Source organism: Triticum aestivum, chromosome 5D (assembly GCF_018294505.1).
Source record: "Triticum aestivum cultivar Chinese Spring chromosome 5D, IWGSC CS RefSeq v2.1, whole genome shotgun sequence".
Taxonomy (NCBI): domain Eukaryota; kingdom Viridiplantae; phylum Streptophyta; class Magnoliopsida; order Poales; family Poaceae; genus Triticum; species Triticum aestivum.
The window spans coordinates 342,422,362-342,494,450 of NC_057808.1; positions in this window are offsets into that span (position 1 = coordinate 342,422,362).

Sequence of the window (72,089 nt, forward strand, 5' to 3'; positions counted from 1 at the left end):
TTGGGGAAGGGCTCGTCCCGGATGCGGGGCCGAAACAAGGCGGTCCCATCGCGTCTTCTTCTTCTAGCGCCTGGGATCGAGCAAGGCTGTCGATCCAGTGGCGCGCGTCGTTCTCTCCGACTCCTTCTCGGCGGCCCAACTGGTCGCCGAGTGTCGGGTGCTCTATAGGCGGCAGGGAGGCGCGCCTCTCCCTACGCGGAGGGGGAGGCAACGGATAGTCGTCCCATCGTTCCACTGCTCGCGGGCAGCCATCTTAGTCACGCTCGATGGTGAGACGTGTGCGGTTGGGGCTGGCAGCCGGCTCTTTGTCTCGTTTGTCGCGGACGCCGCCTGTGGGCGTCCGGGAGGTCGCTCCTTGATCTCGGTGAGGGGGCGGGTTCTCAACCCGCTGGCCGGGTCCTTCAGCGCGGCAGCCGGCTTCTTGTTGCCCGGCAGCCGCGTCAATGAGCCGCTGAACGCGCTCCGTCATGCAGCGGCGCTCGTCGCCCTCGAGGTGGTCCAGCTCATCCGCTGCCGCCTGGGCAGCTCGTATGTTCTCCATGGGCGTAGCATAGACAGGGCGATCTACCCCGAATATGCTGGCGACGGCAGCGCCGCGCTGCCGGACCGTGCCGATGCGGCTGGGCCCGCCAGCAGCTGGCGTGCCACCAACAGCGCAGTCTATCTCACGCTGGTAGGCCTCTGAGAGGCGCCTCATGGTGGCCAACTTCTTGGCACTTTCGACGAGCGAGACGCGGCGGGCTTCCAGCGTCTCGGCGTCAGCATCTTTGGCAATGGGTGCAGACATATTTCGTAGCACCGCCTGGAGCGGGTCTTGGGCACCCCCACCACATGCTCCGTCGTGGCTGATGATGAGCACCTCCATGACGGTGCTTCCGCCGCTGTCGGCGTGAGGGAGAGGGTCGTCGATGACCACCACGTTGGTGGGGAAGGCGTCAAGGGACGCGGTGTCGTAGTCGACAAGCATCGAGGCGGTGGAGCCGATTGACTCCAGGTCAGAGGCTGGCTCGTTGGCGATGTCGAGCTTGCGAAGGAGGTCAACAAGGCAGGTCTCGGAGCTGGCTGCTCCCGCATCGGGCGCGGGATCGTCGGGGAGGCGGATCTCGCCAATGAGGTCAGCGAGGTAGCTCGCCGCGTAGGCGAGCTCAGCGCCATGAAGCGTGTGGGGGCAAGCGCCGTCAGGCGTGCCGGGCTGGCTGCGCTCGCTAGGGAGGAACAAGGTTCCCGTCCAAAACAGATCTCCGGACAACGGTGCACCTAGCCCCATGGTGGGCGCCAAATGTCGGGGGTGTCGTGCGACATATGCCAAGGGATGACTTACCATTGAGGGGGCTAATAATATGTCGCCGGTGCCAGGAAACGGGATAAGGCGCAAACATGCCCGCCGGCGAATCTTACCCAGGTTTGGGGCTCTCCTAGGAGATAACACCCCTACTCCTGCTCTTTGGGGTCTCCGCATGATCACTCAAGCAACAACGGCGGCTACAAGCTTGCTCCTTGAGCTGTTTCTCTAGAGGGGGAATAAGAACAAGGCTAGCCTAGCTTCCTCTTTCTATACGTGGGTATGGGTGAACCAAGGTCTCAACGAGGCTGAACCCCTCTGCATGGGTGCCCTGGGGGGTTTATATAGGCCTACCCCCAGGGGTACAAAGGTAATCTGGCCGGGTGTAGGACCCGGCTGTCAGTGACTGTGGTCGCCGGCTTCTCCGCCGGCCGCTGGGGGCCGCCACCTGGTGGGCCCTGTTGGCTGTCTCATACTTAGCCGACACGCTGTGCCCCCCGCTGGCGGTGTCGGATCTCGGGTTCCGGCAAAACCCTTAAGGTTCAAACTCTGGGGTGCACGGGAAGATCTCTCCCTTACAGATCACGCCCTCACTGCTTCGTGATCTCTAGGCTAGCTCGACGAACTCACAACACAAGGGACACAAGATTTATATTGGTTCGGGCCACCATTGTGGTGTAATACCCTCCTCCAGTGTGGTGGTGGTGGATTGCCTCTTGGGCTAGGGATGAACAGTACAAGGGGAAAAACAGCCTCCTGAGGCGAGGTGTTCTTGTGCTTGGTGAATTTGTGTGGGTGTGAGGATTCGATCAGCTCAGGCTTCGTTTTCTCTACTGTGGTGGCTAGCCCTATTTATAGAGGCCCTAGTCCTCTTCCCAAATATTGAGCGGGAAGGGATCCCACAACGGCCAATTTGAAAGGGGACAACTAGTACAGCATATCCTGACAAAAGTAGTCTTCGCCTGCCAAAGGCTCTGGTGGTGACGCCGTCTTGGGCTCCATGGTGATCTCCGTCCTGCCGTCCTGCTGGTCCTGGTCTCGTTGCACCGATAGGGAAACCTTTGCTTGATGCCTCGGAACTCCTCGCCTGCGCTTGCCTCCTTAGCACCAAAGAGGAAACAAGGACACTATGCGCGCTGGCGCCCGCCTGGTCTCGATCGTCATGGCTCACATCACTAGAACCTCGCGAGGTTTGCCTTATCTTGATCTCTCCGCCCCTCGCGAGCCAGCCTGGTGAGGCCGCTCCCGAGGAGGTCTTGTGTCGTCCGCCTCGCGAGGCTTGGCCCCTCGCGAGGGTCTTGAAAGCTTGTTGGTGAAGATGGGCCGTACAGGCCTGCTCGCAGAGCCACGCCGTGGGCCACAGGCACGCAAGTCTGGGGACCCCCGTTCCCAGGACGCCGACAGTAGCCCCCGGGCCCAAGGCGCGCACGGGCTTGGCTTCGAGGCGAAGCCAAAGGGCAAGTACGGAGCGCCGCGGGCCCCCAATAGCCCGCGGCCTTGGTCGACGCGTGGCGGTTGATTGGAAGTGGGCGTCTCTGCTTCCCCACGCTGCCTTGATACCCGCCTGGCTAGGCGGCCACCGCAGTCTACATGGTTTCCTCCTCCTTGTTGCGGCGCGCTCCCCCAATTCTTCCGCTTCCTCGAAACTCACCTCCTTCTCCCAATCCAATCTGAGTTAATCTCTCCCATCGCCATGGCGCCAGATCAGATGGAGAAAGGGAAGGAGCCCGTGTCCTCTGCCGAACTGCATCTGGCCATTGAGCCCGCCGATGGCAGGTCGCTGGTGCTTAACCAAGAAGCCATGGACAAGGTGCGCCCCATGCTCGCCTCCAGCTTCAATGAGTGGGGGAAAATGGTGGCCTGGCCTGCGTCTCGTGCTCGCATTGACCGGTCAGCCACCAAGGTTCCATTCTTCATCGACACCCTTTGGGCCGGCCTGGTTCCTCCTTTCTCCGCCTTCTTCAACGCAGTGCTTTCCCACTATCAGATCCACATGCTGCACCTTGATCCCCAATCCTCGACACTTCTCGCCGTCTTCGCCTTTGTTTGCGAGGCCATGGTTGGCATTGCTCCTTCCGTGGCCCTTCTTCGCCACTTATTCTCGTTGCACCAGACTGATCCCCGACAGACATCGGGATGCCTGGGCTTCCAGGCCGTGGCGGCGACGGCCGGCGCGGGAATCGACTTTGAGCTTCCGCCATCCACAAGCAAATTTCGGACGCGGTGGGTATTTGTTGATGTCAGAGTGCGCAGCCCCCTGCTCTCTTCTCCGTCGGCGCCCGCCATTCCCAACTCCGGTTGGTGCCACCAGAGGCTCGCCAATCCTTGCCTTGTCCCCGTCTGGCTCAGGTTGAAGATGCTAAAAGACCGCGGCGTGACTGCGCCTATGGTGGTGAAGGAGTTCGTCCGGCGCCGGGTCGCTCCGCTTCAGCGACACTCTCGACTGATGTGGGCCTTGCTCAGCGGCAATGACCACATGAGACTTCAGGAGTCCGGGCTCCCCCTTGAGGCGCGGCGAACGGTGCTCCAGGTCCTGACGGGCGCCCCGTTGCCTGACGACTTGTCGGGGAAGAGTTGTCTTCTGTACCGCTGCTCGAACAAGGTGCAATTCGTGGAGCACATGCCCTCCTTTGATGAGTGGGGGCTACGTCCAGTGGGCCTGGTGGGGCCCTGTGAGAACCCCATCATCGTGGTCCCTCTCCTTGCCACCAGCCCCGATCCTGCCCCAAGAGTGGATGCTGGGGGGCAAGTATCGTCGGAGGCCGGTGGCGCTAGTGCAGACGTGTCGACGCAGCCTGAGGCTCCCGAGGCGTCATCCTCGGGAACCCGGGATCCCCACGCTAGGGCGGCAGCTGAGGAGGCGACACAACCTGCTGTTCCCAAGGTCGAAGCCCCTGAGGCCTCGGCAGGCTGCTGCGAGGCGGAGCCCATTAGCTTCCCCCAGCTTGGCGCCCCTGAGGCCTCCGTGGGCGTTTCTCCAGTTGCGCCCCGAGATGGTCCCCATGTTCACCGCTTCGGCCGGCTCCGCGTGGACTTCGAGGAGCTCCGCAAGAGGAAGGAATCTCCAAGCTGCAGCGGTGGCGCCTTCGGGCCGCTGAAGTGGAGGAAGTATATCGCCATTGACGAGTAAGTACCTTATCATTGTGATTCTTTGAGTGCTGCTTCTCTTCCTGACGATGGCTCTTCAGGATCCCTTCCGCCAGGGCCACGGAATCTCCTGAGAAACGGCCTCCTCTCGCCCCGTCTCCCCCGCTAGACCTGAGCGCTACGAGCCCGCACGCCGCCCCGGCATGGGACTAGCCGGGGAAGCCGGCCCGCCAGCGGGGTGCCTTGAGCTCACGCCTTCGTCGCCTCCTCTTGTCGGCCTTGCTTGGAGCGCGGCCAGTGTGCCAAGGGCCCCTCCCCTGGTCTTGGACTGCGGTTGGTTGGCTTCGATCCTGGGGTCCTCTTCAGGTGGCGGGTCTCTGTTTGCTCGGGCCTCTCGTGAGGCCTGGCCAGCAACCAGGTGGGTGCCAGCCCCCAGCCCCCTGCTGAGAGGGGGTGAGCAGCTTCGGGCCTCCTCCGCGGCCCTCGCGGCGGAGGACGGAGTCAGCAGCATGCTCAAGTCAGCGCAAGGAGGGAGCATCGTCCGCCACGAGCTCTTTCGGGAGGCGTTGGGCGCGATGAACCAGCTTGGTGAAGAGCTCGTGAATGTGGATGCGCGCCTCATGGCCGAGGATCTCCGGTTGGCGGAGGAGCGGCATAAGCTAAAGGTGGCTATCAACCTCGGGTGCCACCAGCACGAGCTTGATAACGCGAAGGCCGAGGCTTCCCTCGCAGACTCACGACATGCCTGCTCCCGAGCTCAGGAAGAGGCCCGGGAAGCCGACCGCCGTCGCGAGGCCGCGGAGAAGCGCTCGTGGGAGCTCCAAGCCTGGAGCGCCTCCTTGGAGCAGCAAGTGGAGGCACGCAGAACCGCCCTCGCATCATTGAGGGGGACGCCTGCCGAAGAGGAAGAGATCCGGAAGCGCGAGGAGGCATTGGCGCTGGAAGCCGTGGAGCGTAGCCTTGAGCTTGAGCGACTGGAAATGAGGGAGCGTCAGGTTGCCCAAGCGGAGGATGCTGTTGGCGCGCGCGAGGCAAGGGCCCAGGAGGAGGTCGATCGCCGGGTGGCCGAGGCTCGTGCGGATCTTGAGGGTAGGTATGACCTGAAGCTGAAGCGAATTGAAGACGAGGCTGCGGGCAGCACTGCCGCCCTCAAGTCTAAGCTGGCTGAGGCGGAGCGGCGAGAGGAGGCCGCCGCAGCCGCCCTGGTCTCGGTGCAGGCCGAGCTAGCTTCCGCCCGCGCCGAGCTGCTCCCTTTTCAGCAGCGGGTTATCGACGCCGAGGCCATTGCGCGGCAGAACAGGAAGGAAGTGCTTCAGCGGCGGACATTGGAGCACGTGCACGCCCCCATGCTCCAGGGTCTTAGGAACAGGGCCAACACCGCGCTGGGCCACATCTGCGACGAGAATGCCCCTCATCCCCACGCGGGCGACTACGCCAGTCACCTTCGCTTCTTCACCGAGGTGGTGGCGCACCTGGAGAACCATTCCGAGAGGGCTCGCCAGCTTGCTGAAGAGAGGAGTCGCAACTTGCTCGGACGCACGTTCTCCCGCTTCTTCCGCCATGTCCAGAACACCTACCAGGACTTTGACTTTGACGCCGCCATCGCTCCCGTTCCACAAGCCATCCGGGGCGACCTGGCGCGGTGGGTGGAGGACAATGTGGACGCGCTGGTCAGGGCCTTCGCTTCTGAAGCCGTGCGGTGGTGGTTGCGGCAGACGAAGGCGACGTGGTCGACGACGGTGATGGTGGCGCCGTCGAAGGTGATGATGAAGCCGGCGGAGGTGACGAGGATGCCAGCGACGCGTCCGAAGGCGATGCGGCGAGCGACATGTCTGACTGATTCCCGCGTTTCCCAGTTGTCCGTCCTGCACGCAGAGGCTCGGGAGTGGCCCTAGAGGTTGTGAGAGCATTTTTGGAGGCGAAGCCCCTCATGTAAATATATTACTGCCTCTATCTTTTTAGGCCGAGCAGAATATGTGTCTTCATGAACTCACGTATCCTTGGGTTAGTTTGTTGTTGTTGCGGCTTACCTTAGCCTGGATGAGCCCCGCACTGGTTTGGGAGGTTGTGTGTTCCGGGAAGCTCCTGAGAAGCCTATCGACACGCCCGTGGGGGCCGCGTGATGGGCAAGCACTAGCCGTGGCGTGTCATGTGCGTGGCGCGTGTGCGCTGTGCCTAACCCCGCTCGCAAGGAGCTCGTGAGGGGGAAGCGACAAGCGCGAACTCCAGATTAAGGCAAGAACCAGATAGCAAGAAATTGCTTAAACGAGAAAAGGCACCCCCGCGCGCATCAATGAAATTTCAACCTCAACTTAAATCCAAATCCAGAAGGCAAAGCTACAGAAAAGAGACCCAAAGCAAATGGCCGCGTCCGGCGCCTAGTCTAGTCTTCTTGTCTTCGAGTCTTCTCACCAGCGCGGAGCTAAGTGCTGCCACTAGGACGTGGGAGGGAGCCCCCGAGGCCCGAGCGCAGCACTCCTGAGGCCCGGGGCGTGTACAGCCCCACTCATTATTACATGAGAGTGTCAAGAGCGGAGACCTTCATAGGCGTGAGCCTTACTTCATATCGCCAAACGAGGGCCCCGCCTTGCGCCACCCTCTACCACCGTTGGGACGACCGTAAACTAGGACGGCACCAAAGGGGGCAAAGGGGACACCAGCGACGCCCTCGGCGACCACGAGTGCTCTGCCGGGGGAGGGCTCGCCGGCGCCTCCCCGGCAGAGGGCCTGCCTCCGGGTAACGCCTTGCTCCGTGCGACGCGGGGAGGGGCCTTGCTACTGGCTCCTCCCGCGCAGCCCCCTAGTGGGTCTCTCCTGATGGGGCGGACATCGCCGTGCCAGAACCATCGCTGGTGCTGTGACCTGATTCAGTTGCGACTCATGGTTAGCGTAAGCTTGCCCCTGAGAGATTAGTGGTACCCTGTATCTGTCGTCGACGGCTCGGTTGGTGGGGCTCTATGGCGGCTCCTAGAAGGCCTCAGCTCCTAACGCCTCCTCCTCCCAACCTGGTCCAAGGAACGAGCCGGGGTCGTCCTCCGGCGTGTACTCCTGGTCCATCATGCGAGGCACGTAGGCCTCCGAGGCCGCTGCCCTGAAGACCTCGCCGAAGTGCCCCATGCTCCATGTCGCCCGACCTGTTACGCCGTCTTGACGATGGTAGGGCAGTGCTCTGATGGGGCCGTGTGCGGCAACGCTCATGCCCGCACCCATCTGGGGTGGTGCGGGCGCAACAGGGCGCCCTCCACCATGGATCGCATTGATGTCGACGAGGCCCGCGGGCGCACCCGGGAGCACGCGGGCGCCGTGAGGCCCGCCGTAGGATCCGGCCGTCGCCTAAGGCGTGAGCTGGTAGCAGGAGGGCGGTGCTCCCGTGGCCGCTGCGTCCAATAGCTCGGCGACACGTTGCAGCAGCGCATCCCGGCCGCTATCCATCAGTCGGCACCGCAGCAGCTCCAGCGCCACCGTGAGTGCAGCCCGCATGTTCGCCTGCTCCCGCCGGGTGTGTGGTGCCGTTGCCGCGGCGTGGCTTGCGGCCCTTGCAGCGGCTCGTGCCTGTCGTGGAGTAAGGGTGGACGGCGCCTGGACGCGCCGCCCGCGCCCGACAGCGTTAGGTGGGGCTCGTGCTGCCTGGAGCGTGGGGTTGAGGTTTTCTTGGGCAGGCGGCGCCGCGCGGGCTGGCCAGGATGCCCAGCTGTTGGCATCGGTCCTTGGGTCGCCGGACATCGGAACCGCGGAGCGTTGGTGGATCAATTGGCGGGGAAGAGGTTCCGACGCACCCCTACCTGGCGTGCCACATGTCGGATCTCGGGTTCCGGCAAAACCCTTAAGGTTCGAACTCTGGGGTGCGCGCGAAGATCTCTCACTTACAGATCACGCCCTCACTCACTTCGTGATCTCTAGGCTAGCTCGACGAACTCACAACACAAGGGACACAAGATTTATACTGGTTCGAGCCACCGTTGTTGTATAATACCCTACTCCAGTGTGGTGGTGGTGGATTGCCTCTTGGGCTAGGGACGAAGAGTACAAGGGGAAGAACAGCCTCCTGAGGCGAGGTGTTCTTGTGCTTGGTGAACTTGTGTGGGTGTGAGGATTCGATCAGCTCAGGCTTCGTTTTCTCTACTGTGGTGGCTAGCCCTATTTATAGAGGCCCTGGTCCTCTTCCCAAATATTGAGCGGGAAGGGATCCCACAACGACCAATTTGAAAGGGGACAGCTAGTACAGCTTATCCTGACAAAAGTAGTCTTCGCCTGCCAAAGGCTCTGGTGGTGACGCCGCCTTGGGCTCCACAGTGACCTCCGCCCAACCGTCCTGCTGGTCTTGGTCTCGTTGCACCGATAGAGAAACCTTTGCTTGACGCCTCGGAACTCCTCGCCTGCGCTTGCCTCCTTAGCACCAAAGAGGAAACAAGGACACTGTGCACGCTGACGCCCACCTGGCGCCCGCCTGGTCTCGATCGTCATGGCTCACGTCACTGGAACCTCGCGAGGTTTGCCTTGCGTTGATCTCTCCACCCCTCGCGAGCCAGTCTGGTGAGGCCGCTCCCGAGGAGGTCCTGTGTCATCCGCCTCGCGAGGCTTGGCCCCTCGCGAGGGCCTTGAAAGCTTGTTGGTGAAGATGGGCCATACAGGCCTGCTCGCAGAGCCACGCCGTGGGCCGCAGGCAGGCAAGTCTGGGGACCCCCGTTCCTAGGACGCCGATAGGCGGGTCCTGCCGGCTACTTAGTACAGTGGCGACACCACTGATGATGTGTGGTTGGTGGGGATGGCATGGCTACAGTACTGCCGCCTGCCGGGCGATCACTGTAGCCACTCCCCATCTCTTCTGACTAATGGCGCACGGACTTTGAGGGAGGGAGAGGGCCGCCTGCTGGGAGTCGGCTTCCCCTCGAGCCGACTGGTCCTGGCTCGCCGCCTTCTGGCTTCTCACTGACAGGTAGGGCCCACCGCGGGTGGGCCGTACCGACATCCCGAAGTGGGAGCATGGCCTTCTCTGCCATGGGTGATGTCATGGGCTGCGTGATAACAGCGCCGCATCGGGCGGGGGATGTCCGCCCAGTACGCCGCACTGTAGCCACGCTTCGCCCTGGATTCGGGGGTGGCAGGCTGTACTGTATCGACGCCCCGTCTCGTTGTCATAACATGGTGCAAACTTCAAGGGGGCGGAGGGGGGCCGTCTCCTGGAAGTCGGCCTCTCTAGAGGCCGACTCCCACCTCTAGGCGGTCTTCGGGGAACTGCCGCCCTCTAGCAGCCGGCCGCTCGGACCAGCCGGCCTTGAGAAGGCGGCTCTTCGCCTTCGAGGCGTGAGGGGCGCAGCCAGCCCCGATGTCTTGAATCGCCATGGGGGCAAATGAGGCTACCCGTGGACATTTACTCCAACAGTCCTGCTATTCCCCCTAAGATGCAGTGGAGCCACCCCAACAGCCAAAAATTGATGAAATTGTGAGCTCACTGGATGAAAAAGATGACAAGGAGAGCGAAGAACAAAGGGAAGAAGAGTGGATTAGCTACCCGTTCCCACCTTCTAATGAGAGTAACTCTTCAACTCATACATTGTTTAATTTCCCTTCGTGCTTACCGAAGGATGAACGCTATGATAATTGTTATGATCCGATTGATTCATTTGAAATATCCCTTTTTGATGATGCTTGTGTTGGGGAACGTAGCACGCAATTTCAAAAAAATTCCTACGCTCACGCAAGATCTATCTAGGAGATGCATAGCAACGAGAAGGGGAGAGTGTGTCCACATACCCTCATAGACCGAAAGCGGAAGTGTTAGCTTAACGCGGTTGATGTAGTCGAACGTCTTCTCGATCCAACCGATCAAGCACCGAACGTACGACACCTCTGAGTTCTGCACACATTTAGCTCGATGACGTCCCTCGAACTCTTCATCCAGCAAAGTGTTGAGGGAGAGTTCCGTCAGCACGACGGCATGGTGACGGCACGGTGAAGTGATCCGCGCAGGGCTTCGCCTAAGCACTACGTGAATATGATCGGAGGCATAAACTATGGAGGGGGGCGCCACACACGGCTTGGAACAATTGATGTGTGTTAGAGGCGTCCCCCACCCCCGTATATAAAGGATGGAGAGGGGAGGAGGCCAGCCCTAGGCGCGCCAGAAGTAGGAGGAGTCCTACTTGGGATCCTAGTAGGATTTGACCCCCCCTTCCTTTTAAACGAGGGGGAAAGGGGGAAGGAGAGAGAGAGAGAGGGAGAAGGAAAGGTGGCGCCACCCCCTCCCCTAGTCCAATTCGGACTCCTCCCTTGTGGGGGGCGCACCACCCCTATGTGGGCTGGTGTGCCTCCCTCCTATGGCCCATATGACCAATATCTTCCCCCGGGGGGTTCTGGTAACCCCCCGGTACTCCGATATGTACCCGATACATTCCGAAACATTTCCGGTCTCCGAATACTATCATCCAATATATCAATATTTACCTCTTGACCATTTTGAGACTCCTCGTCATGTCCGTGATCTCATCCAGGACTCCGAACAACATTCGGGTCAACAAATCACATAACTCATATAATACAAATCGTCATCTAATGTTAAGCGTGCGGACCCCACGGGTTCGATAACTATGTAGACATGACCGAGACACCTCTCCGGTCAATAACCAATAGCGGAACCTGATACGTCTCCAACGTATCTATAATTTTTTATTGTTCCACGTTATTTTATTATCAATCTTGGATGTTTTATAATCATTTTACAGTCATTTTATATCATTTTTTGGTACTAACCTATTGACATAGTGCCAAGTGCCAGTTGTTGTTTTTCCATGCTTTTTACATCACAGGAAATCAATATTAGACGGAGTCCAAATGCAGCGAAACTTCATGATGATTTTTTATGGACCAAAAGGAAGAAGTTGGGCCCTGGTTGCACCTGGGGGGAGTCCCGAGGAGGGGATAACCCACCAGGGCGCGCCAGGAGGCCCAGGCGCGCTATGGTGGGTTGTGCCCACCTCGGGTGCCCCTGGACCGCCTCTTTGCTCTATAAATACCCCAAAAAATCCAGAAACCCTAGGGGAGTCGACGCAATATTTATCCAGCCGCCGCAGAGTCCAGAACCACCAGATCCAATCTAGACACCATCTCGGATGGGGTTCACCAGCTCCATTGGTGCCTCTCCGATGATGTGTGAGTAGTTCTTTGTAGACCTTCGGGTCCGTAGTTAGTAGCTAGATGGCTTTCTCTGTCTTGCTGAATTCTCAATACAATGGTCTTTTGGAGATCCATATGATGTAACCCTTTTTGAGGTGTGTTTGTTGGGATCTGATGAACTTCGAGTTTATGATCAGTTATATCTTTTTATATCCATGAAATTTATTTGAGTTTCTTTGATCTCTTATATGCATGATCTCTTATAGCCTCGTATTTCTTCTCCGATATTTGGGTTTTGTTTGGCCAACTTGATCTATTTATCTTGCAATGGGAAGAGGTGCCCGGTAGTGGGTTCGATCTTACGGTGCTTGATCCCAGTGACAGAAAGGGAAATGACACGTATGTATCGTTGCTACTAAGGATAAAAAGATGGGATCTATATCTACGCAATAGATAAATGGATCTTGTCTACATCATGTCATCGTTCTTATTGCATTACTCCGTTTTTCCATGAACTTAATACACTAGATGCATGCTGGATAGCGGTCGATGTGTGGAGTAATAGTAGTAGATGCAGGCAGGAGTCGGTCTACTAATCTTGGACGTGATGCCTATGTAATGATCATTGCCTAGATATCGTCATAATTATTTGAAGTTCTTACAATTGCCCAACAGTAATTTGTTTATCCACCGTTTGCTATTTTTCTCGAGAGAAGCCACTAGCGAAACCTATGGCCCCCCGGGTCTTCTTTCTCATATATTTTCTTGCGATTTAATTTTCCTTTACATTTTTATTCAGATCTATTAAACCAAAAATACAAAAATACTTTGCTGCACCTTATTTTATTTGCGATCTATTATTTCAATCTATTACAAATTTCTGGCATCGTTACCCAAAAGGGATTGACAATCCCTTTAACACGTCGGGTTGCGAGGTGTTGTTATTTGTGTGCAGGTGCTGTTTACGTTGTGTTGCTTGGTTCTCCTACTGGTTCGATAACCTTGGTTTTTTCACTGAGGGAAATACCTATCGTCGTTGTGCTGCATCATCCCTTCCTCTTTGGGGAAATACCAACATAGTCCTAGCAGACATGAGCTTTTCTGGCGCTATAGTCAGAGAGCAATCAGAACCTGGATGTTCATATTGGTTCCTACATATTCTACAAAGATCTTTATTAGTCGTACCGCAATGACAACATACGTAATTCCCTTTGTAATCGGTATGTTACTTGCCCGAGATTCGATCGTCGGTATCTTCATACCTAGTTCGGTCTCTACTTGTTCCGTAATGCATCATCCCGCAACTAACTCATTAGTCACATTGCTTGCAAGGCTTATCATGATGTGCATTACCGAGAGGGCCCACAGATACCTCTCCGATACTCGCAGTGACAAATCCTAATCTCGATCTATGCCAACCCAACAAACACCTTCGGAGATACCTTTAGACCATCTCTGTAATCACCCAGTTGCGTTGTGACGTTTGATGGCACACAAGGCATTCCTCCGGTATCCGGGAGTTTCATAATCTAATAGTCAAAGGAATATGTATATGACATGAAGAAAGCTATAGCAATAAAACAGAACGATCATTATGCTAAGCTAATGGATGGGTTTTGTCCATCACATCATTCTCCTAATGATGTGATCTCGTTCATCAAATGACAACTCATGTCTATGGTTAGGAAACTTAACCATCTTTGATTAACGAGCTAGTCTAGTAGAGGCTTACTAGGGACACGGTGTTTTGTCTATGTATCCACACAAGTATCAAGTTTCCGGTTAATAAAATTCTAGCATGAATAATAAACATTTATCATGATGTAAGGAAATATAAAATAACAACTTTATTATTGCCTCTAGGGCATATTTTCTTCAGCTTGCTATGCTTGTGGCCAAGATGCCAATATGAATTATGTTTATGGAGATGAACTTGCTATAGTTCCTTATGTTAAGAATGAAATTGTTGCTATTGCACCCACACATGATAGTCCTATTATATTTTTGAATTCTCCAAACTACACTATATCAGAGAAGTTTGTTCTTATTAAGGATTACATTGATGGGTTGCCTTTTACCATTGCACATGATGATTTTGATGAATATAATATGCATGTGCTTGCTGCTCCTACTTGCAATTATTTTGAGAGATGAACTACATCTCCACCTCTCTATGTTTCCAATATGATAAAATTGCAAGAAACTTCTTATGCTATGTATTGGCCTTTACTTGATGTTCATGAATTGTTCTTGTATGACATGCTGATGCATAGGAAGTGAGTTAGACTTCGTCATTGCATGATATATGTTGCTTTGTGCTCACTACTAAATGCCTAATCATTGTTAATTGAAATTGGCTTTAATATACCTTGGGATCCTGGTGGATCCATTACTTGAGCACTTTATGCCTAGCTTAAAGAAAGCGTTGCCAGGGAGACAAGCCGGAAGTCTTTGAGAGTCATTTATTTCCATTGAGTGCTTTTGTAAAGTTTAAAAACAAAAAAATATAGAGGGGAACTTAAAACTTCACAAAAGGAAAAGTGAAAGTGAGAGGGACGAGCATTGTCAAAGTGGGAGCTAGCCTTGAACTTTGTTCATGCTCATGGAAACTTTGTGAATCTTAATTATAGAAACTTTTCAACAAAAATAACTATCCCCTTGTACAAATCCATTGTAATCTACTCATCCTAAAGGCAAATCTTGGCACAATAATTTTACAAAGCTTGTTGGTATGTGTGGTGCAAAGACAGAAACTTTGGTTGTAGTGCGTTGAAGGAAATATGCCCTAGAGGCAATAATAAAGTTATTATTTATTTCCTTATTTCATGATAATGTTTATTATTCATGCTAGAATTGTATTAACGGGAAACTTAGTACATGTGTGAATACATAGACAAACAGAGTGTCCCTAGTATGCCTCTACTTGACTAGCTCGTTAATCAAAGATGGTTAAGTTTCCTAGCCATAGACATGTGTTGTCATTTGATGAACGGGATCACATCATTAGAGAATGATGTGATGGACAAGACCCATTCGTTAGCCTAGCATTATGATCGTTTCAGTTTCATTGCTACTGCTTTCTTCATGACTTATACATGTTCCTCAGACTATCAGATTATGCAACTCCCGGATACCGGAGGAACACTTAGTGTGCTATCAAACATCACAACGTAACTGGTTGATTATAAAGATGCTCTATAGGTGTCTCCGATGGTGTCTGTTGAGTTGGCATAGATCGAGATTAGGATTTGTCACTCCGAATGTCGGAGAGGTATCTCTGGGCCCTCTCGGTAATGCACATCACTATAAACCTTGCAAGCAATGTGACTAATGAGTTAGTTGCGGGATGATGCATTACGGAACGAGTAAAGAGACTTGCCGGTAACATTGAACTAGGTATGATGATACCGACGATCGAATCTCGGGCAAGTAACATACCGATGACAAAGGGAACAACGTATGTTGTTATGCGGTTTGACCGATAAAGATCTTCGTAGAATATGTATCAGCCAATATGAGCATCCAGGTTCCGCTATTGGTTATTGACCGGAGATGTGTCTCGGTCATGTCTACATAGTTCTCGAACCCGTAGGGTCCGCACGCTTAACGTTCCATGACGATTTGTATTATGAGTTTATGTGATTTGATGACCGAAGGTTGTTCGGAGTCCCGGATGAGATCACGGACATGACGAGGACTCTCGAAATGGTCGAGAGGTAAAGATCGATATATTGGAAGGCTATATTCGGACATCGGAAAGGTTCCGAGTGACTCGGATATTTTTCGGAGTACCGGAGAGTTATGGGAATTCGCCGGGGGAAGTAGTGGGCCTTAATGGGCCATACGGGAAAGGAGAGAAGGGCCTCAAGGGGTGGCCGCGCGCCCCCTCATGGCAAGTCCAAATTGGACTAGGGAGGGGGCGGCGCCCCCCTCTCTTTCCTTCTCCCTCTCCTACTCCTTCCCTCTATCCCCTCTTGGAAAAGGAAGGGGACTCCAACTAGGATTTGGAATCCTAGTCGGACTCCCCCTATAGGCGCGCCCCTCCTAGGCCGGCCTCCTCCTCCTCCTCCCTCCTTTATATACGTGGCCAAGGGGGCACCCCAAAGCACAACAGACAATCTCTTAGCCGTGTGCGGTGCCCCCCTCCACAATTTTACACCTCGGTCATATCGTCGTAGTGCTTAGGCGAAGCCCTGCGCCGGTAACTTCATCATCACCGTCACCATGCCGTCATGCTGACGGAACTCTCCCTCGGCCTCAGCTGGATCAAGAGTTCGAGGGACGTCACCGAGCTGAACATGTGCGGATCGCGGAGGTGCCGTGCGTTCGGTACTTGATCGCGAAGACGTTCGACTACATCAACCACGTTACTAAACGCTTCCGCTTTCGGTCTACGAGGGTACGTGGACACACTCTCCCCGCTCATTGCTACGCTTCTCCTAGATAGATCTTGCGTGATCGTAGACAAATTTTTGAAATACTACGTTCCCCAACAGTGGCATCCGAGCCAGGTCTATGCGTAGATGTTATATGCACGAGTAGAACACAAAGAGTTGTGGGCGATAATAGTTATACTGCTTATCAGCATGTCATACTTTGATTCGGCGGTATTGTTGGATGAAGCGGCCCAGACCGACATTACATGACCACGTTCACGAGACTGGTTCTACCGCCGTGCTTCGCACACAGGTGGCTAGTGGGTGTCTGTTTCTCCAACTTTAGTTGAATCGAGTGTGACTACGCCCGGTCTTGTTGAAGGTTAAAACAACACACTTGACGAAAAATTGTTGTGGTTTTTTATGCGTAGGTGAGAACGGTTCTTGCTAAGCCCGTAGCAGCCATGTAAAACTTGCAACAACAAAGTAGAGGACGTCTAACTTGTTTTTGCAGGGCATGTTGTGATGTGATATGGTCAAGACATGATGATATATAAATTGTTGTATGAGATGATCATGATTTGTAAAACTTATCGGCAACTGGCAGGAGCCTTATGGTTGTCTCTTTATTGTATGAAATGCAAGCGCCATGTAGTTGCTTTACTTTATCACTAAGCGGTAGCGATAGTCATCGAAGCAATAGTTGGCGAGATGACAACGATGCTTCAATGGAGATCAAGGTGTCAAGCCGGTGATGATGGTGATCATGACGGTGCTTTGGAGATGGAGATCAAAGGCACAAGATGATGATGGCCATATCATATCACGTATATTGATTGCATGTGATGTTTATCCTTTATGCATCTTATTTTGCTTAGTACGGCGGTAGCATTATAAGATGATCCCTCACTAAATTTCAAGGTATAAGTGTTCTCCCTAAGTATGCACCGTTGCTACAGTTCATCGTGCCGAGACACCACGTGATGATCGGGTGTGATAAGCTCTACGTTCACATACAACGGGTGCAAGCCAGTTTTGCACGTGCGGAATACTCGGGTTAAACTTGACGAGCCTAGCATATGCAGATATGGCCTCGGAACACTGAGACCGAAAGGTCGAGCGTGAATCATATAGTAGATATGATCAACATAGTGATGTTCACCATTCAAAGCTACTCCATCTCACGTGATGATCGGACATGGTTTAGTTGATATGGATCACGTGATCATTTAGATGACTATAGGGATGTCTATCTAAGTGGGATATCTTAAGTAATATGATTAATTGAACTTTAATTTATCATGAACTTAGTCCTGATAGTATTTGCATAACTATGTTGCAGATCAATAGCTCACAATGTAGCTCCCCGTTTATTTTTGATATGTTCCTAGAGAAAAATAAGTTGAAAGATGTTAGTAGCAATGATGCGGACTTGCTAGCTCCGTGATCTGAGGATTATCCTCATTGCTGCACAGAAGTATTATGTCCTTGATGCACCGCTAGGTGATGGACCTATTGCAGGACCAGATGCAGACGTGACGAACGTTTGGCAAGCTCGGTATGATGACTACTTGATACTTTAGTGCACCATGCTTTACGGCTTAGAACCGGGACTTCAAAAACGTTTTGAACGCCACAGAGCATATAAGATGTTCCAAGAGTTGAAATTGGTATTTCATACTCATGCCCGTGTCGGGAGGTATGAGACCTCTGACAGTACTTTGCCTACAAGATGGAGGAGAATAGCTCAACTAGTGAGCATGTGCTCAGATTGTCTGGGTACTACAATTGCTTGAATAAAGTGGGAGTTAATCTTCCAGATAAGATAGTAATTGACAAAGGTCTCTAGTAACTATCACCAAGTTACTAGAACTTCGTGATGAACTATAATATGCAAGGGATGACGAAAGTAATTCACGAGCTCTTCGCGATGCTGAAATCGGCGAAGGTAGAAATCAAGAAATAGCATCAAGTTTTGAGGGTTAACAAGAGCACTAGTTTCAAGTAAAAGACAAAGGGATAGAAAGGGAACTTCAAGAAGAATGACAAGCAAGTTGTCACTCCTGTGAAGAAACCCAAAGCTAGACTAAAGCCTGAAACTGAGTTCTTCTACTGCAAAGGAAATGGTCACTGGAAGTGGAACTGCCCTAGATACTTGGCGGATAAGAAGGATGGAAAAGTGAACAAAGGTATATTTGATATACATGTTATTGATGTGTACTTTACTAGTGTTTATAGCAACCCCTCGGTATTTGATACTGGTTCATTTGCTAAGAGTAGGAACTCGAAATAGGAGTTGCAAAATAAACAGAGACTAGTTAGGGGCGAGGTGATGATGTGTGTTGGAAGTGATTCCAAGGTTGACAAGATCACCATCACACACTCCCTTTACCTTCGGGATTGGTGTTGGACCTAAATAAATGTTATTTGGTGTTTGCGTTGAGCATGTATATGATTGGATCATGTTTATTGCAATACGGTTATTCATTTAAGTCAAAGAATAATTGTTGTTATATCTACATGAATAAAACCTTCTATGGTCATACACTTGAATATAAATGGTTTATTGAATCTCGATCAAAGTGATACACATATTCATAATATTGATGCCAAAAGATGCAAAGTTAATAATGATAGTGCAACTTATTTATGGCATTGCCATTTAGGTCATATTGGTGTAAAGCGCATGAAGAAACTCCATGGTGATGGGCTTTTGGAATCGCTTGATTATGAATCACTTGATGCTTGCGAACCATGCCTCATGGGCAAGATGACTAAGACTCCGTTCTCCAGAACAATGGAGCGAGCAACTGACTTATTGGAAATAATACATGCTGATGTATACGGTCCAACGAGTGTTGAGGCTCGCGGCGGGTATCGTTATTTTCTGACATTCACATATGATTTGAGCAGATATGGGTATATCTACTTGATGAAACATAAGTCTGAAACATTTGAAAAGTTCAAAGAATTTCAGAGTGAAGTGGAAAATCATCGTAACAAGAAAATAAAGTTTCTAGGATCTGATCATGGAGACAAATATATGAGTTACGAGTTTGGTCTTCATTTGAAACGATGTGGAATAGTTTCGCAACTCACGCCACCTGGAACACCACAGCGTAATGGTGTGTCCGAACGTCATAACCGTACTTTATTAGATATGGTGCGATCTATGATGTCTCTTACCGATTTACCACTATTGTTTTGGGGTTATGAATTGGAGACAGCTGCATTCACGTTAAATAGGGCACCATCTAAAATCCGTTGAGACAACACCATATGAACTGTGGTTTAGCAAGAAACCTAAGCTGTCGTTTCTTATAGTTTGGGGCTGCGATGCTTATGTGAAAAAGCTTCAACCTGATAAGCTCAAACCCAAATCGGAGAAATGTGTCTTCATAGGATACCCAAAGGAAACTGTTGGGTACACCTTCTACCACAGATCCGAAGGCAAGATCTTTGTTGTTAAGAGTGGATCCTTTCTAGAGAAGGAGTTTCTCTCAAAAGAAGTGAGTGGGAGGAAAGTAGAACTTGATGAGGTAATTGTACCTTCTCCCGAATTGGAAAGTAGTTCATCACAGAAATCAGTTCAAGTTATTCCTACACCAATTAGTGAGGAAGCTAATGATGATGATCATGAAACTTCAGATCAAGTTACTACCGAACCTCGTAGGTCAACCAGAGTACGGTCCGCACCAGAGTGGTACGGTAATGCAGTTCTAGAAGTCATGTTACTAGACCATGACGATCCTATGAACTATGAGGAAGCGATGATGAGCCCAGATTCCGCAAAATGGCTTGAGGCCATGAAATCTGAGAAGGGATCCATGTATGAAACAAAGTATGGACTTCGGTGGACTTGCTCGATGATCGGCAAGCCGTTAAGAATAAATGGATCTTCAAGAGGAAGACGGACGCTGATGGTAGTGTTACTATCTACAAAGCTCGACTTGTCGCGAAAGGTGAGGGAGTCCTGGACTAAGGGGTCCTCGAGCGTCCGGCCTGTTATCCATAGGCCGGACTGATGGGCTGTGAAGACATGAAGGCCGAAGACTACACCCGTGTCCGGATTGGACTCTATTTGGCGTGGAAGGCAAGCTTGACGACCGACTATGAAGATTCCTTCGTATGTAACCGACTCTATGTAACCCTAGATCCCTCCGGTGTCTATATAAACCGAAGGGCGTAGTCCGGATAGGACACATTCATTACCATAGTCATACATGCTAGACTTCTAGGGTTTAGCCATTACGATCTCGTGGTAGATCAACTCTTGTAATACTCATATTCATCAAGATCAGTCAAGCAGGAAGTAGGGTATTACCTCCATAGAGAGGGCCCGAACCTGGGTAAAAATCGTGTCCCCCGTCTCCTGTTACCATCGATCCTAGACGCACAGTTCGGGACCCCCTACTGGAGATCCGCCGGTTTTGACACCGACATTGGTGCTTTCATTGAGAGTTCCACTGTGCCGTCGGCAAAAGGTTCGATGGCCCCTTCAATCGTCGATAATGACGCTGTCCAAGGAGGAACCTTCCTCCCCAGACAGATTTTTGTGTTCGGCGGCTTCGTACTGCGGGCCAACTCGCTTGGCCATCTGGAGCAGATCGATAGCTATGCCCCTGGCCACCAGGTAAGATTTGGGAGCTTGAACTATGTTGCGGATACCCGTGGAGACTTGATATTCAATGGATTTGAGACCACGGCGATCGCTCCCCCTCGCTCCGATGAACATGACTTAAATCTGTCATCGGACCAGATTCAGGAGATGGTTCCCATAACTGCTACGGCCTTAGATCTAGAGCAGATAGCACCATCCGAAGCCACAGAGTTTGCGGCGTTGGAACCGCACACAGACTCAACACCAGGCAATGTCAGCGTCAACGGAATTCCGAACCACGCACTCCCCCGGTCACCGAGTTGGATCGGTTATCAATCTTCGAGTTCAGCGCCGCAGATATCTTCCAACACTCGCCCTTCGACGATGTGCTGAATTCATTGAAAAACCTGTCCCTAGCGGAGAACTCGCGGCCGAACTATGTCCGATTCGATCTAGAGGCTGATAATGGGGAATTTCGCTTCCCACCCACCACCCACTTCATAGCCACTGTCGACGACTCAACCGACACGCCTGGTTATGGCTCCGAAGACACTGGCGGTATAGACGACAATGCCGACAAGGAGCAAGGTCAAGACCCGCCAGTCACCGGACGTGGGACGACCACCCCTTCGTAGAATGTGTACATGGTTGATACAACTAAAAAAGCTCGCGACGATGACAAAGGAGATCCAGTTGAGAATAAACCTCCTGGGACACAGTCTAAGAACCGGCGCCCTAAACACAGCTCCAAGTCACATCGCAGCAATGCTGGCACCGGAGAAAATAGTACTCCGGACGCCGCCGAAAACAATGAAGACCCTGTTGGAGCAAGATCCGAACAGGAGGAACAGGAAAACGGGCAAGCCAGCCCCAGTGAACAGGCCCTGCCCAGCGACATTTTGGAGGACGACAACTACCTCCCGCTCTCTGAAGATGAGGTAAGCCTCGGCGACGAAGACTTCATCATACCCGAAGGGCCCCTCGAGTAGGAGCGCTTCAAGCGCAGACTAATAGCTACTGCAAGGAGCCTGAAAAAGAAGCAGCAGCAGCTTCAAGCTGACCAAGACCTACTCGACGATAAATGGACCGAAGTCCTGGTCGCCGAAGAATACGGCCTTAGTGGCCTAGCCAAAAGCTACCCAAAGCACAGATTGCTATACCAGTCCGACGACGGGGCGTTGGAGCCCGTACCATCGTCACACAATGCGGCAGGTCACCGACAACTCTGTCTGGATAAAGACGCAACTCAAGCCGAACACCAAACCGCCCCACCTTGCCGTAAAGGTCACGATTACAACGCAGGTCACGATTACCCAGATGACTTGCAGGGGGACTTGGACAATAGAGCAGGCTACGCAAGACCGATCTACGGATCGCGAAAGCATGCAGCGACACGCGACGATAGCTACCTATTCGGACGTATCAAACCTCGCCACGCCCGAGCCAAAAACTGCAAAGGGAATCCTCCGGAGTTACGTCGCAGTGTGGCCCAACATAGAGGCACCGCACACCCGCTTTGGTTCACTGATGAAGTAATGGATCATGAATTCCCAGAAGGATTCATACCCGTCAATATTGAATCGTACGATGGGACAACCGATCCCGCGGTATGGATAGAAAATTTCATCCTCCACATCCATATGGCCCGTGGGGACGACCTCCATGCCATTAAATACCTCCCACTAAAGCTGAAAGGGCCAGCTCGACACTGGTTAAACAGCCTGCCTGAAAATTCCATAGGCAGCTGGGAGGACTTGGAAGAGGCCTTCCTCGATAACTTCTGAGGAACATATGTCCGGCCACCGGATGCCCATGACCTAAGTCACATTGTCCAGCCGCCCGGAGAGTCAGCCAGGAAGCTCTGGACTCGGTTCTTAGTCAAAAAGAACCAAATCGTCGACTATCCGGACGCGGAATCCCTGGCGGCTTTCAGACACAGTGTCCGGGACGAATGGCTTGCGCGCCACCTCGGCCAAGAAGGACCTAATTCCATGACAACCCTCATTGCTCTGATGACCCGCTTTTGCGCGGGAGAAGACAACTGGCTCGCTCGTAGAAGCAACTGCGCCAGCGACCCGGGCACTTCCGAAATCCGAGACGACAACGGCAAGCCACGACGAAGCAAATACAATTGTCGCAACGATGATGAAAGATCACGCGACACAGCGGTCAACGCCGGATTCAGCAATCCCCAGCCCGGTCAACGGAAGAAGCCATTCAAGGCAAAACGAGACGAACCATCCAACCTAGACAGGATATTGGACCGACCCTGCCAGATTCACGGCCACCCCAATAAACCAGCTAATCATACTAACAGAAACTGCTGGGTCTTTAAAAAAGCCGACAAGCTCAACGCCGAACACAAGGGGAGAAGGCCGCTAGGCAACAGGGATGACAAAGAGGTTCACCAACGAAGTACCGGGGGTCAGAAACTATTTCCGCCTGAGGTTCAACCACTCCCGGAGCGGAAATAGCAACCCGGCTTCCGCCGCCCACTCCGTACACCTACAAAGTTTGTACCACGCACACATCATTACGCACTCAAGATACCATGGGCATTGGCGGAAGCACAATACGGACAAGCCTGCAAGCACTCCAGTAACTTTTTTCTGTTATTATTTATTTTCTCTTTATTTCCTCCTTCTCTATCCTTTAAAAATAGGTGGCGAACAGGATAAACAGCTGAAAACTGGCTCTATCGGAGTCCGGATCCGTACACTCACCTAAGGGGCTATTTCCATCAAGGTTTCCCCCCACCGAGGACTGGCGATGCAGACGTGCGACAGGAGGTCCAAAATAACTTTTGTAGACCGCACTCTCTATTTTTGGAGCCTGTACTATGCCTGTTCCTCCGCCTCCGACCCCGAGCATGTCAAATAGCCGGCAGGATGGCTTTTATATATATCATAAGTAATCATTGGCATATCGCTCAGTTCCCAGTAAACAGTATCCGAACTAATCATCCGTGTGGTTTTGCCACTGAATACGGCTTCCATGGTTGTTTCACAGATATACCTTGGCATAAACTGCCAGGGGCTCGGTATGGGAACAAATGAGTTGCCAGCAAAAAGCCCGAACAGCTCTACGGCGTACTTCGGTGTCGCAAGTTTGGCCTTATATGCATCAGCTCCGAATCATTGTCTTGGGTCAATAGTTGGGTTGCCTGGCTCCTGTGCTTGCTACCCTACGTTCCGCTCTATCGGCTAGGGTATTAATGGGAGAACTACTGCGATTATGCCCTGGTCTAAACCGGACGAGCACCTCAGTAGAGAAAGCCGAAAACTGACTGTCATGATGCGGCGTGAGCTGGTCAACCACTTGACGACTCCTTGGAATCTTTAGTGATTCTCCGTGTCACACGAAGGATCTTTTTCAGATCAAATATGTAAGGCACCATACGCCGCATACATACCAGGGGCTATGTCGTAGTCCCACCATAAAACTCCTATGGCTAAGTGAAAGTGTTAACGCCCTATAGTCCGATTGCCTGGCTCGCCGCATTATCACCTCCTTCATGGACCAAGACGTTGGATAAAGAGTGATTAAATGCTTTCCCGAACACCCCCGTACTTCCTACGAGGGGTCTGAAGCCGACGACTGGAAAACTTTCAGATTATATTAAAACGGCCGCACAAGAGGAATTCAAGCTTTCGAGCAAAACATAAAAATAGATTAACTATAAAATTGTCTTTTACAATTTCCATACATCTCACTCGAACATTATGTCTTTCGAGCACTAACCCTCTATCAAGCGGGCGGCCTCTAGGACGTCTTCAAAATAATGCTCCGGTTCCGGACGGTCCTTGCCTTTGGGTGGACTCTTCGTCGCAACATCGATGGCCTTCATCTTCCCTCAGAACGTCTTGACTCGGGCAAAAGCCATCCGTGCACCGTCAATGGACGTTGACCGCTTCACAGCGTCGATACGCAGCACCGCGTCAACAAGCCTCTGCACCAAACTGAAATAGCTATTCGGAACAGGCTCGGTTGCCCACAACCGGATTATGACATCCTTCATGGCAGCGCCAGATATCCTATGAAGTTCGGCCCATTGGGACAGGTGTTCATTGAGCAACAGAGGGCGCTTTGACGCGCCAAACTGCGACCAAAAAAGCTTCTCCGTTGCATACCTGTCTCGCGCTTGGTAATACTGTGCCGCATCGGAAGAACTCTTCGGCATGTCCAAGAACTCGTCCGGAGAACTCCACACTTGGTTAAGCTGAGCATAGTTCGGGTCACCGAACTTAGTTTGCAGCAGAAATGGCTTTCTAGCCGCAATCTCCCTAGCCTGCCGAACCTCCTCACGGACTGCTCTGGATTCCGATCGCGCTTCCCTCGCCTCTTGTGAGGCCTTGTCCAGTTCAGCCGTTAAGGCTTTATTCTCCTTCTCCAGAAGTTCACAGCGGCCAGTGGCATTTTCCAGTGCAAGCGCCACCATGGATATCTTCTCCTCGTGCAGCTTGTTCCGCTTTCAGCTCGGCCGATGCCTTTTCAGGAGCAGCATTACTACGCCGGGCCTGCTCCTTGGCCTGGGCCAGCTCCGCTCGAAGAACTTCAACGGCGGCAGCACCATCTGCAGCCACGCATACTCCAGCATACAGATTTTAGCGTCATGCTTATACCATAAAAATATATGTGGATTGCACCAAATACATACCTTGCGACTCGTTAAGACGCATATTGATTAATGCAAGACATCCCCTGCCGCATCAATCTTCCGCTGCAGCTCGGCAATTTCCATAGTCCGGGAAGTGGCCAAGGGGGAAGCAGCCTGTGTTCAAAGTTTATCAGGTTAGTCCTCAAGCGATCCTTTTCGATCCTCCGTTTGCTTCCTCAGGGAAGACAACCCGAGTCTCAGGGGCTACTACCTATACAATGGCGCATCTTCACAAATGAAACATAGCTGAAAACATTATGTCACAAACCTTGAAGCCCTTCAGTAGGCTCGCGAAGGCTTCATTTAATCCGCTATTCGCGGACAAAACCTTCTCAATCACTATACCCATCAAGGTACGCTGCTCCCCCGAGACAGATGCTTTCCGCAACATGTCCCGCAATACATCCGGAGTCTCCAGGTCTCCGAAAGCTGCTCCAAAAGCACAATCATCCTTTGAAGGAATCTGTTCACCCGTCTCCAAAATCACTGTCGGCTGTGAACCAGACAATCCGGGGCCTTTGTTATCATCAGCCCCGGAGTCCCGGATGGTCGGAGGTCTACCTTCGGGTACTGCCTTTTTTTCCCCTGGTCTAAAGGGACCCTCCGCGATGACACTTCAGAGTCATCTGCCTTATTGAGCAAAGAGGTTGGAGGAGACTTCCCGAAGAAGAGGATCGCCCAGAAAAACTCTGCGCCGACCTGACAAAATGTATGAACACGTTACGTATATCTTCAGTAACAACAACGGAGCGGAACACTATTAAAGTACTCCGGATTCACTTACGGTTTGGTAGAGGGCTTATTCCCTTGTTGGAGCTTTTTAACGGCGTCGCTTTCCAAACCCAAGCCGCTCGACGGTGGCACCTTGCTCTTCTTGGAAGACCGCCCCTCCCAATCTTCGGAGGCGGCCCTTTTCCTCCTGCTTGGAGAAGGGATACTGGGTCCTTTTCCGCCTCCATCTTCGGGCAAGGAAAGGTCGATTTCTTCGGACCCAGTGTCCAACTTACCTCCGAAACCAAGGTCATCTTGGGTCTTCTCGCCCTCCCCTGCCGGTGCCTGGTATGGCGCCAAGACCAGCATCCTTGTTAACACAGGAGTAGCTGAGTCTTCGCGAAGGGGAGCCGGATACCTAATCCATTCCACCTTCTTTATCCAGCCCTGAAAAAGGGATGATACTGTTGGTATCTTGCCACTTGGTATCTGACTATAAGGTATTCGGTAAAACAGGTACTTACGGGGTATCCGGATGGTTACAGTCTAGGCCGACATCTTCGGTGGTGTCCGGCCATTGCCTTCGTTTCCCGAAGAATAATCTCCACATTCCTTCGTGCGTTGTGCCGAAGAAGTGCTAAAGAGTTCGCGGCCCTTCTGGATTGAACTCCCATAGGCGGAGAGGTCGTTGCTAGCACGATAGGGTCCGACAAACTAGCATTACTTGAACGACGTTGGCTATGTCGATGTCCCTCTCAATGAGGCTTCGGATGCGACTTTGCAGAGTTCGCACATCATTCGTTGATCCCCAATCCATCCCCTTGTTAATCCACGATGCAAGCTGAATTGGTGGGCTGGATCGAAAGGCAAGCGCAGCTTCCCACTTGGAGCCACTGGGCTCGGTGATATAGAACCACCCCTGCTGCCATAAATCGGAAGATTTGGAGAAGGATCCTTTCAGCCAAACAGCGCTAGCAAGATTGCTCATAGTAGCGCCACCGCACTCAGCTTGCTCCCCTTCTATCGCTTGCGGCTTCACGCCGAAAGTCTTGAGCCACAAACCGAAGTGCGGAGGAGTTCGAAGGAAGGCTTCGCACGTGACGATAAACCCATGGAGGAAGTGGGATACGAACACGACCCTCTCATCGGATCTGGGGGTGGGAATAACCTGCCCCTCGGCAGGAAGCCGATGATGGATTTCTGCGGTCAGGTACCTCGCCGACCGAAGCGTGGCAATATCTCCCTCCGTGACAGAAGAAGCTACCCACCGGCCTTGACGGCTGGATCCGGACATGATTGGGGCTTGAGCCAACCGAAACCCGGGTGTTGGAACTCGGGGTAGCAAGGGTCGAGGAAGAAGCAAGCGTGAAAGAAAAAGACGGGTCTGTACCCCTATATAAAGGCTGCGAATATCAAACGTCTCCTCTTGGGCCTCGAAACTTGTCCGTTCCCAAGGAGTTGTACCCAAGCGATGGTTGGGTTACCCACGTCTGGGTTGGCAAGAATCCCCTAAAAAAGGGGAAACACGATCTCCGCTTGGATAAGACATGCCAATAAAACCACGTCTCGAGACGCGAAAATAATGGCCGAGCAGGCGTGATCTCATATTACCGAAAATTATCAACGGATTGAGCTCGTGAAATATTATATCCTCTGCAGTTGTGTATACAGGTCCGGATACAATCATTACATCTGAAGACTATCTTGGAGTTTGGAAAGGGGAACCCGCCTTGCAATGCCGAAGACAATCTGCGCGCCGGACTCCTCGTCATTGAAGCCAGGTTCAGGGGCTACTGAGGGAGTCCTGGACTAAGGGGTCCTCGAGCGTTCGGCCTGTTATCCATAGGCCGGATTGATGGGATGTGAAGACATGAAGGCCGAAGACTACACCCGTGTCCGGATTGGACTCTACTTGGCGTGGAAGGCAAGCTTGATGACCGACTATGAAGATTCCTTCTTATGTAACCGACTCTATGTAACCCTAGATCCCTCCAGTGTCTATATAAACCGGAGGGCGTAGTCCGGATAGGACACATTCATTACCATAGTCATACAGGCTAGACTTCTAGGGTTTAGCCATTACGATCTCATGGTAGATCAACTCTTGTAATACCCATATTCATCAAGATTAATCAAGCAGGAAGTAGGGTATTACCTCCATAGAGAGGGCCCGAACCTGGGTAAACATCGTGTCCCCCCGTCTCCTGTTACCATCGATCCTAGACGCACAGTTCGGGACCCCCTACCCGAGTTCCACCGGTTTTGACACCGACAAAAGGTTTTCGACAAGTTCAAGGTGTTGACTACGATGAGATTTTCTCACTTGTAGCGATGCTTAAGTCTGTCCAAATCATGTTAGCAATTGTCGCATTGTATGAAATCTGGCAAATGAATAACAAAACTGCATTCCTTAATGGATTTATTAAAGAAGAGTTGTTTATGATGCAACCAGAAGGTTTTGTCAATCCTAAAGGTGCTAACAAAATGTGCAAGCTCCAGCGATCCATCTATGGACTGGTGCAAGCATCTCGGAGTTGGAATATACGACTTGATAAGTTGATCAAAGCATATAGTTTTATAGAGACTTGTGGTGAAGCCTGTATTTACAAGAAAGTGAGTGGGAGCACTACAACCTTTCAGATAAGTATTTGTGAATGACATATTGTTGATCAAAAATGACATAGAATTTTCTGGAAAGCATAAAGGAGTGTTTGAAAGTTGTTTTTCAAATAAAGACCTCGGTGAAGTTGCTTACATATTGAGCATCAAGATCTATAGAGATAGATCAATACACTTGGTAAGTTTTTTCAATGAGTACATACCTTGAGAAGTTTTTGAAGTAGTTCAAAATGGAACAGTCAAAGAAAGAGTTCTTTCCTGTGTTGCAAGGTGTGAAGTTGAGTAAGACTCAAAGCCTGACCATGGTAGAAGATAGAGAGAGAATGAAAAAGTCGTTCCCTATGCCTCAGCCATAGGTTCTATAATGTATGCCATGCTGTGTACCAGACCTATTGTATACCCTGACCTGAGTTTGGCAAGGGAGTACAATTTTGATCTAGGAGTAGATCACTTGACAGCGGTCAAAATTATCCTTAGAGGACTAAGGAAATATTTCTCGGTTATGGAGGTGATAAAGAGTTCATCGTAAAGAGTTACGTTGATGCAAGCTTTGACACCGATCTGGATGACTCTAAGTCACGATCCGGATACATATTGAAAGTGGGAGCAATTAGCTAAAGTAGCTCCGTGCAGAGCAATGTAGACATAGAAATTTGCAAAATACATACAGATCTGAATTTGGCAGACCCGTTGACATGATCACACCTTAGTGCTCTTTGGGTGTTAATCACATGGCGATGTGAACTAGATTACTGACTCTAGTAAACCCTTTGAGTGTTGGTCACATGGCGATGTGAACTATGGGTGTTAATCACATGGTGATGTGAACTATTGGTGTTAAATCACATGGCGATGTGAACTAGATTATTGACTCTAGTGCAAGTGGGAGACTGAAGGAAATATGCCCTAGAGGGAATAATAAAGTTATTATTTATTTCCTTATTTCATGATAAATGTTTATTATTCATGCTAGAATTGTATTAACCGGAAACTTAGTACATGTGTGAATACATAGACGAACAGAGTGTCCCTAGTATGCCTCTACTTGATTAGCTCGTTAATCCAAGATGGTTAAGTTTCCTAGCCATAGACATGTGTTGTCATTTGATGAATGAGATCACATCATTTGAGAATGATGTGATGGACAAGACCCATTCGTTAGCTTAGCATTATGATCGTTTCAGTTTCAATGCTACTGCTTTCTTCATGACTTATACATGTTCCTCAGACTATGAGATTATGCAACTCCCAGATACCGGAGGAACACTTAGTGTGCTATCAAACGTCACAACGTAACTGGGTGATTGTTGAGGATATAGACCTTAGAGTCACCCGCCAGGAGGGGCCGGGTTACTCATATGGTCATTGCCAGAAGCCCGGCGGCAAGCCTGAAGACGGTGGGCCAAAGATGGGCTTAAGACCCGGATATGGCTTAAGGCCCGTAGTTGCAATCATTGTTATGGTAGAACTTGTAGTGTAAGGCAAGAATAGCTGAGAGTCCGAGCCGGACACTCTTATGAGCCGGCCGGGACTCTGAGAGCTGCAGGACGTCCGCCTTCCTATATAAAGGGACGACCCGGCAGCGGTTTAGGGCTCGAGAACAATCTCATCGAAAGCCGGGCATAGCAGTTTAGCTCCCTGGTGATCGTAACCCTAATCAATACCACCTCAAACTGGACGTAGGCTTTTACCTTCACCATAAGGGGCCGAACCAGTATAACCCTCGTGTTCCTTGTCCTGCATTAACCCCTTCAAGCTTCCTAGCTGCGATGGCTCCACGACTAAGTCCTAGCTCGAGGACATCTGCCGTGACAATTCCACGACAGTTGGCGCCCACCGTGGGGCCAGCGCACGGTGGATTTGAGTTCTTGAAGGGCAGCTTCGAAGGGCTCAAGGGATACGCTGTGGGCCGGATGACCAAGAGTCGTCGCGGCAAGCTCTACATCGACGATGCAAACTGGGGCCCCGACGCCGGCTCAATTGAGTACGGGTACCGGGTCCCCTTCGGCGGAATTCATGTTTTCATTGGCAAGATTGGTGAGCCGGGCCCTGAGCCGGGTCTCTGCGCCGATCTCGTCGAGACGGCTCAGCGTGCACGACCCGCCCGGGCCCGGCCTGCCTTAAGGCATGCTTTTGTGGGATGTATCCATGGAGGGCCCTCTGATCGATCTGGATCTGGTGATGAGGCGGCCGCCGGCTCTGACGGCGAGTCGTCCACCGACGAGTCAAACTCGTTGTATCAACTTCAAGATGGCAGGCTCATGGGTTGTTCCGATGGTGACAGTATTCCGGACCCGTTTGAGCCGCCAAGTCAGGTTGGAGTCTTTATGGCCGGTGCGCAGCCTGTTCAGAACCCCGCTGCTGGAGCGGGAAACCCGGTGCCTCTCCGGCTCAGGTACTAATGGATCTCACGGACAAGATGACGGCTCTGTTAACCGCCATGGTTGACCCGGCAGATCAAGCTCAGCATGATGCGGAGGTGGCGCAGTTAAAATTGGATCTAGTAAAAGCTAAGGAGGATCTGGCAGCAGAAGGGATCAGGATGGCTGCGGAAAGGGCGGCTCTCGACGCCCAAACCCAGTTGATTCAAGCGCAGTCCTTCCGGCTCACGATGGATCAAAACGCGTCCAATGAGGTCCTGAGGAGGAGGCATCAAAAGGCCCAATCTCGACTCCCTCCGGTTTACGATCCACGAAACCTCTTCAACACGCCAGGTGCAGGGTCTAGTAACCCGCCAGGGGTCATAGTGCCCGGGTCTGGGACCCCTATTCAGCCACAAGTGATGGGGCCTCCCCAGGTGCCCCCAGCCCCGCCTCAGTACGTGCCAATACCCCCGGGTCATTATAATAACCCGCTGGAGAACATGGTCGCCGCGGCGGCACGGCTGGCGGCTCTCCCGGTTGACGGCGACTCTCCGACGGCTATTGAAACCCGCCGGGTCAGGGAACTCCTTCAGACAGCACTGGCGCAGCAAGAGGCGTACTCCTATAGCCGGGACAGGATCCACTCGACCCCTCGCCCAGGCCGGAGCCCGAGTTACAGCAGGCACATGGTCTCAGCGACCGGCTCAAGTAACGTCCGACGCCATGACCCGCCCCCTGGCCATGGCCCGGTTCATAACGGAGCCTTTCACGCAGCAGACCAGGACAGAGCGCGGCAAGAGGCGGAGCAGGTGCCCTCAATTGACGGCTTACCAGACCCCCCCGGCTTATCCGACGGCTTCCGTCGACGTGGGTATCCCTACCAGGACTGGGGGTGTCCCTTGTTTAGTGCCAGCTATCCGCAATGAACGTCTACCCAAGGACTTCAAAGGCCCTAGGAAGGTGCCTAATTACACAGCAGACTTGCAACCCGCAGCCTGGATCGAGAGTTACGAGATGGCTATGGAACTACTGGAGGTCAGTGAGGCGGCCATGGCTAAGTACTTCACCATGATGTTAGATGGGACGGCCCGCACTTGGTTGAAAGGGCTACCACCGAATTCCATTGGGTCTTGGGCTGAGCTGAAAGGCCCGGTTCATCCAAAACTTCAAGGATACCTGTAGGCAGTCTATGTCAATCGTGGATTTGACTAACTGCAAGCAGCAGGAGGGTGAGTCTACGACACATTGGGTTCGCCGGGTTAAGGAGATAATACATTCCTCGGATAAGATGGATGCCGGCTCTGCAGTCTTAATGTTGGAGCAGAATTGTCGTTTTGTGCCCCTGAAGATGAAACTCGGGCGGCTTAAGCGCGACTGCAATGATATGGGTACACTGATGGCGGCTCTTGTCAAGTACGCCGATTCTGATGGTACCAAGGACCCCGCTTCAGATGATGAAAGGACAGGGAAGGGAAAGAAGAACGGCAATGGCAAGGGTCCTCAGCATAACCCGGGAACCAAGGAGGAGGCAAGCGCAAGGCCGATGGCAGCCTAGAGTTTTGGCCAACGCCAGCTCACAAGGAATAACCAGCGACGCAAGGGGAGGCCCCCTCCCCGAGGCGGCGGGTCAGGCCCGACGCTGGAACAGCTGTTGAATGAGCCTTGTCCAAGGCATGGCTCTAGAGAGAAGCCAGCGACTCATCTATGGAAGGATTGTGCAATCATGAAGGCCTTTAAGAATTACAATGGCCCGGGCGGCGGCTCAGGCGCCGGCTTTCATGGCCCGGGCGGCGGCTCAAATTCTAATCCTCAGAACGGTCAAGGGGGCTTTAATCAGCAGTCTGGCCAGGGTCATCAACAGCAGCAGGGGGGTTATCAGACCAATCCAAAGCAGCTTAGCGGTGGACAGTATCATGTGTTTACCACCAGTCTGTGTAAGCGAGATCAGAAGCTTCATAAGAGGGCTGTGAATGCTGTTGAGCCGGCGGTTCCACGCTACTTGCGGTGGTCTGAGCAGCCTATAGTGTGGAGTAGAGAGGATCACCCTCCCCGGGTGGACAATCCGGGTCACTTGGCCTTAGTGGTGGCTCCTCAGGTGGGAGGATATAAGTTCACTAAGGTGCTCATGGATGGAGGCAGCAGCATCAACATCCTCTATTATGAGACTTTTCGCCGTATGGGGTTGGTTGATAAGAACCTCAGCCAGTCAAACACTATCTTCCATGGTGTGGTACCTGGTAAGTCGGCTTATCCAGTCGGCAAGATCGAGTTGGAAGTGGCCTTCGGAGATGAGAACAACTACAGGGTGGAAAAATTGACCTTTGAGGTGGTCAAGATAAGAAGTCCGTACCATGCTATATTTGGGCGGCCGGCTTACGCCAAGTTCATGGCACGGCCGTGTTACGTATATTTACAGCTCAAGATGCCGGGTCATAATGGGACCATTATGGTTCACGGCAGCCGCAAGGTGGCCTTGGAATGTGAGGAAGGCGATGCAGCTTATGCAGAATCTGTTTGTGCAACAGAGGAGTTGAAGTTTTACAAAGACAACGTTGACCCAACAGATATGACCTCTCTGAAAAAGCCGACTACGGAGCATGAGCCGGCAATGAAATTTAAGTCGGCTGATGAGACTAAACTTGTTGATTTCGTTCCAGGAGATTCATCTCAGCAGTTTAGCATCAGTGCCAATCTGGATCCAAAATAGGAAAGCGCACTCATCGAGTTCATCCGTGAGAATAGGGACATCTTCGCATGGAAACCTTCTGACATGCCAGGTGTACCTAGAGAACTCGCTGAGCACACTCTCAATGTTGATCCGAAATTTAAGCCGGTCAGGCAGTTCCTTCGGCGGTTTAATGAAGAGAGGCGGAAAGCTATTGGCGAAGAGGTGGCCCGGCTCTTGGCGGCCGGGTTTATTGTTGAAGTCTTCCACCCAGAATGGTTAGCTAACCCGGTGCTCGTACTTAAGAAGAACGGCACTTGGCGGATGTGTGTGGACTACACGGACTTAAATAAAGCGTGTCCGGCTGATCCTTTTGCCCTTCCCCGTATTGATCAAATTATTGATGCTACGGCCGGTTGTGCGCGCTTAAGTTTCCTGGACGCTTATTCTGGATATCATCAGATTAAAATGGCAGTTAAGGACCAGGAGAAGACGGCGTTCATCACTCCCTTTGGAGCCTTCTGCTATGTATCCATGCCCTTTGGACTCAAGTGTGCACAGGCGACTTATCAGCGTTGCGTGCAGAACTGTCTTCATAAACAGATTGGGCGCAATGTTCATGCTTATGTGGACGATATTGTGGTTAAATCCATAAAAGAGGAAACCCTGATAGATGATTTGAGAGAAACCTTTGATAATCTCCGGGTCTACAAGATGATGCTTAACCCGGCCAAGTGTGTCTTTGGTGTCCCTGCAGGCAAGCTCTTGGGTTTTTTGGTTTCTGACAGAGGCATTGAGGCTAACCCGGAGAAGATCAAGGCCATCACCTCCCTGGCTAAGCCGGCGTGTATAAATGACGTTCAGCGTTTGGCGGGTCGCATCGCTGCTTTAAGCCGGTTTATAAGCCGTTTGGGTGAGAAGGCCATGCCATTATATCAGTTGATGAAGAAAACTGATAACTTTGTCTGGAATGATGCAGCTAATACCGCTTTTGAGGATTTGAAGAAGCAGCTGGCAGAGCCCCCAGTCCTTGCTGCTCCGGTTGATAAGGAGCCCTTATTACTGTACGTGGCGGCAAACACACGAGCCGTCAGTGTGGCTGTGGTGGTGGAACGCAAGGAAGAGGGTAAGGAGCATCCGGTTCAGCGGCCGGTTTATTATGTCAGCGAAGTGCTTATCGAGTCCAAACAGCGGTATCCACATTGGCAGAAGCTTGTTTATGGTGTGTTCATGGCAAGCCGGAAGCTTAAGCATTATTTCCAGGGTCATCCCATAACCGTGGTCAGTTCTGCCCCTCTTGGTGATATCATTCAAAACAGAGAGGCCACAGGGAGAGTGGCTAAGTGGGCTATCGAGCTCGGACCTCATGGTCTCAAATATGTGCCACGCACTGCTGTTAAATCTCAGGCCCTGGTGGATTTCATCAATGATTGGACAGAGTCACAAGTGCCCGAGCAAAAGCCGGATAACACGTATTGGACTATTCACTTCGATGGGTCCAGGCAGTTGGAGGGCTCGGGGGCTGGAGTTGTATTGGCTTCCCCTAAAGGTGACAAGTTCCATTATGTGCTACAGTTGATGTTTCCTTGCACTAACAATGCGGCTGAGTACGAGGCCTTGCTCCACGGTCTTCGGATGGCTAAGGAGATGAGCTTGAGCCGGGTAAGGTGTTTCGGTGACTCAGACTTGGTGGCTCAACAAGTATCAGGCAAGTGGGACTCTAAGGACCCTCTCATGGCGGCTTATCGCCGCGAAGTTGATGCCATTGCTGGGCACTTTCAGGGCTACCAAGTAGAGCACATTGATCGCAGGAAGAACGAGGCGGCTGATGCTTTAAGCCGGCTAGGCTCTCAGCGAAAGCCGGTGCCGCCTAATACTTTCCTGGATGTCCTGTATAATCCTTCTGTTAAGTTGCCTACAGAGGAAAACTTGGCTGTCCCCGACCCGGAGGCACGGCTGGTGGCGGCTCTCCATATCATACCAGACTGGACAATGCCCTATCTGGCTTACATGACCCGGGGCGAGTTGCCTGAGGATGAAACTTTGGCCAGGCAAATAACCCGGCGGGCTAAGTCAATGATTGTTATCAATGGTGAGTTGCACCACCGCAGTGTTACGGGAGCGTTTCAGCGTTGTGTTTCCCCTGAGGAAGGGCAAGAGATCTTGCGTGAGATCCATGAAGGGGATTGTGGCCATCACGCCGGCTCAAAGTCCCTTGTGGCCAAGGCTTTTCGTCATGGTTTTTATTGGTTGACGGCTCATGCTGATGCAGAGGACTTGGTCAGTAAGTGTGATGGTTGCCAAAGGTTCTCGCGACGGGCTCATGTACCGGCTCAAGAGCTGAGGATGATCCCAATTACTTGGCCCTTTGCGGTCTGGGGGCTGGATATGGTCGGGCCTTTCAAAAGATCCAAGGATAAGAAGACCCACCTTTTGGTGGCAGTTGACAAGTTCACCAAATGGGTTGAAGCGGAGCCAGTTAGCAAGTGTGATGCAGCCACGGCGGTTCAGTTTATGAAAAAGGTGATCTTTCGCTTTGGTTTTCCACACAGCATTATAACTGACAATGGCACCAATCTCTCCAAAGGCGCCATGGAGGAGTTTTGTCAACGAGAGCATATCCGACTTGATGTTTCCTCAGTGGCTCATCCTCAATCCAATGGTCAAGCTGAGAGAGCTAATCAGGAGATTCTGAAGGGCATCAAGCCCCGGCTTTTGGTCCCTTTGCAACGGACGCCGGGTTGTTGGGTGGAGGAGTTGCCCTCCGTGTTATGGAGCATCAACACTACTCCTAACAGGTCTACAGGTTTTACGCCTTTCTTCATGGTTTATGGGGCAGAAGCAGTCCTCCCCAGTGACATCCGTCATGACTCACCTCGAGTGGCGGCTTACGTTGAGGCGGATAATGAACAGGCGCGCCAGGATGCTCTTGACTTGTTGGACGAACAGCGTGATGTGGCAGCAGCCCGTTCAGCGATTTACCAACAAGACCTGCGCCGTTATCATAGCCGCCGGGTTAAATCCCGGGTCTTCCAGGAAGGTGATCTCGTGCTCCGGCTCATCCAGGATCAAACAGATGCACACAAGCTATCCCCGCCTTGGGAAGGGCCCTTTGTGGTCAGCAAGAATTTGCACAACGGGTCATATTACCTCATTGACATTCGGGAGCACAAAGATTCACGTAAGTCGGAGGAAGAGACCCGACGGCCGTGGAACATAGCTCAGCTTCGGCCTTACTACACTTGAGCCACCGGCTCTCATGATGTACATACTTCTCTAAGCCATGTATATATTATGATAAGCAATAAAGCAGGACCTCTGTCCTTTTTTCTCCTCCAAATGTGCACGTGTTGTTTTCATTGCCAGGTTACATGATAACTTGAAGGAGGATCCGGCTTATGATCGTATTCGAATCTAGCCGTAGGCGATAAGGTCACTTGGGGGCTTCCTGTTCAAACATAGGTCGTATTCGAACCAAAGAGAACATAGCTGTCGATACCCATTTGATTGGCAAAGTGCCGAGCTCATTGAGGAGTTTTCTTTGATCATATTTGAATCTTAGTTTAACCCCTTTGAGAACCGACGTGGATCGTATCCGAATCAGCGTCGTTAAACAATTCTTAAAGTAATTTGGGGGCTTCCTGTTCAAACATAGGTCGTATTCGAACCAAAGAGAACATAGCTGTCGATACCCTCTTGATTGGCATCGCCACACCCACTGGGGGCTATATGATCGTATTCGAATCCTAGCATAACCCCTTTGGGCCGGGTCTCTGGTCGTATCCGAACCGGAAGCCCCTAAGTTCCTCTGTTTTCTGGCAAGTTCCGTCTGATTATTTCCAAGTGTGTACGACCGGGTCTCACTTTGCCGGCTTAACTTTGAGTTACAGTGATAGTTGAATACAATGGGTGTCGTCGAGACAAGTAAATTGGCATTAAGGTATCAACCTTATTATCCGGGTTATCTAAACCGGAAGTATGTTTGCAGACCGCTAATTGTGTTATTACGGCTGTATTAAGGACATACCTGAGAACCAATCTTTTTTTATTCATATTCCGGGTTATATATCTGAAACATATGATTCTCAGGGTGGTAAGCCGCCTGGAGACTTGTGATCCGTCTTTTTATGCAGGATAGTTAAAGGCAATTATTTGCGACTAAGGGGAAAGAATGACCCGGAGAAATATAAAGAGATAACTTCGATAAAACTTCAAGCATTCAAGGCGTGCACGATGACACGGCAAAAATAAAGTGTTGGTCCTACTCTATTACAAGACTCGTTGAGTCCAAAAGGGTGAGGCATTGTTTGGTAAACCGCCAGCCGAGTTACGACGCTTGCTGAGTTGAAGTCTCTGGCTCGTTCCTGTCTTCTCCTCCGGCTGATCCCAAGACCTGGAAAGTTGATGACTTCCAGTCGATGCCGCTGAGAGCTTCGAATTGGGCTTCCTCGTCGATTAACCCGGCCGGGTCAATCTCCGGGGCGAAAATGTGCTGACGAGCCGGCTGGATCAAGTTGAGGGCTTCATAGCGAGGGGTCGGGATCCTCTGATTCTCCGCATTGTAACCCGGCTGGTACTTGGTCAGATCTGTATTGTTGCCAATAAGAGTAGCCACCGGGCGTACAGTCTTCACGCAAGCTGCGAAGTCCTTCTGATCAAAGGCAGTGCCGTCTTCCTTCAGGCTTGGGTAGCCGAGGGCGATGTCCGCCGGGTCTAACTCTGGCAAGAATGCCTTGGCCCGGCTCAGCGCAGCGATTGCTCCGGCTCTTGCAGAGGCCCGTCGCAGCTCTTGGATCCGCTGAGGCAGAACGGCGAGACGGCGAAAGACTTCCGCCAGGTGAGTTGGGACCTCGTTGGAGAGGGCCACCACAGCCAAGGCATGTTGTGACCCGGTGTAGAGCTGCTCCACCAGAGTATATACGGCCTTTAGCTTGGTCACTACACTTTGATTCAGGTTGGCACTTCTGGGACCTGTTTTACAGAGTCAGATAAGCCGCCGACAAGGATGAATTATGAGATATAAAATTCTAAACTTGATGAAAGCCGGTGAGACGACTTACCGAAGATTGCGGCCACCATCTGGGACACTTGGCGCTTTAGGCCGGAGAGCTCTGCGGTCTTCTCGGAGAGAGCCTTCTCCGCCTGTTCGGCCCGGTTCACCAACGCGGCCTTTTCTTCGGCCCACGCCTTCCGCTCAGCGTCAAACTCTGTCTTCAGTTTCTCTTGCGCGGCGATGCTGGATACAAACTTGGCGTTTGCTTTCCGGGTCTCCATCTCTTGCATCTTCAGCCGGTTCTTGAGATCGGCAAGGTCAGCCTCAAGCTTCTTGCCAGTAGCCTGTATAGATTTCCGGGTTAGGGCATGAACAATTACTATGCAAATGTAAAGTCCCAAGTGTTTTCCAAGCAAAGACACTTGGCACTTGGGGGCTAATGCATATTGAACGTTTCTATCTACAGCTGACCGGTTCAATTGGGTAAGCCGGAACCTAAGTCTACAACCTACTCAATCATAAGTCGTCGACTTGGGGGCTAGCATGATATAGGTAACTAAGCAGTAAATAAGAGGACAAAGGGATGTTACCTCAGATTTTTGTTGGATCTGGGTCACCATAGCAATCTCTGCGTCCCGGCTCTTGTGCACTTGGCTGACGAAGCCGGAGACGATTTCTCCAATGTTCAAGTTGGAGTTGTCGGTGAGGTCCAGGTTAACCCGGCGCGACTCTAGCAGCTCCCCTTTGGCGGAGCACTTGGCCAGCACGGTAGGTCTCCCCGGCTCAATGAACTCCGTCCGGGTGATTACCACGTCCGGGTCGTCTGCTGGTGGAGCCGAGCTGGAGGCCTCCGGGTTAACAGAAGCTTCTGTAGTTGCCTTGGTAGTTGGGGCAGCGGCCTCAGGTGCAGAGGCGGCTGGCGGCTCTTGAGCAGCTGCCTCTGGCTCAGGCAAGTCCGGCTCATCGACCGGCTTGGACTTCTTCGCCCTCTTGGTGATCTTGGCCTGGGCACTGAAAGGACAAAAAGATTAAACACAAAAAGGGTAAGTAAAGACAAGTGTAACATGAGATGGTTGTCATTACCCGGGCACGGTCTTGAAAGCCGAAAGACTCGACTGCATAGAGTCGCCCGAAGAGGGGGAAGTCTCCTGATAATTTGAGTCAGAAGAATTGAGTGGCTGACGTATAACACCCGCCAAGGGATTAAAAGGGTACAAGTGGGAAATAACCTCAGTTCGGCGCTTCCTCGATGCGTCAGGTAACCCGGAGGAGAGGTCGGTGTCCTTATTGGCCCGGGTGTGACGCCGGCTCTCATGAACCTGTCGCTTCAAAATAAATTGAGGATCTTGATAAGCTAAAGGATGTGAAAAGCTTACTTTCCGGGTTACCCTTCGGACTTTCAGCCTTGGCAAGGGCTCCGAGTCGGAGGAAAGTGACATTACCTCTTCAACCACCGGGTTACTGGCTCCGGTGTCATCCTGTTGATGAACAAGTGTTGGTAAGGCGGACAAGAAATAAACAATAAACACAACAAAGAGCTTACAGGTTCAGGGGTTACCTCTGACTCGGAGCTGTCGCTTAATTGCATCAGCTCCGAAGCAGTTGGCCTACTCCCCTTCTTGCGGGGAGCGGTTTTCTTGGCGGCTTTCTTCGCTTTTCTGGCCTTCTTCGCCGCTTTGTGGTCATATTTGACCCGCCAGAACTTGTCGTCAGCCTGAAAAATACAATGATGATTTCTTACAATGATTTAGATGAAAGTTATAAACAGAAGAAGACAAGATGTTCAGATTGGTGGCTTACCGCTGGGGCTGAGTTGGTCTTGCAGAAGGGGGCTAACCCGGTCCTTCCGCAGTCTGCCAGGCTCTCGTTTAAAAGAGCCTTGGTCATCTCCTCTGCAACATCTTCAGGAAGATTGTTGCGGCTGTGTCTCTGAGGGTCATCCTTTCGGCCCGTGTACTCGCACATTAAGCCGGGGCGGCGGCTCAATGGGATCACCCGCCACGAGATCCAGACCCGAACCAGATCGATTCCATTCAGACCATTGCCCAGGAGAGCCTTGATCTTATTGATAGTGGGGAGCAGAGGTTGGCGCTCCCCTTGAGTCAGCTTGTCTGACAGTGGGTGAGTCAGCTCCAGGCGTGAGGGGCGAAAGCCGGGCAACGGACTTTCATCAGCCGGCGATGTGTCTTGGCAGTAAAACCACGTCAGATTCCAGTCCTTGGGGTGGCTGGGCGGCTCTGCGTAAGGGAAAAGGCAGTCCCTTCACCGCTGAATGGAGATGCCACCTAGCTCTAGACTTGGCCCATTGGCGCACTCATTCTGACGGTTCAAGTAAAAAAGCTCTCTGAAGAGCAGCAGACTAGGTTCTTCTCCAAGGTAAACCTCGCAGAACACTTGGAAGTTGCAGATATTGGACACTGAGTTGGGTCCTATGTCCTGAGGCCGCAGATCGAAGAAATTCAGAACGTCTCTGAAAAACTTTGAGCCGGGCGGTGCGAAGCCCCGGCTCATATGATCCGCAAAAATCACTACCTCCCCGTCCTTTGGCTGTGGTCTCTCTTCTGACGGGTCAGGGGCACGGTAGGACATGACGTCCTTCTTGGGCAGATATCCAGACTTAACAAAATCTGCTAGGGTCTCATTGGTGACATTGGACCTCATCCAGTTGCAAGTGATGGAGGCTTTGGGAGCTTTGGGAGGCATGGTGAAAGTCGGCAGTCTATGATAAAAGGAAAAACGTCCGGGTTAATTATGAGCCGGAAGAAATCTACAGTTCAATGTCAAGGTGGCGGCTTATGAAGGGGACTAATGGTATACATTTAAGTGCATCGGGCTATTTAAGCCGCCGAGGGATTGAGAGTAATTTGATTGTCTACAGGCCTTATCACAGCTAAGCCGAAAATTTTATGGCACATGTTTTTCTTTAAGCCGGAAGGTTCTACGGCGCGTGGTTTCTTTAAACCGGAACTGTAAACCGCCGAGATTCAACGATGGCAATTTTTACTAAGTGTGGTAAAACAGGTTTCACACATCGCAGTAAAAAATTTGGATCAAAACAGTCGGGCAAAAGAAAAGTTTCTAGACCTAGAAACAGACGCTGGAGAAGTTCTTGGGCTCGAACAAGGTTCTTATGCAGTAAAAAGAGAGCTGCTTGCATGTAAAATGGGTGCTAAACAGTCACCGTAATGGTTCTATGCAAGTCTAAGATCAAAAGGAGGCAGTAGAAATCAAATCTACTGAGGCCCGTGATGAACTACGAAGAACACGGACGAACTACTCGAGCCCTGGTGCGGATCTGCCCTATGGAGTAGCGAGGACTCACCGGAGCTGAAGAGGAGCGGAGGTTGCCGCCGTTTGTCTGGACCGAGTCAGGGTGATGCAGCGGCCAAGGTTGATGAAGACCGGGGGCGCGACGGCGGCGGCAGTAGCAGAGCTCGGGCAGGGGAGCAGTGGCGCGAGGAAGGAGATGAAGGAGAGAGAAGTGGCTGAGGGCCCGTCGGGCCGGCCTATTTATAAGGCGAACTCGTAAGTGGGCGCGAGGATTAAGGAGACCACGGCGTGATTATCTCCCCACGAAACGCCTCGATTTTCGGGATGACAGTAAAGAAAAAGATCTGTTGCGGATCTAGCGGAGTAAAAAACGGGCTTAATGGAAGATGACGTCACGACGGATTATCAGGATTCCAGAGGATGACGTCACGCCGGGTTATGGCCTTCATACAATTGTAAGCCAGAGGTTTTCTGTCGAAGGAATGGAAGATTGACATGAGCCGGCTCAAATCAATCTGGGGCCTAATGTTGAGGATATAGACCTTAGAGTCACCCGCCAGGAGGGGCCGGGTTACTCATATGGTCATTGCCAGAAGCCCGGCGCCAAGCCTGAAGACGGTGGGCCAAAGATGGGCTTAAGACCCGGATATGGCTTAAGGCCCGTAGTTGCAATCATTGTTATGGTAGAACTTGTAGTGTAAGGCAAGAATAGCTGAGAGTCCGAGCCGGACACTCTTATGAGCCGGCCGGGACTCTGAGAGCTGCAGGACGTCCGCCTCCCTATATAAAGGGACGACCCGGCAGCGGTTTAGGGCTCGAGAACAATCTCATCGAAAGTCGGGCATAGCAGTTTAGCTCCCTGGTGATCGTAACCCTAATCAATAGCACCTCAAACTGCACGTAGGCTTTTACCTTCACCGTAAGGGGCCGAACCAGTATAACCCTCGTGTTCCTTGTCCCGCATTAACCCCTTCAAGCTTCCTAGCTGCGATGGCTCCACGACTAAGTCCTAGCTCGAGGACATCTGCCGTGACAATTCCACGACAGTGATTATAAAGATGCTCTACAGGTATATCCGATGGTGTCTGTTGAGTTGTCATAGATCGAGATTATGATTTGTCACTCCGAATGTCGGAGAGATATCTCTAGGCCCTCTCGGTAATGCACATCACTATAAGCCTTGCAAGCAATGTGACTAATGAGTTAGTTGCGGGATGATGCATTACTGAATGAGTAAAGAGACTTGCCGGTAACGAGATTGAACTAGGTATGATGATACCTGTCGGTGTCAAAACCGGCGGATCTCGGGTAGGGGGCCCCGAACTGTGCGTCTAAGGTCGATGGTAACAGGAGACAGGGGACACGATGTTTACCCAGGTTCGGGCCCTCTCTACGGAGGTAATACCCTACTTCCTGCTTGATTGATCTTGGTGAAGATGAGTATTACAAGAGTTGATCTACCACGAGATCGTAATGGCTAAACCCTAGAAGTCTAGCCTATATGACTATGGTCATGAGTATCTCTGTTTCCGGACTAAGTCCTTCGGTTTATATAGACACCGGGAGGATCTAGGGTTACACAAGGTCGGTTACAAAGAAAGGAATCTACATATTCGACCGCCAAGCTTGCCTTCCACGCCAAGGAGAGTCCCATCCGGACACGGGTGCAGTCTTCGGTCTTCGTATCCTTGCAGCCCATCAGTCCGGCCCATGGCTAATAGGCCGGACGCCCGAGGACCCCTTAGTCCAGGACTCCCTCAGTAGCCCCTGAACCTGGCTTTAATGACGAGGAGTCCGGCGCGCAGATTTGTCTTCGGCATTGCAAGGCGGGTTCCCCTTTCCGAACTCCAGGATTGTCTTCGGACGTATCGACGTGTCCGGACCTGTAACACACACACCGCACACAACCGCGGAGAGAAGATAATTTTACACGAGTCCAATCCGCTGACAACTTTTTTGTAACATGACATCACATCTGTCCGGTCATAATTTCGAACCGTTTTTCGTCTGCCGCTCCACGTTTCGAGACGCGGTCGCCACTGGCACGTCTTGTCAAAGCAGAGATTGTGTCCCCTTATTGTGGGATTCTCATCAATACGGGCGTGGGTAACCCAACCGTACCATTCACACAGTCCTTGGGAATAGGCGAGTTTTGAGGCGAGTGGGGAGGCGCTTGATATTTGCGACCCTTTATAAGGGGATAAGAATCCACCCTTATCTACTCACGCCTTCCCCTTCCTCTGCCCTTCCATCCTCGAGCTCCAGCGCCCAAGTCCTCATCTTTCTCCATCTCCGAAAAGCATCCGACCATGTCCAGATCCAGAGGTCAAGGCTAATGGATGGTCTCCTCCGTCAAGGAGAAAGACATCGCCGAGCTTCGGGTGGCTGGGTATTTGGCGAAGGAAATCACCCACCGTCTTCCAGCTTAGGGGCAAGTCGTCGCCACGTCGAAGCCCAACGAGAGGGTGGTATTCATCCCTCATTTCCTCCGCGGGCTAGGGTTTCCACTCCACCCTTTTATTCGTGGGCTAATGTTTTAATACGAGATAGACTTCCATGATCTATCCCCGAACTCTTTCCTCAACATCTCGGCGTTCATCGTTGTGTGTGAGGCCTTCCTCCGCATCCAACCCCACTTCAGGCCATGGCTCAAAGTCTTCAACGTGAAGCCTAAGGTAGTGGACGGCCAGCACGCGGAGTGCGGAGGAGCCATGGTGAGTAAGCTGGCCAATGTCTCCTGGCCAAAAGGCACTTTCGTGGAGACTATCAAGGAATGGCAAAAACAATGGTTCTACATCACAAAACCCCGCGGCACAAACTGGGCCGCGGCTACCGAATTCAGCTCCGGCGCTCCTGAGGGAGTCCTGGACTAAGGGGTCCTCGGGCGTCCGACCTGATATCCATGGGCCGGACTGATGGGCCGCGAAGACGTGAAGACCAAAGACTATGTCCGTGTCCGGATTGGACTCTACTTGGCGTGGAAGGCAAGCTAGGCGACCTATTATGAAGGTTTCCTCCTATGTAACCGACCTCATGTAACCTAGATCTCTAGTCCGGATAGGACATATTCATGACCATATACTCATAGGCTAGACTTCTAGGGTTTAGCCATTATGATCTCGTGGTAGATCAACTCTTGTAACGCTCATATTCATCAAGATCAATCAAGCAGGAAGTAGGGTATTACCTCCATAGAGAGGGCCCAAACCTGGGTAAACATTGTGTCCCCCGTCTCCTGTTACCATCGATCCTAGACGCACAGTTCAGGACCCCCTACCCGAGATCCACCGGTTTTGACACCGACATTGGTGCTTTCATTGAGAGTTCCACTGTGCCATCCACATAAGGCTCGATGCCCCCTTCAATCGTCGGTGGTTGCGTTGTTCAGGGAGAAACCTTTCTCCCCGGACAAATCTTTGTGTTCGGCGGCTTCGTACTGCGGGCCAACTCACTCGGCCATCTGGAGCAGATAGATAGCTACGCCCCTGGTCATCAGGTCAGATTCGGAAGTTTGAACTATGTCACGGACATCCGTGGGGACTTGATCTTCGACGGATTTGAGACCGCGGCAACCGCACCCCTTCGCCCCGTTGAACATTGCTTAAACCTGTCATCGGGCCGCATCCAGGAGATAGCTCCTGTAACAACTCCGGCCTTAGATTCGGAGCAGATCAAGACGTCCAAAGATGGGAGACTCAACCCCATCACGGGGCTACCGAGTCTGCGGCGTTGGAGCCGCGCGCAGATCCCACTTCGTACGATACCTGCATCAACGGAACCCCGGACTCGTCTCTGATATCGAGTTCCGAACCCTGCGAGCTCGCGGATACCGAACTCGATCGTTTATCGATATTCAAGTTCAGTGCCACAGATGTCTTTCAGCACTCGCCTATGGGCGATCTACTAAGCTCACTAAAAAACTTATCCCTGGCAGATGGCTCGTCGCCGAACTATGTCCGGTTCGACCTTACGGCTGATGACGGAGAATTTTGCTTCCCACCTGCCACCCACTTCATAGCCACTATCGAAGACCCAACCAACATGCTTGATCTCCGCCCCAAAGATATCGACGTCATGGACGACGATGAGGGGCAAGACCAGAGCTCACTATCTGCTAGACACAGGACAACCACTTCCTGGTATGACGTGTGTATGGTAGACACACCCAACGACGATATCGACGATGACAAGGAGGATCCAGTTGAGGATAAACCTCCTGGTACATAATCTGAACACCGGCGCCCCCGGCGCCGCTCCAGGTCACGTCGCCCAAGAGAAAACAATACTAGGAACGGAGGTGATACTACTCCGGACAACAAAGACCCTGTTGAGGCAGGATCCGAACAGGAGGACCAGGAAAGCGGGCAAGATAGCCCCGATGAACAGGTCATGTACGGAGACTCGGAGGATAGCAATTATCTTCCCCTCTTCGAGGAAGAGGAGAGCCTCGACAACGAAGAATTCATTGTGCCAGAGGAACCTCTCGAGCAGGAGCGCTTTAAACGCCGGCTAATAGCCACATTAAGGAACCTAAGAATAAAGCAGCTGCAGCTTCAAGCAAGCCAAGATCTGCTCAATGATAAATGGACCGAGGTCCTAGCCGCCATAGAACACGGCCCTAGTGGCCCGGACAAAAGCCACCCCAAGTGCAGGTGGCTCCCTCCACATGATGGCAAGGCGCTGGAGCCCGTTCCACCATCGAATAATGCGGCAGGTCGACCACAGTTCGGTTAGGATAAAGCAGCAGCCCAAGCAGAATACCATACAAAACAATCTGGCCGTAAGAACAAAAACAAGACGGTTCGGGAAAACAATGGCGACATCCGCCAAAGTTTAGTGGGCGGAGCAGGATAGACAAGATCGACGTACAGATCGCGGGGATATGCCCCGACCGGTTACGATGGTCAATCAGCCAGACTCAACCAAGCCAACCATGCCCGAAGCTGCCAACGGCATCCAAAGGAGGTGCTTCATAGTGTGGCCCAACATAGAGGAGCCACGCACCCGCTTTCCTTCACCAACGAGGTAATGGAGCACGAATTTCCAGACGGGTTCAAACCCATCAATGTCGAATCATACGATGGAACAACAGATCCCGCAATATGGATTAAGGACTATCTCCTCCATATCCACCTGGCTCGCGGAGATGACATTCATGCCATTAAATACTTGCCTCTCAAGCTTAAGGGGCCCGTACGGTACTAGCTAAATAGTTTGTCAGAAAGTTCTATTGGCAACGGGGAAGATTTGGAAAACGCCTTTCGTGACAACTTCCAAGGAATATATGTCCGGCCGCCAGATGCCGATGACTTAAGTCATATTGTCCAACAGCCCGGCGAGTTAGCCAGGGAGCTCTGGACCAGGTTCTTAGTCAAAAAGAACCAAATTATCGACTGTCCGGACGCGGAAGCCCTCGCGGCCTTCAAACATAGCGTCCGGGATGAATGGCTAGCACGCCACCTCGGCCAGGAAGGACCTAAATCCATGACTGCCCTTACCGCTCTAATGACTCGCTTTTGTGCGGGAGAAGACAACTAGCTCGCTCATAAAAGCAACAACGCTAGCGATCCGGGCACTTCCGAAATCCGAGACGGCAATGGCAAGCCACGACTAACCGAACACAACAGTCGCAACAATAATGAAAGATTACGCGACACAGCGGCCAACGCCGGATTTAACAATCCGAAGCCCGGTCAACGGAAGAAGCCATCTAAGGCCAGCCAGGATGGACCATCCGCCCTCGACAGGATACTGGACAGACCTTGTCAGATTCACGGTCACCCTGATAAGCCAACCACTCACACCAACAGAAATTGTTGGGTCTTTAAGCAGGCAGGCAAACTTAACGCCGAATACAAGGGGAGGAGGCCACCAAGCGATAAAGATGACAGAGCGGCTCGACAGTCGAACACCAAGGACCAGAAATAGTTTCCCTCCGACGTTCGACCACTACCGGAGCGGAAATAGCAGTTCAGCTTCCGCCACCCACCCAGTATGCTGGCAAGATTTACACCACGCGTACATCACTACGCGTTCAAGATACCATGGGCATCGGCGGCGGCACAATACGGGAACCCCTGCATGAATTCCTGTAATGTTTTTTATCCGTTTTCTTCACTTTTCTTTATTATAAACAGGTGACCAACATGACAGCACCTACAACGGACTCTATCGAAGTTCGGATCCGTACACTCACCTAAGGGGCTACTTCCATTAAGGATTCCCCTCCCAGAGGACGGGCGGCGCAGACGTGCGACAGGAGGTCCAAACTATCTTTTTGTCGACCGCACTCTTTATTTTGAGCCTATACTATGCCCTTTTTCCTCCGTTCCCGACCTCGAGCATGTCAAATAGCCGGGTTGTGGTTTTTCTTTTTTATATATGAATTTATCATTGGCATATTGCTCCACTCCCAGTAAACTTTATCCAAGCTAATCTTAAAATACTCTTGCTACAATGAGTACGGCCGCAACGGCTGTGTCACAAGAAGCGTCTCGGCATAACATGCCAGAGGCCCGGTATGGGAACAAATGAGTTGCCAATAAAAGTCCGAACAACTCTACAACATACTTCGGCATCGCAAGTTTGGCCTTATATGCACCAGCTCCGAATCATTGTCTTTGGTCAATAGTTGGGTTGCCTGGCTCCTGTGCTTGCTACCCTACATTCCGCTCTATCGGCTAGGGTAGTAAAGGGAGAACTACTGTGATTGTGCCCTGGCTTTGATCGGATGAGCACCTCAGTAGAGTAAGCCGAAAACTGAATATCATGATGCGGCGAAAGCTGGTCAACCACATGACGACTTATTCGAATCTTTAGCGATTCTTCGTGTTACACGAAGGATCTTTTTCAGATCAAAACATGTAAGGCACAATATTACGATACGCCGCATACATACCAGGGGCTATGTCGTAGCCCCACCATAAAACTCCTATGGCTAAGTAAAAGTGTTAACGCCCTATAGTCCGATTGCCTGGTTCGCCGCATTGTCACCTCCTTTATGGACCAAGACGTTGGATAAAGAGTGATTCAATGCTTTTCCGAACACCCCGTATTTCCTACGAGGGGGCTGAAGCCGATGACTGGAAAACTTTCAAATTACATTAAAATGGCCGCACAAGAGGAATACAAGCTTTCGAGCAAAAAATAGATTAACTATAAAGTTGTCTGTTACAACCCTTGTACACACCACTCGAATATTATGTCTTTCGAGCATTGACCCTCTATCAAGCGGGCGGCCTCTAGGACGTCTCGAAAATAATGCTCCGGTTCCGGACGGTCCTTGCCTTTGGGTGGACTCTTCGTCGCAACATCGATGGCCTTCATCTTCCCCCAGAATGTCTTGACTCGGGCGAAGGCCATCCGTGCACGTTCAATGCACGCCGACCACTTCACAGCGTCGATACGCGGCACCGCGTCAGCAAGCCGCTGCACCAGGCCGAAGCAACTACTCGGAACAGGTTCAGTCAGCCACAAACAAGACAACGGCGTTCTTCATGGCAGCGCCGGATATCCTATGCAGCTCGGCTCACTGGGACATATGTTCATTCAGCAATAGAGGGCGCTTAGACGCGCCAAATTGCGACCAGGAAAGATTCTCCATTGCATACCCCTCTTGCGCCTGATAAAACTGTGCCGCATCGGAAGAACTCTTCGGCAAGTCTAAAAAATTGTCCGGAGAACTGCATACTTGGTTATGCCGAGCATAGTTCGGATCGCCGAACTTAACCTGTAACAAACAAGGCTTGCCAGTCACAATCTCCCCAGCTTGCCGGATCTCCTCACGGGCTGCTCTGGATTCAGACCGTGCTTCTCTCGCCTCTCGTAAGGCCTTGTCAAGTTCAGCCGTTTTGGCTTCATTTTCCTTCTCAAGAAGTTTACAGTGGCCAGGCGCATTCTCTAACTCGCGCGCCATGGTGGACATTTCCTCCTTGTCCTGGCGCCGCGCGGCTTGTTCGGCCTTCAATTTAGCCGATGCCTTTTCGGCAGCCGCATTACTAAACCGGGCCTGCTCCTTGGTCCGGGCTAGCTCCGCCCGAAGGGCTTCCACGGCGGCAGCACCATCTGCATTGATGCACATTTCATATCAACCTCTCTTCAGAGTCAGGCTTACATTACAAGCATATTGGTGTAAGGAATGCTCAAAATATATACCTTGCGAGTCGTCAAGATGCCTGTTGATCAAAGCAATGTCATCCTCCGCAATATCCAGCTTTCGCTGCAGTTCGGTTACCTCCGAATTTCGGGCAGTGGCAGGAGGGGAGACAGCCTGCATTCCAAATTAAACTAAGGTTAGTACCTGAAAATATCTTTTCGATCCTCCGATCACTTCCTTTGGAAGGCGATCCGAGTCTCAGGGGCTACTGCATACACAACAGGTGCTTTCTATCAATATTATTCAATTGGCAACATTACATCACAAACCTCAAAACCTCTCAGAAGGCTCGTAAAGACCTCGTTCAACGCGCTCTTCGCGGATACAACTTTTTCGACCACCATAACCATTAAGGCACGGTGCTCCTCTGAAACGGACGCTCGTCGCAGCATGTCCATCAGCGTCTCCGGCACTCCTGGGTCTTCGGACACCGCTGCCGAAGAACGATGTTCCTTTGAAGGAATCCGCTTACCCGCCTCCAGCATTGTCTCCGGCTGTAAACCGGACAGTTCGGGGCCGTCATTCTTGATCCCCGAACCTTGAGTGACAGAGGCACCACCTTCAGGTAGCTCCTTCCTCGTTTCCTGCGCTACTTGCCGGTTGGGAGGAGCCCTCTGGGACGACACCTCGAGATCATCCGCCCTGTTAGGCGAGGAGGCCGGAGAAGGCGTGTCACTCTCCATCATCTCCGGAAGAAGGTCTCCCGAGGAGGAGGACGATTGAGAAACACCAGGCGTTAACCTGCGAGGATGCACATATGTTGGAGGGTTATTTCAGTAATAAGAAAGGAATGAGGTATGGTTAAAGTGCCCTGCTCCACTTACGGTCTGGCCGGAGGTTCGTCCTCATCATCAAGCTCAACGACGACATCGCTTGCCCGGCTCAAGCCACCCGACGATGGCATTTTCCCTTTCTTGGAAGGCTTCCCCTCCTGACCTCCAGAAGCGGCCCTCTTCTTGCCATGAAGTGCCCCCTCCACACCTTTGCCCCTGGGCAAAAGGTTTCGGTTTCCCCGAACACAGCGCCTAAATCGCCCTTAGGATGGGCATCTCCTCTGGGCTCCCCGCTCTCGCCCCCCTCTGTAGACACCAGGTACGGTGTCGGGATCAACATCCACGTCAGTAGGGCGGACGCAGGGTCTTTGGGAAGGGGCGCCGGACACCAAATTAACACCGCTTTCTTTATCCAGTCCTGTATAAGGGCAGGTTGTTTAGTGTCTTGTCAAGAGATGCTTGAATGAAAGGTGTGCGGGGATTGAATATTTACCGGAGTGTTCGGATGATTGCAGTCGAGGCCGACGTCTTCGGTGGTGTCCGGCCATTGCTCTCGCTCCCCGAAATATAACTTCCACATTCCTTCATGCGTAGTACCGAAGAAGTGCTGAAGAGTCCGCCGCCCTTCTAGATTGAACTCCCACATACGGAGAGGCCGCCGTTGACACGGCAGGATCAGGCGGACCAGCATTAGCTGAACGACGTTCACAAGATCGATGCCCTTCTCGGTAAGGCTTCGGATGCGACCTTGCAGAGTCTGCACCTCATTGGCAGATCCCCAGTCCAACCCCTTGTTGATCCATGAAGCAAGCTGAGTCGGAGGGCCGGGTCGGAACGCAGGCGTAGCCACCCACTTGGAGCCACGTGGCTCGTTGACATAAAACCATCCCTGCTGCCATAGTTCGGAAGACTCGGCAAAGGATCCTTCAAACCAAACCGCGCTGGCAAGCTTGTTTATTACAACACTGCCGCACTCCGCCTGCTCCCCCTCTATCACCCGTGGCCTACATGAAAAGTATTGAGCCACAAATCAAAGTGCGGAGGAGTCCGGAGGAAGGCCTCACACATGACGATGAATGCTGAGATGAGAAGAACAAAGTCCGGGGCCAGATCGTGAAAATCTAGCCCATAGTAGAACATGAGCCCTCGGACGAAGGGGTTAGGCGCGAACCCTAACCCATGGAGGAAGTGGGACAAAAATACTACCCTCTCGCCGGATTTGGGGGTGGGAATAATCTTCCCCTCGGCAGGAAGCCGATGAAGGATTTCTGGGGTCAGGTACCTTGCTACGCGGAGCTTCGCAATATCCTCCTCCATGACGGAAGAGGCCACCCACCGGCCTGAACGGCTGGACCCGAACATGATTGGGGCTGGTGGTGATTGGAACTCGAGGGCTAGAACTCGAGGTTGCTGGGGTTGAGGAAGAAGCAAGCGCGGAAGAAAAAGACAAGTCTGGGTCCCTATATGAAGGCCCAGAATATCGAGCGTCCCCTCCTAGGTCTTGAAACTTACCTATCCCCAAAGAGTTGTACTCAGGGGACGGTTGGGTTACCCATACCTACATTATTGAAAATCCCGTGAATAAGGGGACACGATCTCTGCTTTGACAAGACGTGCCAATAAAACCGCTTCCCGAGACGTGGGGCGATGGGCTAGCCAACGGTTGGAAATAATAACCGGGCAGGCGTGATACAATGTCATAAACAGTTGTCAGCAGATTGGACTCATGGAGTATTGTATTTTCTATGATTATATACACAGGTCCGAATACAATCGTCACATCCGAAGACTACCTTGGGGTTCGGAAGAAGGGGAACCCGCCTTGCAATGCCGAAGACAATCTGCGCACCGGACTCCTCGTCATTGAAGCCAGGTTCAGGGGCTACTGAGGGAGTCCTGGACTAAGGGGTCCTCGGGCGTCCGGCCTAATATCCATGGGCCGGACTGATGGGCCGCGAAGACGTGAAGACCAAAGACAATGTCCGTGTCCGGATTGGACTCTACTTTGCGTGGAAGGCAAGCTAGGCGACCTATTATGAAGGTTTCCTCCTATTTAACCGACCTCATGTAACCCTAGATCTCTCAGGTGTCTATATAAACCAGAGAGCATGGTCCGGATAGGACATATTCATGACCATATACTCATAGGCTAGACTTCTAGGGTTTAGCCATTACGATCTCGTGGTAGATCAACTCTTGTAACGCTCATATTCATCAAGATCAATCAAGCAGGAAGTAGGGTATTACCTCCATAGAGAGGGCCCAAACCTGGGTAAACATTGTGGCCCCCGTCTCCTCTTACCATCGATCCTAGACACACAGTCCGGGACCCCCTACCCGAGATCCGCCGGTTTTGACATCGGCAGCTCCCATGCGACTCACCTCCTGGGTCAAGAAGATCCCGAACTGGTGTTCGCCAGACAAGCTGATAGCGCTGCAGACGCACGTTCAAAGCATGGTGGACAAGAATGTCAAACTTGTCGGTGTAATCCAAGTGATGCTGGTTCGCCGGATCCTCCCTTGCCAAAGCCAAAAACGCCCCCTTTGGGAGTTTAATCCGAGGAGGCACCAAACCCTGGAGAGGCTCTTCGGAACGACTCACGAAGATGCCTGGAAGTTTCTCTTCATGGGCGAAGAGATACGGCTAGCCACGGATTCGGACCGTGGGCACGACATTAACCATCCTGCCAGCGAGGTAAGTTTCTATCCCGTCCTCTACTTATTTGCTTCAAGGAGGATATCTGAAATTTTACTATCATTGCCTCTTCAGGAATGGATGGAGAGGGCGAAGCAGATCCAGTGTCCGGCTCCGCTACCTGAAGAACCAGTCATTCCGCGTTTAGCGAAGATGCTGGTGCCGGCGCCCTATACAGCACAGACGAAGAAGGCCAAGGGGAAGGCCAAGGGGGGGCGGAGTGGACCCCGTCGCAAGAGTGCTTCGGACGCGACGTCCGCAGACAAGACCCGCTCCTCTGCCATCGAAGATGACGACGATGAGGAGGAGGAGGAGAACAACCCTCCCCCTGAGGGGGGAAGGAAGAAGAGGGCGGCCTCCACGAGCCTGGAGGCGGGGACGTCGAAGAAGGGGAAGGGCTCCTTCACGGATAAATCCGCGTGGGACGTCGACAGTAGTCCGGAGTGACACCCCCGCACCAAGCCTCAAGCTGCTTCGTAAGTGCTATGACTCCCACATACCCATATGTCCCGCCTCTCCATTTCAATGTATTGATATGGAGTTCCCAGTGATCCACATCAAGAGGTTCGTTGGACCCACAGGAGATGCCCAGCAAGACACCGCCAGCCGCTTACTCTCCCAAGGCCAAAGGGGACGACCAGGTGCTCTCCAACCGGACCTTCCCAGCCCGGGGAGATGCTCAAGAAGCACCCGAAGGCGAAGCCCCCATCGCCGAACACCAGGGGGAGCCAATCCCCCGGGAGACTGGGGAGGAGGGCCGTACTCAGTTCGGCCCTCAACCGGACTTGATTCCAGAGACCGATACGGCTCCGGAATCCAGCACGCAACCTCCTTCGAAAGAAGGGGGTATGCCTATTCCACCGGTGACCCTTGTGCAACCGGGGGCACCAGATGATCTGTTGGAAGTGTTGCGAGGCGCTTCCATTGTGGATGAACATCGTGTTCTTATGGGCACGGTGATTGGAAGGGTTCAGTCTACCAAGAGCGGACTAACCAAAGCCTGCAGCAGCCTGCTGACAGGTTTTGAGGTAAGCGACAAAAAATCGAAAATCCCCATATAGACAGTAGCCCCTGAGACACTGTCCGGTGTTCGGAAAGAAAATCCGGACAGAGGATCATTACTTTATTGCAGGGAACTAACAAATTTTGTTTGGAATGCATATGCAGGCATCGCTGCTGGCCACGGCCTCACATGCTGCCGAAGTCTCTGAACTTAAGCGGAGGCTGGAGCAGGCCGAGGAGGAGCTCAGGCAGGTGAAGAGGCAGCTCCAGGAGAATCAAGGTATGTAATAACCCAAGAAGTATTTGGAATGAGTAGGATGTTGTATATTGACCGAAGTGTCTTGATATAAATAGGAGCGCCGATCGAGGTCGAGGCCCTGAAAAAGGCCCTGGGCGAAGCCGAGGGGAAGGCCCTCAAGGAGCAGGCTGCCCGTTAGAAGCTCAAGGCCCGGGTCAACGAGGTCCAACAAGAGCTCCATGACGCGGTGAAGAAGTGTGAGACCTTGGAGCGTGATGCGTCGGCTAAAGAGGCCGAACTTTCCAAGGCTTGTCAGGGCGCGGAGACGGCCTGGAATGAAGCCCAGGGCGCCCTCCAAGAGATCCAAGAGGCGAGGAAGATCGCGGCGGGTAAGGCATTCAGTATGCAAAGCAAATATGCGAAGAGGAAGTATCTTTTACTAACCCGGATTCGGAGTTCTCCAGGGGCTTTTGCTGATCTGCAGCGAAGTGTGTCCGACGCCACGGAGTTCTTCCGAGCCGAAGAAGGGAGTTTCCGGGGTGCCATGTAACTAGCACGGGCGATCGAGTATGCGATCCAGGCTGGATGGTCCCTGATTGTTTCTCTTGTATGGTTTCTTCCGCTGGTTGGACTTGAAGCCGCTGAATCCGGCCTTGACTGTAGTGTCGTCGGTATTATCACCATTGCTTCGGCGTTTGTGTCTATTATGTCGAAGCTTGCCGTTGTTGTTCTTAACCTCAGAGGGGCCTGCCTCGCTAGCTGTATTTTTGCTGCGAGCCAACCAACTATCCTCACCCGCGCAAAAGTGGGTCATGAGTGCCGTGAGGGCTGCCCTAGATTTTGGCTTTTCTTGGCCAAGGTGGCGGGCGAGCCATTCATCGCGGATGCTATGTTTAAAGGCCGCTAAGGCTTCGGCATCCGGGCAGTCGAGGATCTAGTTCCTTTTAGTTAGGAACCTAGTCCAGAACTTCCTGGCTGACTCCCCGAGCAGTTGAACTATGTGACTTAAGTCATCGGCGTCTGGCGGCCGAACATATGTATATTGGAAGTTGTCGAGAAAAGCTTCTTCCAGGTCCTCCCAGCTGCCAATAGAATTCCGGGGCAGACTATTTAGCCAGTGCCAGGCTGGCCCTTTTAGTGGGAGGTATTTGATGGCATGAAGATCATCCCCGTGGGCCATGTGGATGTGGAGAATAAAATCCTCGATCCATACCGCGGGGTCGGTTGTTCCATCGTATGATTCGATGTTTACGGGTTTAAACCCTTCTGGGAATTCGTGGTCCATTACTTCATCAGTGAAGCAAAGAGGGTGTGCGTTGCCTCTATATCGGGCCGCATCGTGAGGTAGCTCTGATGGAGTCCGTCTGCGGTTTTCGGCTCGGGCGTGACTAGGTTTGTCACGCCCGAATAGGTAGCCGTCGTCGCGCGTCGAGGCACCTCCTCGCGATCCGTAGATCGATCTTGTATGTCCTGCTCTACTGTCCAGGTCTTGGCGAAGGTCATATGTATGGCCCCGAGCTGTCTTATCCCTGCCTTTACGGCGGGGCGGGACAGTCTGTTTTTCGGCTCGGGTTGCAGTTTTATCCCGACCGCGCGGTGGCCGATCAGCCGTGTTGCGTGATGCTGGTGCGGGATCTGGCGTCTCATCGTCGAACTGAGGTAGTAATCTGCGCTTCGGGTAACTTTTGGCTGGGTGTTCAAGGCCGTATTCCTCGGCTGCCAGGACATCGGTCCATCTGTCATTGAGCAGGTCTTGTTCAGCTTGAAGCTGCTGCTGCTGCTTCTTTTTCAGGCTCCTCACAGTGGCTATTAGCTGAAGCTTAAAGCGCTCCTGCTCCAGGGGCTCCTCAGGCACGATGAAGTCTTCGTTGCCGAGGCTCACCTACTCCTCGGAGGGCGGACGGTAACTACCGTCTTCCGAGTCTTCTTCTATGGCTAGTTCGTGAGGGCTGGCATGCTCTGATTTCCGATTGTCTCGTTCGGCAGTTTGTTCATCGGGTTCTTCTATGTCTTCGGCACCATCTGGAGTGTTGTCGTCTCCTGTGCTGGTGTGGCTATCCCTGCTGCGGCGGGATTTAGAGCGGCGCTGCTGCCGCCGGCGCTTTGGTTGTGTTTTAGGAGGGTCCTCCTTCGCTGGGTCTTCCTTGTCATCGCCGCTATTTTTTCGACGTATCTACCATGTAGATGTCATATAAGGAAGTGGTCATCCATCGTCCGGTGAACGGCGGGTTTTGGGCCTCCTCGTCTCCGGCATCGTCGTCCATACCGTCGATGTCTTCGGAGTCATAGTCAAGCGTGTCGGTTAAGTCTTCGACAGTGGCTATGAAGTGGGTGGTGGGTGGGTGGTGAAATTCTCCCCCATCATCAGCCTCCAGCTCGAACCGGACATAATTCGGCTGTGAGTCCCCCGCCAAGGACAGATTTCTAAACAAATTTAGCACATCGCCCAAGGGCGAGTGCTGGAAGATGTCTGCGACGCTAAACTCAAAGATCGATAAACGATCCAGTTCGGCGTCCGCAGATGCGCATGGCTCGGAATTTATGACCAGAGACGAGTCTGGAGTTCCGGTGAGAAAGACGTCGTGTGACTTTAGGTCTATGTTCAGCTCCAACGCCGTGGAATCTACGGCCTCCGCGGTGGGGTTGAGCCTCCCGTCCTTGGACGGTGCAATATGCTCCGGATCTACGGCCGGAGCAGTTACGGGAGTAATCTCCCGGATGCGGCCGGATGACAGATTTAGGTCATGTTCATCGGGGTGACTAGGAGCGGTCGCCGCGATCTCGAATCCGGCAAAATCAAATCTCCACGGATGTCCGCGATGTAATTCAAGCTCCCGTATCTGACCTGATGGCCAGGGGCGTAGCTGTCGATCTGCTCCAGGTGGCCAAGCGAGTTGGCCCGCAGTGCGAAGCCGCCGAACATGAAGATCTGTCCGGGGAGGAAGGTTTCCCCTTGGACAACATTGTTGTTGACGATTCAAGAGGCCATCTAACCTTTCATCGACGGCACAGTGGAACTCTCAATGAAAGCACCAATGTTGGTGTCAAAACCGGCGGATCTCGGGTAGGGGGTCCCGAACTGTGCGTCTAAGGTCGATGGTAACAGGAGACAGGGGACACGATGTTTACCCAGCTTCGGGCCCTCTCTACGGAGGTAATACCCTACTTCCTGCTTGATTGATCTTGATGAAGATGAGTATTACAAGAGTTGATCTACCACGAGATCGTAATGGCTAAACTCTAGAAGTCTAGCCTGTATGACTATGGTCATGATTATCTCTGTTTCCGGACTAAGTCCTCCGGTTTATATATAGAGGATCTAGGGTTACACAAGGTTGGTTACAAAGAAAGGAATCTACATATTCGACCGCCAAGCTTACCTTCCACGCCAAGGAGAGTCCCATCCGAACACGGGTGCAGTCTTCGGTCTTCGTATCCTTGCAGCCCATTAGTCCGGCCCATGGCTAACAGGCCGGACGCCCGAGGACCCCTTAGTCCAAGACTCCCTCAATACCGACAATTGAATATCAGGCAAGTAACATACCGATGACAAAGGGAACAGCGTATGTTGTTATGCGGTTTGACCGATAAAAATCTTCGTAGAATATGTAGGAGCCAATATGAGCATCCAGGTTCCGCTATTGGTTATTGACCAGAGATGTGTCCAGGTCATGTCTACATAGTTCTCGAACCCGTAGGGTCCGCACGCTTAACATTCGATGACGATTTGTATTATGAGTTTATGTGATTTGTTGACCGAAGGTTGTTCGGAGTCCCGGATGAGATGACGGACATGACGAGGAGTCTCGAAATGGTCGAGAGGTAAAGATCGATATATTGGAAGGCTATATTCGGACATCGGAAAGATTCCGAGTGATTCGAGTATTTTTTGGAGTACCGGAGAGTTACGGGAATTCGCCGGGGGAAGTAGTGGGCCTTAGTGGGCCATATGGGTAAGGAGAGAAGGGCCTCAAGGGGTGGCCGCGCGCCCCCTCATGGCAAGTCCGAATTGGGCTAGGGAGGGGGCGGCGCCCCCCTCTCTTTCCTTCCCCCTCTCCTACTCCTTCCCTCTCTCCCCTCTTGGAAAAGGAAGGGGACTCCAACTAGGATTGGGAATCCTGGTTGGACTCCCCCTATAGGCACGCCCCTCCTAGGCCGGCCTCCTCCTCCTCCCTCCTTTATATACGTGGCCAAGGAGGCACCCCAAAGCACAACAGACAATCTCTTAGCCGTGTGCGGTGCCCCCCTCCACAGTTTTACACCTCGGTCATATCGTCATAGTGCTTATATAGGCGAAGCCCTGCACTGGTAACTTCATCATCACCGTCACCGTGCCGTCGTGCTGACGGAACTCTCCCTCGGCCTCAGCTGGATCAAGAGTTCGAGGGACGTCACTGAGCTGAACGTGTGCAGATCGCGAAGGTGCCGTGCGTTCGGTACTTGATCGGTTCGATGACGAAGACGTTCGACTACATCAACCGCGTTACTAAACGCTTCCGCTTTCAGTCTACGAGGGTATGTGGACATACTCTCCCTGCTCGTTGCTACGCTTCTCCTAGATAGATCTTGCGTGATCGTAGGCTAATTTTTGAAATACTACGTTCTCCAACATGCGTGAATTTACATTTTTTACTAGAACGTCAAAAGCTTCTAAAACTTCTTGCACAGTCTTGCTATACAAACTGTTTATTTTGTCCTAATTTTTCAGAATTTTTGGAGTACAAAAGTATGGTGAATGTTCAGATTACTACAGACTGTCCTGTTTAAGACATATTATGTTTTTGATGCATTGTTTTGCTTGTTTTGATGAAACTACCGATTCTGTCGGGGGTATAAACCATGGAAAAGTTATAATACAGTAGCTACAGTGCAAAAACAAAATTGGTTTGCAACAGTACTTAGAGTAGTGATTCGCTTTATTATACTAACTGATCTTACTGAGCTTTCTATTGAGTTTTGTGTGGATGAAGTGATCAAATATCGAGGAGGTATCGATATGAGGAGAAGGAGGAGAGGTAAGAGCTCAAGCTTGGGGATGCCCAAGGCAACCCAAGTAAATATCAAGGAGACTCAAGCGTCTAAGCTTGGGGATGCCCCGGAAGGCATCCCATCTTTCTTCAATAAGTATTCGTATGTTTTCGTTCTCGTTTCGTTCAAGTAATATGTGTGACTCTTGGAGCGTCTTTTGTGTTTATTTTTCATTTTTATTTTATGCATCATGCTAGTATGAGATAGTCCATGGTTGATTTATAGAATGCTCATTGAACTTCACTTATATCTTTTGAGTATGGCTTTATAGAAGGCTTCATGTGCTTCACTTATATCATTTGAAGTTTGGATTGCCTGTTTCTCTTCACATAGAAAACATTTATTTGTAGAATGCTCTTTTGCTTCACTTATATTTGTTAGAGCATGATCTTTTGTAGAAAGAATTAAACTCTCATGCTTCACTTATATCTATTTTGAGAGTTAACAGGAATTGGTCATTTGCATGGCTAGTCATGAAATCCTACATAAAACTTATGGATCACTGAATATGATATGTTTGATTCCTTATAATAGTTTTGCGATATAGAGATGGAATACGTGCAAGTTACTAGTAAACGGTTGTGGTTAGTAAGAATATTTGTGTTAAGGTTTGTGATTCCCGAAGGATGCACGTATAGTCTCTCGTTATGCTATGAAGTTGGAGCATGATTTATTATTGATTGTCTTCCTTATGAGTGGCGGTCGGGGACGAGCGATGGTATTTTCCTACCAATCTATCCCCCTAGGGGCATGCATAGTAGTACTTTGCTTCGAGTGCTAATAAACTTTTGCAATAAGTATATGAGTTCTTTATGACTAATGTGAGTCCATGGATTATACGCACTCTTACCTTTCCGCAATTTGCTAGCCTCTACGGTACAGTGCATTGCCCTTTCTCACCTCGAGATGTGGTGCAAACTTCGCTGGTGCATGCATCCATAGATTCATTATTATTTTCAATCAAAGAAGACAAAGGAATATCATTAGGATCAATAGAAGCACTCTTGCTAGCAAATAATTTCATAAGCTCATCCATCTTTCCACTCAAAACATTAATCTCTTCAATCGCATGCATTTTTTTACTAGTGGAAAACCTTTCGGTATGCCATTGAGAATAATTAACCATAATATTATCTAGGAGTTTAGTAGCTTCTCCCAAAGTAATTTCCATAAAATTACCTCCCGCGGCCGAATCTAAAAGAGTTCTAGAAGCAAAATTCAATCCAGCATAAAATTTTTGTATAATCATCCACAAATTCAAACCATGAGTGGGGCAATTTCGTATCATCAATTTCATCCTCTCCCAAGATTGTGCAACATGTTCATGATCAAGTTGCTTAAAATTCATAATATCGTTCCCAAGGGGGATGATCTTAGCAGGAGGAAAATACTTGGAAATAAAAGCATCTTTACACTTATTCCATGAATCAATACTATTTTTAGGCAAAGATGAAAACCAAGTTTTAGCACGATCTCGATGTGAGAACGGAAATAGTTTCAATTTAATAATATCATTATCCACATCTTTTTTCTTTTTCATATCACACAACTCAACAAAATTATTCAGATGGGATGCGACATCTTCACTAGGAAGGCAAAGCGGCATTAATTTCATAAGATTCCGAACTAGTGGCGGGAGCAATTGGAGTACTAATAAAATCATTGTTATTAGTATTGGAAAAGTTACACAATTTGGTATTCTCTTGAGCCATCGTGACAAAGCAAGCAATCCAACACACGAGCACACAAAAAGAAACGAAGAAGACGAACGGAAGAGGGGCGAAGAAAAAGGCAAATATTTTCGAAAATCATTTTAGAAGTGGGGCAGAGGAAAGCGAGAGGGAAATGGAGAATAATGTAATGCAGGAGATGAGAATTTTATGATGGGTACTTGGTATGTCTTGACTTGGCATAGATCTCCCCGGCAACGGCGCCAGAAATTCTTCCTGCTACTTCTTGAGCTTGCGTTTGTTTTTCCCTTGAAGAGGAAAGGGCGATGCAGCAAAGTAGAGATAAGTATTTCCCTCAGTTAGAGAACCAAGGTATCAATCCAGTAGGAGATAACACACAAATCACCAATACCTACACAAACAATCCAACAACTTGCACCCAACGCGATAAAGGAGTTGTCAATCCCTATACGGTCACTTGCAAAAGTGAGATCTGATAGCGATAGATAAAACTAAACAAAAGATAAAGTAAATATTTTTTGGTTTTTTTGGTTTATAGATCGGAAAGTAAAATATTGCAAAATAGTAGATTGGAAACTTATATGATGGAAAATAGACCCGGGGGCCATAGGTTTCACTAGAGGCTTCTCCCAAGATAGCAAATAATACAGTGGGTGAACAAATTACTATCGAGCAATTGATAGAAAAGTGCAAAGTTATGATGATATCTAAGGCAATGATTATAAAATATAGGCATCACGTCCATGTCAAGTAGACCGACTCCCGCCTGCATATACTACTATTACTCCGCACATCGACCGACTCTGTCTACATCTAGAGTATTAAGTTCATGAAGAACAGAGTAACGCATTAAGTAAGATGACATGATGTAGAGGAATAAACTCAAGCAATATGATGTAAACCCCATCTTTGTATCCTCGATGGCAACAATACAATACATGCCTTGCTGCCCCTACTGTCACTGGGAAAGGACATCGCAAGAGTAAACCCAAAGCTAAGCCCTTCTCCCATTGCAAGAAAAACCAATCTAGTTGGCCAAACCAAACCAATAGTTTGAAGAGAATTACAAAGATATCAAATCATGCATAAAAGAATTCACAGAAGATTCAAGTAATATTCATAGATAAGCTTATCACAAATCCACAATTCATCGGATCTCGACAAACACACCGCAAAAGAAGATTACATCGGATAGATCTCCAAGAACATCAAGGAGAACATGGTATTGAGAATCCAAGAGAGAAAAGAAGCCATCCAGCTACTAGCTATGGACCCGTAGGTCTGAGGTGAACTACTCACGCTTCATCGGAAGGGCAATAGAGTTGATGTAGAAGCCCTCCCTGATCGAATCCCCCTCTGACAGGATGCCGGAAAAGGTCCCAAGATGGGATCTCACGGGAACAGAAGGTTGTGGCGGCGGAAAAGTGTTTTCGTGGATGCTTCTAGTGGTTTGGCAACATATGTGAATATATAGGAGGAAGATCTAGGTCAAGGGGTCACCGATGGGCCCACGAGGTAGGGGGCGTGCCCTCCACCCTTGTGTCCACCTCGTGGCTCTTCTGACTTGCACTCCAAGTCTCCTGGGTCTCTTCTGGTCCAAGAAAAATCATCGCGAAGGTTTTATTCCATTTGGACTCTGTTTGGTATTCCTTTTCTGCGAAGCTCAAAAACAAGGAAAAAAATAGAAACTGGCTCTGGGCTCTAGGTTAGTAAGTTAGTCCCAAAAATAATATAAAATAGCATATTAATGCATATAAAACATCAAAAATAGATAATATAATAGCATGGAACAATAAAAAATTGTAAATACGTCGGAGACATACCAGACCCCGAAGCACCGGAGCTGGGCCAGGAAGTGACCGAGGAGGCTACAAGCCTAGGGGGCGCGTGTGATAACCCACAAGTATAGGGGATCGCAACAGTTTTTGAGGGTAGAGTATTCAACCCAAATTTATTGACTCGACACAAGGGGAGCCAAAGAATATTCTCAAGTATTAGCAGCTGAGTTGTCAATTCAACCACACCAGAAAGACTTAATATCTGCGGCAAAGTACTTAGTAGCAAAGTAGTATGGAAGTAACGATAATGGTGGCAAAAGTAACAGTAGTAGTTTTGTAGCAATCGTAATAGTAGCAACGGAAAAGTAAGTTAGCAAAGATCAATATGAAAGGAGCTCCTAGGCAATGGATAAATGATGGATAATTATGTCGGATGGCATTCATCATGCACCTAGGGTGACACAGAACTAGCTCCAATCATCAATATAATGTAGGCATGTATCCCGAATATAGTCATACGTGCTTATGGAAAAGAACTTGCATGACATCTTTTGTCCTACCCTCCTGTGGCAGCGGGGTCCTAATGGAAACTAAGGGATATTAAGGCCTCCTAGAGAACCGGAACAAAGCATTAGCACTTAGTGAATACATGAACTCCTCAAACTACGGTAATCACCGGAAAGAATCCCAATTATTGTCACCTTGGGGTATGCGGATCATAACTCGTAATAGGTGTCTACAACTTGCAAGATAGGATCAAGAACACAATTATATTCATGAAAACATAATAGGTTCAGATCTGAAATCATGGCACTCGGGCCCTAGTGACAAGCATTAAGCATCGCAAATTACGTCATAGCAACATCAATCTCAGAACATAGTGGATACTAGGGATCAAACCTAATGAAACTAACTCGATTACATGATAAATCTCACCCAACCCATCACTGTCCAACAAGCCTGCGACGGAATTACTCATGCACGGCGGTGAGCATCATGAAATTGGTGATGGAGGAAGGTTGGTGATGATGATGGTGACGATTTCCCCTCTCCGGAGGCCCGAACGAACTCCATATCTGCCCTCTCGATGAAGAACGGGGGAGGGGGGTGACGGCGGCTCCATATTGTAAAACGCGATGAATCCTTCTCTCTAATTTTTTCTCCCTAAACGTGAATATATGGAGTTGGAGTTGAGGTCGGTGGAGGTCCAGGGTCCCACAAGGGAGGGGGGCGCACCCTCCACCCTTGTGGGTAGCAAGTAGGTCCCCTCCGGTTGATTCTTTCGCCAATATTTTTTATATATTCCAAAAATATTCTCCATGGATTTTCAGGTCATTCAGAGAACTTTTATTTCTGCACAAAAATAACACCAAGGCAATTCTGCCGAAACAGCGTCAGTCCGAGTTGGTTCCATTCAAATCATGCAAATTTGAGTCCAGAACAAGGGCAAAAGAGTTTGGAAAAGTAGATATGATGGAGACGTATCAACTGCCCCAAGCTTAACCCATTGCTTGTCCTCAAGCAATTCAGTTGGCAAACTGAAAGTGTTAAAGAAACACTTTTACGAACTCTGTTTGATCTTGTTGCTGCAAATATGTATAGCCAGCATTCAGGTTTTCAACAAAGATCATGAACTAACCATATTCACAATAACATTTAGGTTTCACATCTACTCATATCAATAGCATAATCAACTAGCGAGCAATAATAATAAATCTCGGATGACAACACTTTCTCAAAACAATCATGATATGATATAACAAAATGGTATCTCGCTAGCCCTTTCTGAGACCGCAAAACATAAATGCAGAGCACCTGTGAGGATCAAGGACTGACTGGACATTGTAATTCATGGTGAAAGAGATCCAGTCATACTCAGTATCAGTTAATAACAATGCATACAAATGACAGTGGTGCTCCCTAACTGGTGCTTTTTATAAGAGGATGATGACTCAGCAATAAAAGTAAATAGATAGGCCCTTCATAGAAGCAAGGATTTACAGAGGTGCCAGAGCTCGAGCTTTAAAACAGACATGAATAATATTTTGAGCGGTATGCTTTCATTGTCAACATAACAACCAAGAGATCTCGGTATCTATCGTGGTTTTGTCACGGCAGATGTCCTAGAGAAAGGACTTAGTCGTGGAGCCATCGCGACGGGTTAGCTTAAAGGGGTTGAAGTGGACAAGGGGCGCAGAGAGTTTATACTGGTTCGGCCCCTTGCGGTGAAGGTAAAAGCCTACGATCCAGTTGTTGTGGGATTGCTAGGTTTCGATGACCAAGGAGCGAATACGCCTTGCCTGGGTCCCGAGTTGTTGTCTGTTCTTCCTAAACCGCTGCCGGGCCGTCCCCTTATATACATGGGTTGACGCCTGCCGGTTTACAGGATTCCGGGGCCGGCTCATAAACATGTCCGGCCCGGTCTCTACTATTTCTGCCTTACAACACAAGTTTACATCTCGAGGTCGGTTTATGTCTACAAGCCTTAATCCGCCCTTGGGCTCTGGGCCTTCATAAAGCGCCAACGTCTTTACCTTCATGGGCTTCAGATATGATAATCCATTATGGGGATAACCCGGCCTCTCCTGGCCGGTTTACACCCGGTAGTAATATCCCCAACATTAGGCCCTAGATTGATTTGAACTGGTTCATGTCAATCTTCAACTTTTTAAGAAAAAATCTTCCTTCATCATCTTCACAGTAATCTTGTAAACCGCCTTGACGTCATCTTCCAGGATAGTGATAAACCGCCATGATGTCCCCTGCCATTAAAAGATTGCATATAGCTCACCTTCATTAATGAGCCTCCGACAATCGAGGCGACAGAGCTGTCACATATCCCATTTTTCGGGCTCCTCGATTCTCGCCCCTGCCACTTATCCATTCACCTTATAAATAAGGCCGAGGGGTCCTTTTCACTTTTCCCCTTCATGCCCGTTCACATCGTCCTCTTCCTCGCAACGCCCGACCATTGGAGCTCTACCACCACCGTCGTACTTCGCTTCCGCTGCATCAACCTGACCGCACCAGAGAAACACGGCGCTCATCCACTGTTCCCTCAGCATCAGTAAGTTCTTCTTTTCCTTGCTCTAGATCCACCATTAGGGTTTCAGTGTTCATCAGAGTTTATTGAAGCTCCGGCGCCGTTCTTCCCTCTTCTTCTTATTAGCACAAACGACTAGCTTGGATCTGATGCTTCCTGTGCGGCCCGTAGCCATAATCCCTTTTTTCCTTATTGGATCTTCTCCTTTATATAAAACTCATCTGAACTTGCTGAACTGTTCAAGCACTTGAAATTAGGTTTGAATACTTTCTAGTTTTTTGTCACACTGCAGATCTGAAATTATCAAGCCTTGCTGTGAAACTTGTTTTTCCTTCACTTATGCATCTTAGATCTGTATCTTCTAAATCAGAGTAGACGGTTTAATCTTTATAGAAAAAGTGATGATCCGGTAGGTACCATTAGTCCCCTGTTGAACCGCCAAGCCGCTTTTACCTCTGTACATCTCTCATGACTGATTCCGGTTTAACAATGTGTACATATTTCTGTCTTCTTCTGCTCTTGCACCGCTTTATACTTGTTCAATATAAACCTCAAACCAGCAATAATCATGTTTCAGCTTTCCATTGAAATGGCCAAACAAGTCTATGAGTGCAATTGGGCTCCTTCCCGGGTCACTAAAGATCAATTAGACAGATGTGTCGCAACTCGCGCTTTAGCCAAAAAAGAGGTCATCCACTGGAGGGCCCCCGGTCCGGAAAATCCTCCTGAACCCAAGGTCGGAGAAGTAGTTGTTTTCGTTGACCATCTGGGTCGAGGCTTTAGCCCTCCCGGTTCAAAATTCTTTCGAGATATGCTTGCCAGTTTCCAACTCCACCCTCAGGACATCGGCCCAAACTCTGTGTCCAACATCTGCCATTTCCAAGTCTTTTGTGAGGCTTATCTTCAAGAGGAGCCCACAGTTGAATTGTTTAGGGACTTCTTCCACTTAAACCATTGCACAGAGTTCACAGATGGAACCAATACCGAGCTCGGTGGAATGGCGGTTCAAAAGAGGAAGGAAGTCAGCTTCCCTCACGCCAAGCTTCACAGTCACCCCAACGAGTGGAACCAGACTTGGTTTTACTGCAAAGATACATCTCCAATTGATGAAAATCCTTTGCCAGGTTACCGCCCTCACCGTCTTAGCAATACACATCCCTTTCCTCAGAGGTTGACTGCAAAGGAACGGGCCACTGATGCTCCACAATTCTCAATGCTTAGAGCCTTTATGGCGAACGGTTTGACATGTGTTGATTTTGCTCGCTGTTGGATAACTTGGAGCATATTGCCCTTAAGCCGACGCCCCGCTTTAATGTGTGAATATACCGGGAGCTTGAAGGACCCTCAACGACACATTGATATCCAGCTTACAGATGCTGAAGTTACTGAGGCCGTGAAGAAGATGCTGAATGAACCGGTGGCTGTCTGTAGCCAGACCGGATTAAGTCCTTTCTGTGTTTCCAACAAACCTCCAAAGGTAAGGGTCACATAAATTTTCTGTTTGTTTTAACTTGCTTCTTTCAAATATTCTCTGAAAATCTTGTCCATCTTTGTCAGGGCGATGATCCGTTCTGGAAGAAAAAACCACAAGATAAACCGGCAAAGCCACTTTGCCCAAGACCAAGGTTGTTAAAAAACCTGCCAAGAAAAGGACCACTGCGTCTTCCGAGCCAAGTGCAGATGCCGATGTGGCTAATCCGGACTCAGAGGTAGAACTTGACTCTCTTGGTTCATTTTTCATACACCTCATTGACAATGACTATTATCAGGACGGCGCTCAAGGCAGTCAAGCTGATGACGTAGAGGTAATTATTCTTTCCTCCGATTCAGATCCTATGCCAACATCAAAAATCCGTCGAGCAAACCGGGAAGTAAAATTTTCTCACCCCCTTCCTCACTGGGACCCAAACTTTCTTTTGAAGACGCAGCAACACGAAGCTCGCCGCACAACCCGGCACAGTGGCCAGGTAGTTACCTCCGTCGGTTTACCGAACACTCCGGTTCAGAAACGCCGATCAGAGGTCTCTTATACTCTTGATACTTCTTGCCCCAAGGCGGGTTGTTTCCGGCATCCTCTTAATCCATCTGATTCAAATTATCAGGGAACACCTCACTCATCCTCTGGCGAGTCAACATCCACACACCTTCCAGCCCTCAAGACAGTTCCTGGGTGAGTCATACCTTTAAACTTATTTCCACTACTTTATGCCTTACACAATTTATTGACTTTTATATTTGTTCTTCAGTGCCAAGCCAAGACCCAGCAAGAAGGCTTGGTTAAACAAACCGGCTGACGAAAATGTGGTTATTCAACCGGAGAAAACCCCAGACCCAGTAGAGACCAATGCTAAATTTCTGCTTGATGATCCGCCTCAACAAGATCATGACTTCGTTGTTGAACGAGTAGAAATTGACACCACAGGTCATACGGACAAACCGACTAGTCCGGCTCGCACAGATGATAAAGCGGCCAGTCCGGCTAAGGCTGCTGATAAGCCGTCCACTCCAGTGAAGGCTTCTGATGATAAAGAAGACAACATTATGATTACTGGCGTCAGCCACACTGCTCCTGGCAACCCGGTTGCTTTATCCAAGCATAGCGCCAAGGATGAGCTTTCTGCTATGGGCAAGGGTAAATGGAACACTGATTTGTCCAGCTACGCCCATCTCAACGCCCAAGACATTCACTCTGGCTTCTTGAACCGTCTGTATACTAGCCGCAACTTTGAAGCCGGTTTAGTAAATCTGATGGAGCGATATGAGGTAACCACACAACTGTTTTTCTCTTATGTTCAATTTCCAATGTCAACTCCAGTAGCCCCCAAGGGCCAATTTATGATGTTAATCCAAACTGGGACTTAGTAATAACTTAACTTCGCATGCCTAGCCTCCAAGGACCGGGTTATCTCTCTAAGATGAACCGGTATTTTAAAATTGCAATACTGTATCTTTCATTGGTGTAGCCCCCAAGGGCCGGTTTAACTTTATAAAGATGAACCGGGACTTGTAGAAGAATTCCCATATCAGTATTTTGAGCAAACATACATTAGCCCCCAAGTGCCAAGAGTAATACTTGTATTGTGCTTGGGACTTGTAGAAATTTCCGAGAACAAGCAAATATGCATTAGCCCCCAAGTATCAGGTGCATAACTTGTTATGTCCTTGGTACTTTAAATATGCACCGTCAACTCATAATATTTCTATTTCTTGTAGGCTGAGCTGAGCAAAAAAGATTCTCAAACCGCCGATCTGCAAGAAAACATCAAGTCCCAGCAAGCCGAAACCTCCAAGGCAAAGGATGAGCTGACCAGCGCTTTAGCCGCCATGGAAAAATTGAAAGAGAGTTTCAACAAGGAGCGGGAAGATTGGGAGACAGAAAAATCCGCTTTGCAAAAAAGAGCCGAGGACGCAGAAGCAGCTCTTAAACCGGTAGTAGATGAACTGACTGGTGTAAAGCGGCAGATACATGCCATGACGGCTGCTGTATTTGGTAAACATCCTTGCCTCATATTTTCAACTTAGCATCCCATACGAAGCCGGTTTACTGATGCTTGTAATTATGCAGGGACTCGCATTAGTCATCTGGGCTCTGACGTAACGAAGAAAGCTGAAGGCTGCCTATACTCTTATAGAGTAGTTATATACCGGCACGCAACGGATTATCTGCACTGCTTCGCACAACAAACCGCCACCAACTTTAATCAAGGAGACCCTAGAAAGGCTGTCAATGCTGCCTGCCCGGGTAGAAGAACTAAAGAGATCTGCTGCAAGAGCCGGTGCTCTGACCGTGCTCACCCGGGCAAAGGCATGGGCGCCCGATCTTGATCCGGAGGTTGTCAGCAAAGGCTATCCAAGCTTAAAAGAAGACGGATCAGAATTTGGCAATGATGACCTCCGAGCCATAAACCGGGAAGTACGTCCACTGGCTTGCCAATTAGCGGAAGAAGCTGATCTTTCACATTATCAGGCGAGTTATGACGTCAACAACAAACGGGTTGCTACACCAACTCATGAAGTTCAAAATCTCATCTCGCCAATTCGCAAGCACACCTATGCCCCTGACATTGAACCGTCCACCCTTATAAGCGACGAAGCTGTGTTCCAAGCCCTAACTGGGATCGACTGGCAACTATTGCCTTCCAGCCGCTAGGTAGAGACGAAGAGGATGAACCGGTGTAAGATGATCCGCAACCGTCAGGTCAAGCTGGTGACGAATCATGATCCAGAGGCCGGTTTAAACTTCCACGTGCTACAATGCTTGTCGGGAAAACAATTATCCTTTTGGGCACTGAAACGCCTTGTAATAGGCTAGTTAAAACACTTGGTCTGCTATGCCATCGTGCATACTTATTTGTGCCTGATATTTGTTCATCTGCCATGCTTAAGACATATGATGTTCATAATCCATAGCAATTTACTCAAGCTATTCCTGCACACAAGTAGTTGACAGTGTCCTAGCGGTTTACCGCCGGACGGGTCACGATGCCCAGATATATAGCCAGGGTTTATAACCAAGGCTTGTGAAAATAATCAAATATGAAAATAATTGATACCTGTGACCTTGAGTCATAATGCTGGCTGACCAATTGTTGTAATGAGGGTAATAACCCTAATCTTCTGTCATATTGTGCCGGTTTACGATAAAACCGTTCCGGGTTATGATAAACACCGGTTTATTCATACTTAATGCTGGCGACTTATAGTCAAAACCAGACCGGGTTATTAATCTCCGGATTGTGACTGATCAGATACTGACAACTTGTAGTTGAAAGTCAAGGCGGGTTTAATGAACGCCGGCTTATCAAAATGTCGTAAAAAGAGAAAAACTTGGCAAATAAAAGCATACGAAGAAATTTGTAGTCGAGGCTTTTCACGGGCTGCCAGGCCCCAAATTCGAGGCTTTTCATGGGCTGCCAGGCCACTGAGTTAAACCATTTCACAAAGCCTTTTAAGATGGTCCTCAATCCTTAACCAATCGTTGTTTTCACTTTGACAAGTTCAGGGTCTTATCAGATTGACTTGTCAAAGTTCGGCGGGTCATACCAGGTTTACCTGGACGGAGTGACTTACTTAAAAAGGCAGGCTAACCCGGGGTTTTAGGTGTATACACCAGGCTTCCAAGCTGTGGCTTGATAGCCTATTACAAGTGTAGATTCTTTGTTCATTGCGATAGCAAAGAATCCCCAAGCAATATTTTGAGCCGTGCTCAGTGGGTGCCTATGTTTGAGTTGTTCTTTTGCAACACTCTCTTTGGCCCCTAAATAGTTTTCTGGCGTAGCTATGGTTCGAACACGACCAAGCCCCCAAATGTTTTTTCTAGTGGCCTTGTGCCGATCAAGAGGTGTAGCTATGGTTCGAGTACGACCAAGCCCCCAAGTGATTTTTTCTTTACATAAAGCTTTATAAGCTGAACCAAAGGGTAAACCAGAGGCCGGTTTACAAACAGAAGCCCCCATGTAACCACACTTGATGTAAAAAACAACAGATACCCCGCTTTAGCTGAGGCTCCGGTTTATTATATTGATCATAATATATATACATTGTCATAACTATGTACATGAGCAAAGCCTATGGCTTAAGTATAGTAAGGCCGAAGATGAGCGATATTCCACGGCCTGTGGGTCTCCTCCTCCAATTTACCTGAGTCTTTGCGCTCTCGAACATCTATAAGGTAGTATGACCCATTATGCAGATTCTTGCTTACCACAAAGGGTCCTTCCCAAGGTGGGGATAACTTGTGCATATCCGTCTGATCCTGTATGAGTCGGAGCACCAGATTGCCTTCTTGAAAAGTTCTGGTTCTAACCCGGCGGCTGTGATAACGACGCAGATCTTGCTGATAAATCGATGAACGGGCTGCTGCAATGTCACGCTCCTCATCTAACAGGTCAAGTCCTTCTTGTCGTGCCTTCTCATTGTCAGCTTCAACATACGCCGCTACACGAGGTGA